Source organism: Leguminivora glycinivorella, chromosome 14 (genome assembly GCF_023078275.1).
Source record: "Leguminivora glycinivorella isolate SPB_JAAS2020 chromosome 14, LegGlyc_1.1, whole genome shotgun sequence".
Classification (NCBI taxonomy): Eukaryota; Metazoa; Arthropoda; class Insecta; order Lepidoptera; family Tortricidae; genus Leguminivora; species Leguminivora glycinivorella.
This window is the reverse complement of record NC_062984.1, coordinates 2,825,574-2,897,662: the sequence shown is the minus strand read 5'-3', so window position 1 is coordinate 2,897,662 and position 72,089 is coordinate 2,825,574. Positions and strand designations below refer to the sequence as shown.

General features: G+C 37.7%; 2 protein-coding genes across 3 annotated transcripts; both read left to right on the top strand.

The window, feature by feature from the left end:
• The first annotated feature begins 7,513 nt into the window (after window positions 1–7,513).
• On the top strand, window positions 7,514–30,603 carry LOC125233582. Of its 2 annotated transcripts, none has more exons than XM_048139639.1 (10): window positions 7,514–7,830; window positions 8,701–8,916; window positions 9,082–9,285; window positions 10,155–10,409; window positions 12,469–12,672; window positions 15,473–15,715; window positions 19,544–19,786; window positions 20,926–21,165; window positions 28,299–28,392; window positions 28,972–30,603. In XM_048139639.1, the coding sequence occupies exons 1-10, from the start codon at window positions 7,660–7,662 to the stop codon at window positions 30,195–30,197; spliced, it is 3,096 nt and encodes a 1,031-aa protein (XP_047995596.1). In that variant the 5' UTR covers window positions 7,514–7,659; the 3' UTR covers window positions 30,198–30,603. The 2 variants fall into 2 exon arrangements, with proteins under 2 accessions (XP_047995596.1, XP_047995595.1); XM_048139638.1 differs by having other exon boundaries at window positions 7,514–7,857.
• Window positions 30,604–43,324: 12,721 nt separating this feature from the next.
• On the top strand, window positions 43,325–66,376 carry LOC125233349. Its single transcript, XM_048139334.1, has 6 exons — window positions 43,325–43,378; window positions 47,009–48,488; window positions 48,569–49,039; window positions 49,172–49,393; window positions 65,199–65,484; window positions 65,842–66,376. The coding sequence occupies exons 2-6, from the start codon at window positions 47,259–47,261 to the stop codon at window positions 65,991–65,993; spliced, it is 2,361 nt and encodes a 786-aa protein (XP_047995291.1). The 5' UTR covers window positions 43,325–43,378; window positions 47,009–47,258; the 3' UTR covers window positions 65,994–66,376.
• The last annotated feature ends 5,713 nt before the right edge of the window (window positions 66,377–72,089 follow it).

The window sequence follows — 72,089 nt, the reverse complement described above, 5'->3', positions numbered from 1 at the left end:
ATTAACGTTGAGCGCTGCGTTGCATAGTTAACTCTCTTTCTTGGTCACAAACATATTCCTTACTCCTTCTCAGATAATGGAACAACTTTCATGTCGTTGTAGTTACTGTATCCAATTGCTATTTTAACTCGTACTCTGATAATATGCCCCTTTTTATGGGATAAGAAGCAAACTAGCGGACGGATCAGTAAGCAGTCACTAATGTTAAGTAATTATTGTCACAGACAGATATATCTGTAATATCACAAATGTTGTAAGTGCGTTGCTGGCAGCGAAAAGAGAAATACTCTGTTATTATTGAAGGTTCGAAGCTTTGGTCCTTAAACACGGCAAACGTCAGTTGAGTCAGCATGTATTTTGTTTTAATTTAACAATAGGTATAATATTGCATCCGTTTTTATCAGTTCGCACACGTTCGTTGAAAACTTGATGATGTACTGTTATTTCTCTTCAGATTTTAAACCCGCGGCAATATAATTTTCTTCTCCTAAGTCGGTATATGTTTTCAAATAGTACATCAAATACTGAACAATGGCTGCCTCAGTTTTATTGCTTTTCAAATCCACCATTATTTTAGGTTTACGACTCCTTTTCCATCAAACACCATTAAAAAACGTAGATAGTTTATTAACTATTGAACTTGTAAGTTCCGCATACTCTTCTTATCACCAATTCACCACTGAAGGGTTAATGTTCCATTTAATATTTACACAACATTGTCCACAAATGAATCTCACAACACTATTTACAAAAATCTAATTAAATGTGTTTGGGCCCATAACCTATTAGATTTAGGGCAATTAATTAAAAGACACATGGCGATTTATAAGAGTTGAAATATATTATCGCAATATAGTAAGGCAAGGTGTGCTCCTATTAATAGCTACCAAGGGACTAAAGTACAAACGAAGTCCTTAAGATTAGGAACTATGGGCTGTTGTTTTTTATTCAATAGTTTACATTTATGAAAGAGAAAGTATAACAATATACTTGTTAGAGTAAGATAGATTTAGTTTTGTTAATTCCAACACGCCCCCTCAAAAATAAATCTATGATTAAAATCATTATACAAAACAATAACAAATACAACTCACTTACAAACACGTTAAAAAAAAAACAACCAACTTAATACAAATAAAAAGCAGCCAACAATAAATTTCAAATTAATCGGTATCAAAAATTAAAAAAAAAAATTTTTTTTGAAGTCGAACTACTTTCACCACAACATAAATACCCAAAACCAAAAGTGTAATTGTACGCAATTACATCCTTTCTTTTATAGCGTGTAGTAGTAAAACTAAAATCACAAACACAACGCAGCTAGAAGAAAAAAAAAACTAACTAAATAATTATGAATAGAAAATACTTTTAAAAAAATATATACTTAAAGCATAACGCGAAACAAACACGAAATTATTAGTGAAATTGTGTGATGCTTTAAAAGTGATGCCACAATATATGAAATATTATATAATATGTTGTAATTGCCAGCGTGAGCGACAAATAAATATTTTATTTCGGTACCCTTATCGTTAGTGATGCACTTGGACTACAGCACACTTACCAATGGTATTTTATCCTCTTAGCACAAATACATAATTAAAAAAAATAAAAATAGATTGATAGATAATAACAAAGTATTATTATCTAACTAAGATTTATAAAGCATTTCTGAATAATGTTACTAGTAATTAAAACATATCAACAGATGACGCTATCCAAATAAGGAATCGCTAAAGCGCAGCAATTACATATCATATTACACATCTCAGTATAAGTAAACACCTGTCATGCAACAATGTAATCATTTACCATCTTATGAATGAAGTGTTATACAGCGCGTAAACGTAATAAGGGCGATAAATGAAACCAGGCGTATAATTCAATATTGTTATCATTAATTAAGAGGTGTTTTTGATTTACTCTTAATTTTCACCCCATAATGAATTTTTGAAAAAAAATCTCAGCAGCAATGTACTGTAAACGTGGTTGCGATGACAATCAATGACAACTGTCAACGAGCGTTTAACGGGAGTGTGTTTACATTACGTTGCGGGCCGAATTAATTTGTATGGATAAAAAAAAATATTTCAATTTTAAGTATAAGTAATATAATTACATTTTATACGTCCTATACTCACCACCGTTAAGAGGTTCGCCCGTATTAGGTTTACACCCAGTATATAGACTTAGTAAATAAATAAACATACTAGATACGTTTAAAATAAACGTATGAGAAATATGGAAAGACTTGCAAGCAAAATACGGACATGACCAATAATATACTAGAGCACTGACTCTTTTATGATTTATGACAGAGAAATGACAATATAAATAGGTACCTAAGCAACATCAAATTATGACGAATATGATGATAAACACAAGTATTTATCATGTAATTTAATCTTGGACATGACATTAATATGTAAAATGCAAACAACATTAACTATTTCTTTAATTTTAAGTGTGTTTTTTTTTAGTGTATAAACTTAGCTATAATGCCTTACCTGGTTTCAGAATGTAGGCACCCTAGATAATAATTATAAAAAAAAGGGTGAGCATGTACCTATTCTTAAAAAAAAAATTTTTTTTTTTTGTTTAGGTACTGCTATCCATTCAAACATATGCTAAATACATACGTTCTAAACTTCTCCTCAATGATACTAATAAATTAATCTCAAGATCAGATGCCACCATCTAAATAAAGAATCGCAAAATGCGCAACAAATATACAGGTTGATACAGGTATCATATTATTGCTGAGATGTCAGAAAAGTAAACATCTGTTCAGGTAGCATTGTAGGTATTCATTCACTATCTTATGTTATGAATTAAATATTATAAATAGACTTTGTAAGCGACTTGTGTATTCAATTAGCATTAAGGTTTCTTTTAATACTTATTATATAAATGTATAACTAATAGAATTAAGTAATAAGAATTATTTTAATATGTTAACCAAAAATGTATAATCGATAGAATTAAGTACATAAACGTAAGTCAAAAATAGTTAAGTACTGAACTATTTTTGTCTTGAAAAAAAAGGGGAAAGCTGTAGTGAGGTCACAGTCATAGCAGCGTCATACACTCACACATCTTAAATTGATAACCTTTAGAGAACATTAGATTAACAATAAGATAATAAAGTATCAAGTATCAAGTACCAATTAACCTTTGAAATATGAGAACATAGTATCATGGAATAGATACCATGATAACTCCCACATTAATAGATAATTAGATAATATCCTACTATATAAACACGATGTATCTTCAGTCAAATATACAGAGTTCACCACAGTCTTGTCTTATTACTTACCTCCGGTACTACCTACATTATAACGCACAATGGTAAGTATGCTAAGTATTTTTCTTTAATCAAATTCTCAATTCTAGGGTACCTACCTAATTTTCTTTAATAGGTATTAAGCGTGAAAATGAGACATTATTATTTCTGTTTCACTATCAATCACTGTCACTTGAATTAAGCATTTCAGATTCAGATTCAGATTCAGATTCAATCATTTATTCAATGGTAAACACAGTTAATATACATAAGTATTATATAAAATTCTAATAAGTGATGAGATTTAAAAAAAATGTAACTCTGGTTTACCACGAAATGGTCCCGCCTCAGCATAAATGCTGACCCGGGGGTCAGCGCTGATCTTCCGGCGAGACCATGTTAGTGGGCCACGAACGCAGCTGAACGACCTGCCCTTCTAAAACATCTGAACGCGGCCACAATTACGAGGCGGTGTTCAGCATTTCGTTAAACTTGGGATTGTAAATCGTTCAATATAATGTAATGCAATTACGAGCGTTGGAATAATAATTGTAAAAAGGTAATGACACACGTTTGGTGAATTGTCAACCTGTAGCTACAATTCTACAAATATGTACAGCTATTTCTACAATTTACTGTTGCATGATACAATTGTCACCTTCAAATTTGTAAGTTTTCCGGAAAAGAGTTGTGCGATATGTAAAGTTTTGTGATACAACAAATTGTAGGTTTTGACGTGATAACGTCTAATAACTCGTTACTACGGGCAGCATGCACGAAAAAGATGACGTCATTGTCCCGTTTCCCAATATAGCGAAAGCGCCATCTATTGGCACACGTAGGAACTAAGCGGCTGATCGATGCGCTCGGTATGGTTGTAGCGTGTGGCCTGAGTAAAGCACCACAGCTGCGACAGATGGCGCGCCCGTGTTTATTATTTTTGAGTGTTTGTAATTTAAAAACATGAAAGATTGCATTAAAATAAGCATCTTTTATAGAATGAAGTTGTTTGAAAAAACCTACTTATTTAGGAGTTAGAGCAGTACGAATTTGCGAATTTTCCCATAGTATTTACTAAGGCGCCAGAGACTTAATAAATTTACGATGATTTTTTTTACCAATATAACCTATGTTAATATTGATAAATCATATAGAACACGTTTAAATAAGGATGTTTTGTTATATAAACTTTTTCTTCTCCATTAATATTTACTGAGATATTAGGGTTCTAAGATTAGCACATCAAATATTTTATATTTTATGTTGTGTAGGTAAATTACATATTTAATGATATTGAGATTCATATTATCTTTTTTTTCTGTGACAATTTGATATGTTTTCTCTGAAGAAGAACGACGTATTATTAAGCAATAATATAATTTATTGACATTAATTTCCATAGAGTACCTAGTCTGTTCATATTCTTTGATGAATACTTTTGCATGTTAAATTGTATCTTGTTATTTAATGCATGTTAATTATAAGATGTAATGTTTTGAAAAGAAGTTGCCCGCCGAGTTTCTTGCCGGTCCCATAGTGGATACCCCCCTCCCAACTGAGGGGGGACTGAAATCTTCTCGAGGCTGAGGCGTAGGGTTAGAGCCGGCGTAGCTTTATTTGACGTTCATATGCGCATTGTAATGTGCGTACTTGAAAATAAATATCTCATTTTCATTTTCATTTTTTTTCATTTTTAGTAAATGGCACTAGCACTTTAATAAAATTAACGCGTGTCTCGCAAACGGTCTAGGATACAAAATGACGACTTTTATATAGGTATAGGTTAGGTTCGTTAGGTATCTTCAAACGGCCGCAGGCTCCTATTCTGTGCAGTTTCTGTAATAAGCGGGGCTCCGTCGATATCGCTTTCTTTCTCTGGCGCCTTAGTAATGCTACGGGAAAATTTTGCAACTTTGCACCACTCTAACTCCTAAATTAGTAGGTTTTAAAAAAAACTTTAATTTATAAAAGATGCTTATTTTAATGCATTATTTCTAATAAGAACAAAACACTATGCTAGAAAGAGTGCAGAGGAAGTTCTGTAGGCACATTTACAAACGACTGTACGGATATTACCCATATATGTATCCATCTCTATTCGTAACAGGAATGGTTGGTCTTCAAACTCTAGAAACCAGACGGAAACTGCTGCATATTATGCATTACCGCCAACTGTTTCACCATAGAGTAGATGACGCATCCGTGCTTGAGAGAATGGGGCTGCAAGTGCCAAGAGCGAATGTGGTGGTTGGCATGCCGGGCGCGGCGGCGGCGGCGCCTGTTCGCGGCGGCCGGCGCACCGCTCGAGCCCGAGCTGCTCTTAACCGCATCATGTTGGAGACAGACGATATTGACATATTTGCTGATAGTGTTGGTGTATTTTACAGAAAACTCTTAAGGTTCATAGACTCTACACTCCTTAGGTGATTAATGTAATAACCATAGTTTAACTTTTAAGTGTGTTTGCTTTTATTTATGTCAATTTAACATGTACATAATTATATTACCACATAAGTGCTTTGGTGAAATACTGTTAACTTTTGTGTATTTTTAATAAATAAATAAAAAAATGTGAAAAAAGTCCCAGAATGGGGCCCCTTTCGCTATACTCTGACCGCCCCTGTATATACTGCTGTAATGTTTGACGTTATCACGTTAAACTACCGTCCGTAAACCGACTTTACAGACAACCAATTTTTTTTATACAATTTACATATTTGTAGAAATTTTCCAGTACAAATATGTAAATTGTTTATTTTGTGGTACGCACACTTGTTTTATGACAAATTTGTAACGTGACAATTGTAGAATTGTAATTGTAAGTTTTGTGGGATAGGCCACAGCGATGTGACATGACATTTTAGACGTTCTTTTCTCTAGGCTGATTTCTTCAGACTGAGCAAGTCAAGACGTAGTCCCGTGGTAGTGCGCTGGCTTCGTTCGCAGATGATCTCGGGTTCGATTCTGACAGCGATCTTTTTGCTTTTTGTTTTTTTTTATACATTAATTTTCTTTTTGTGTATTTTATTTGTAATATTGTCTTCGGTTACCGCGATAGTTACTCATGAAATAAAACTATGGAAACGGATTAAATCGCGTATAATGACCGTTGACCACGAACGCTGTAAAGAGTTCGAAACGTCGGGATGTATTTTAAATTCATTATACGCGATTTAATCCGTTTCCATATTTTATTTGTGTTTATTTATTGTTTTATTCATACAAATGTTAACTTAAGCCCTTTTACATTGTTTGCTGGGATAAGATGGGTCTTATGATGTAATGTTGTAAGTCTTGCGAATGAAATTTCGAAAAGTTGTAACAAAACAAAATATTTTTGGACGTTAAAAAAATAAATTAATTCAAGAAAAATATTAGTAGAAAAAAATAAAAAAGATCTCATCAGGATTTGAACCCGGAACCTCTTGCTCCGTAGGCGGGGTCACTACCGAGAAGGCTAAGGCCGGCAACAGACAGTCTTAAAAATTCATAATCTTAAAAAAAAATTGTATGCAAATTTGTATTCATCATTTATTAGGTTACAGATTGTATTACACTAAGTACACTAAAACATAATAAATATTAAACTAAAACTAACTTAAACTATAAATATATCAAAAAAACTTATACAATAAAAAAAAATACAACAACTCAATTATAAAAAAAACACCCCCTCCAGCTGTTCTGCCTGCGGCATGGTGCCAATTACACTGGCAGCGTTTCCTCGCTGTATTGCTAGGGCAATGCGTTGCGAGAAATACGCGCCAGCCCTCGGGTCCCTTGTGGCGTCCACCAGCCGAGTCGACAGAGCTCTTACAAAGGCCAGTTGCAAATTGACAGATCTGTTAGTGTCATTTTGCATACAATTTTTTTTAACATTATGAAAATTAAGACTCGTCTGTTGCCGGCCTAAGAGATTGTCAAACCCTTAGGCTCCCCACAGACAGTCTTAAAAATTCATAATCTTAAAAAAAACTTGTATGCAATCTGACAGTTCAAACTGACACTGACAAGACACTGACAGATCTGAACTGTCAGATTGCATACAAGTTTTTTTTAAGATTATGAATTTTTAAGACTGTCTGTGGGGAGCCTTAAGCAGCAGCGATTGCAGCGCCACCTATCTATGATTTTATATATGCACATCTGATACTTAAAGCTTTCGCTTCTTATATTTCTAATCTCCATAGTGTCACTGTCGTGTCGTCATCGTCATTCGTCAATCAATCGTGTAGCTTTGCTGTTGTCCTGATGTCCTGTTGTGATGTTAAATTTTGTTTAATGCCGCTTTTAATATCTCTGAGGAACTTCAGAGTTCTTGTGGAAAGTTTACAAAATATGTTGTAGTTTGAGGAAAGCAAAACCGTGACGCCATGGCGCACTTTGACTGTTGGAAGGTGTTGGTAAAAGAGTTCCCCTGGCTCTATGACACGACGAACCCAGATTTCTTTAATGAGGAGTTGAAGGCGCGCTGTTTCGAACAGCTTCTAGAGAAGTGCAAAAATGAAGGCGACCGAATAGACATGACAACATTGAAGCAGAGGGTGACTGGTCTTATTCTATTAGTCCCGGTATGGCAAATTTAGTTTATTTATTAGTAAATGGTTGATTAGTTGTAATTGGCCTGGTCCATATCCAGACAAAAAAAAATTGAAAATGAGGTGTAAAAAAAAGTTTCTAAATATACATACATACAATACATACATACATATAATCACGCCTGTATCCAATAAAGGGGTAGGCAGAGCACATGAACTACTAAGTTTAATTCAATGCCACTTAAGAAAGGGGTTGAAAGAAATCCAAATTGTGACATTGCAGGGACAGGTTGCCAGCCTCTCGCCTATGCCACCATTTAACCCATATATATCCCACAGTCGACTTCTATGACACCCAGGGGAAGAAAGAGGGTGGTCAAATTCTTAACCCGTCACCACACGGGAAATATACATACAATAACATTTACACATACACTTTAGATGTATTTTAGTTTAGATTGGGCGGGACACGTTTCACAAATACTGGACCAGCGCTGGACTAAAAATGTGACGTCATGGAAAGGGCCACTAGGAAAACGGGGCAGAGGTAAACCTAGATGGGAAGACGAAATAAAAAGTATAGCCAGTCAAAATTGGATGCAAATAACCTAAGATAGAGACGAGTGGAAAAATCTGGAGGAGGCCTTATTTTATTTTTATTTATTATATTTAACTTTTATTACCTTAATAAAAAACATCACATGTTTAATTAAAGAAGAAGTAAAGACTGTCAAAACAGGTTCTAAATGTTTTAGCCCAGAGTCGAGAAATGGCAGTCAATCTTGACTGAAAGAATTTTATTGTATTTTCTGGAGCTCAAATAACATTAATAACTTACTGGAATGTACATTCACATTTATTCTTTGTATTTTACAGCTACAAAATGATCTGTTACTGGAATTGACAACAAGTTTCCCTTGCCTCTGGAACCCTCAGGACTCCAACTACACTAACAATGCCGTGAGGTCTCTGTGCCTAGAGCAATTGTTACAGTTGTACAATAATCAGTCCTATATTAGGATTACCATGGCGGATCTGCAGCACCGAATAAAAGGTTTTGACCTGGCATTGCTGCTTCAAAGTGCTGATTGGGTTAGTATAAGTCTTGCTCATAGTGCAATTGAGTTTACAAATATGTGTCACCTTAACTTGTTACAAAAAGGTGAAAAAACTTTACATATATTTATGAACTCGATTGTACCACAACCTATATATTTTTATTGTGCCATTACTCCAAAGTCTCTCTCTTTCTTTCAGAATGATAAGCTGATAAGTTGTGCAAAGACATACCCTTGTCTATGGAATATTCAGGATCTGTATTACAATGAAGAAAGGGCAAAGGCTCGGAGCTGGAATCAATTGTTCAGTGAAATTCAAAAATTGGGAGTTCCATTAAATATTGAACAATTGAAAAAGAGAATACATTACCTAAAATTCCGTTTATTGAAGCTGGTCAATATGGTTAGTATAGTCTTAATTTATGTTTTATAATTTTACTAGTTAAGGAGTACTCATAAAAGAAATAGTCCCTATGACTATGACAGATGTTATTTTCACAGATTCCAATCGTGCAAAGTGAACTATGAATTAGAAGTACCAGCGTCGCCTGCTTGTCTAAAATGAAATAATAATAATAATAGAACCGCTCTTAGCCAGTCCATTCAATTTGCAGAACAATTGCAATAGTCTGCACCTGGCGGGGACCATCTTTGGGTGTTTCATGTTGTTTGCTACGGGATGGTATCCGCCACGTCTATCCCTTGCTTTTAGATTCAAATTTCTTAGGGCCAGTTGCATCAACCACATTTGACAGACACATCATCGTCACGCAGCAGATGTCTATGGAACTTCCCATTCTATTATTCTAAATTTTGCGATCACAGACAGTTTGATGCAACCGGCTCTTAGAGTAGGGCTTGAGTGAGCGCTCGGTCGGCGGGGCGGGAGTCGAACCTATGCGGTGTGGACTCAGGACATTTGTATGAGCTTCAATTGTTTGATATGCACGTCGCGCCTCCCCCCCGCCCCCCGGCCCGCTGCACGCTCAATATGAGCGTGCACTCATGCCTTACACTTACGGCTCAGCCACGACATTGGTCTAAGCGCGACAGCGGTGAGCGGCGGCCATACATTGGAGCGAGACACAGCGATGGGACTTTTCGCACGTATGGCTGCCGCTCACCGCTGTCGCGCTTAGACCAATGTCGTGGCTGGGCCATTAAGGGTCCATTCTGCTGTTGCCTTCGGCCCCAAAAAGAAGAAAAAAAGTCTAAAGAAGGTTAAGAAGACCTGGGACCCCATGGTAATATAAGAATATGTTATTATTTCAGGTTGGTCCCCAATCCAAACCGATTGCTAGTCCACTGTTTCTGGAACTGGCTCAAGAGTTCCCATGTCTGTGGGATTGTCAAAATATTGACTTCCAAAATAAATGCGTAAGAAGTATAAGCTATAAGCGGCTTTTAGAGAAGTACAATAGGAAGTTGTCAGTAGGAACTGTAACCATCGAGAATATAAAGGAGTCATTATTCAATATGATAAAACATATTGTATATGTTAAATTTCGTTGCAAAAATCTGGGTGAGGTTGGTAATGTTGGTATTATTATTATTTTTGGGCAAACAGCCAATTGCTTGTTTATTTATATTATATTTATTACGTAAATACGTTATTTTATTGAAAGGTAGCTTTTTCCCGCGGCTTCGCTCGCCTTAAATACGTATAATTGCTGAATGTTCCATAAAAACGTCCACCCCCCATTTTAGGGAAATGTGGGGTTAGAAAGAGACAAAAAGTAGCTTATGACACTCTCCATCCCTTCAACTATCTGCACTTAAATTCGTCGCTCCAGTGCGAAAGACGGACAAACAAACAGACACACACTTTAATTCCCGAATGTAGGAGCGAAGCTATAACGTCTTACAGAAAATTTTAATTTACGATGCTGTTACATGGGCAACATCGAGGACATATCCCAATAGGTAATATGGGGCTGTCCGTCTGCGCAACGGATATGTGATTTGTCACTTATAAATGTTAGCGCTCGCTCTCACTAAAACAGTACAAAACCAGTATTGGATCCGTGCGTACGTCTCTGCGAATTACGAAATAAATTATAGTTTGTTTTATTATTATTATAATGGCGTGCTGTTCTATTCAGTTTCGTAGAAAAAACAGCAAAACATCTGACTTTAAAACATAAGGAATAACTTTTCATCGGTAAGTTACGATTTAAAATTATAAACTACTTTATATTAAATTTTGTCCGGAGGTCAAGTTAAACTGGACAGCAAAAGTGAAAGGTGATGACGCAGGCTAGACGTATGTCGTTATCTCTTGCTTCCACGTAACTAAATTCACATCACACCATCTCTTTCCAGTCTGCACTAGTGTTGTACATGCTTAATTTATAGCATCAAGTGGTGTATCGATATTTAAGTAATGAGTAAGGAATATTATTGTGTGTACCTGCTACATAATGATCACACTCTATTTAAATAAACAAACGAGAAAGTTATCTTGCACTAATGTTTGCATTAATGGTTTATGTCGAATATTTGTATATTATCGATTATGTTAAGCTTGATTGATTATATTCATGTATTAGGTACCTAATTCTTAGGTGTAATTAGATATGTTTTGGGTATATTTAGGTGACACGATTTCGTAAAATCTCTATCTGATATATGTATTAATTTAAATATTACGTCAAGTAATTTGTAAAATAATAAATTGCTATTGAAATCGAAATAAAAAACACAACTTGAGAAAGTCGAAGATACATAATTAGGGATTGGAAAATTTCATGATTTTTACTTAAAATAATTATAATCTGATTATTATACCATTTTTACTTCCAAGAAATAGTTTTCCTTTTTGTATACCGTGTTTTATACTAATAATAATATATAGTAGCATGTAACACATTTTTGCTCCACCGTGTGTGCATGCGATGTTACGGACTTGGGGCTTGCACACACGGTGGTGCATAAAGCGCGTAAGGGGTTAAAATATCGTTATCGATAAACCTTACTTACGCACTACCTCATCCCTAGCACCTATTACTTGACCTTGTATCAGCCAATGGGAGCGCAGTGAGAGGGGATATGAGTAGCTGCGAGTTGGCGGAATCGTTCTCGAACAAATTAAATAACATTTCTGCTCTATTAGGGTATGTACTCGATGATGGGCAAACACAATTGCCAGCAATTCACAAACGTTTGTTAAATACGCACCAACCAACCAACTGAGCAGCAAACTCGGTAATGAATGATATGTGAATTGTTGCCCGTATAACAGCACCTTTAGTGCCGAGATATAGTATCGCGCAGGAATTCCCCTCTGGTGCGTTCCTTGCTCCACCTGAATGCGCTCCTCGCATCAGCCCCTCAGTGTGACTTATTTGCAAGCAGACAGGTTGTTGTGCGTGATGAGTGTCTGAGATTATGCGAGAGGATGGATGCAAGCCTACTACAGTCAAAATGTAATATGTAATTATTTGTTTTTAGATGTGTTTTGTTTTTGTTTGATGTAGTTAGAAGTGATTTAGTTTCGACTGTTAACATGTTTTGTAAATAAATAAAAAAGATTTGCTTGACCGTCTAAATTTCACATGTCACATCAGTCTCACGACTTAAAAATTAGTTGCAGGATGAGAAACTGATAAAGTTGGTTCAGATTTTCCCGTGTCTATGGGCTAGTCATCCAAAGTACAAGATTAAGCGCGACAGGGACCGGTACTTGCAGGAAGTGCTCGACAAGTATAACAGCGAATCGGAAAACCCGCTGACCATGGATCAACTCATGAAGAAACTTCAAGAGTTCAGTTTCGTTCAGCTTACTGATATGGTTGGTATTGCTTTTGGATTGTAATAGATACAGTACTAGAGATGGGCCAAATAGGTATGGACTTTGCCGAATACGAATATTTGGCCGAACATTCGGTTCAGCTCTTACTGAACCGAACATTCGGCCGAATATTCGGTTACGCCATATTTTTTAAGGGGATTCATGAAAACTACTAAATGATTGATATTGATAATCGTTGTTGATTTAGTGGATAACTAAAACTTACTTAAAACTACTCTGAATTCTTATCAACCCTTGAACTACGGTTTTTTACTTTTTTTAAAACAATTGTATTTATATTTTGACGCCTAGGTTTCTCTTTCTTTAGCAGCTCCTTAAAAAGCTACTAAAAAAAAGGAGCTTATTATCCACTGGAATACCTACGTAAGATCTTCATTAGTTATTTACTTTATTCGGTAAATATTCGGCAATGCAACCGAATAATTCGGCCGAATACGAACAATTAAAAACTTGCCGAATATTTACCGAATAAAATTCGCCCCATCTCTACTTAGTACAGTAACTTTGTCACCTGAATGTATGGGGCATGGGGCCGAATGCGTCAAATCCTGTAGTTCTGATTTTTTGCAGACTTGTTTATGACGTTGGCCTAATGAATAATGATAATCCAAGTTTGTAACCTCGAGCGCCGAACGCAACTTTGTAAAAAATCGAAAAAAACCCGCGAAAAAATCGTTTCTTTTTCAAATTTTGGCGATTATAACCCTAAAGAACTAGTTGCTGAGAAAACTTTCTTAGGAAGTTTTAAAAGTAGTCTAAATTTGCTACAATATGATACTAAAATTGTCTCTGTAGACCCAACAGTTTACAAGATAAAGCCTTTCAAAGTTTTACCATATTATTTTTCGAACACGTATACTTCGTAATATTGTCTTCGGTTACCGCGATAGTTACTCATGAAATAAAACTATGGAAACGAGGCCAATTCCTGAGGCCTGTGAAATGTCAAACTCCTCTACAAAGCGCGGGAGTGTACAGGCTAGACTGTGAGTGCGGGCTGTCATATGTGGGACAGACGAAACGAAGCATTTCCACACGGGTGAAGGAACACATAGCGGATGTCAAGCACCGTCGGCAAAGGTCTGCAGTCTCTGAACATGTCATGGATAAAGTCAATCATGCTATAAAGTTTGACAAGCCTCTGGTTCTCGCTAAGGAGAAGCGATATATACCCAGAATGTTGCGAGAGGCCATTGAGATCAAGAAATATCCAAACTTTAATAGAGAGGATGGCTTTACTTTACCACCGGCTTGGGATCCAGTAGTACATCTGATAATGGAACAAGCACGACGAAGGCTGTGAGGCATTTGTGTTGTATGGTGTTGGACTTCTGCAGTTTGTTTCTTTGTCAATTTTGTGTAGATTAATTGGTTAATTATTTTTTAACAGAGTAATGGTAAAATTTTTTGAATATTGTATAACTGGCTTTATTAATAGTGTGTAAACCTGCCTTAGAAATCTATATTATTTGTGGTCATGGTTCGTTAATATTTCTTGTAAGTGGGTAGCTTTTGCACATTTTAATTTTTCCTCAGTCACCCGTTGACCACGAACGCTGTAAAGAGTTCGAAACGTCGGGATGTATTTTAAATTCATTATACGCGATTTAATCCGTTTCCATAGTTTTTATTTCACGTATACTTCGTTTCTTTTAAGATTAGAATTATCTGTCAAACGGGTAAACAAAGAAGCAGTGGTCGTAGACCTTCCTTCTTCGATTTCGGCCGATACCACTGATTTCTTGGAACTTATGTACATAGTATTATAAGTTATAAGTTCCAAGAAATCAGTGGTATCGGCCGAAATCGAAGAAGGAAGGTCTACGACCACTGCTTCTTTGTTTACCCGTTTGACAGATAATTCTAATCGTAAAAGAAACGAAGTATAAATTTTTCCAATGTTTTAGACGTCACTTAAACAACGGACTTAGTTTCATCAATAACGTAAAAGTTTTCTCAATAACAAGTTCTTTAGGGTTATAATCGCCAAAATTTGAGAAAGAAACGATTTTTTTGCGGGTTTTTTCGATTTTTGACAAAGTTGCGTTTGGCGCTCGAGGTCACAAACTTGGATTATTCATTAGGCCAACGTCATAAACAAGTCTGCAAAAAGTTTGAAGTGCCCCTAATAATGTAACAACAGTCAAACTGGCACGCGTCGGTGCAAACTGCACTCAACTAAAGCGAAATGGTGTGTAATAGTATTTTATACAATCGTGATATAATACAAAGCTTTTCAGTCGAGTACCATGTTTAGGCCACGAAGCTTTGCTGAGTGGCCTAATAGTACGGTACGAAAGTGAAAAGCTTAATTATATCACTATTGTATACAATACTTTTTCTACGAGTCATCATCCTCATCATCAATGGACGGAAATATCATCATTCATGCAAGTTAAAATTAATGTTAATAGCGTCGTTCACCGTTGTATCAACATCGAATTACCTAGCAACCAATTGTTTGTAATAACCGTCTCTGATTGGCCGATAACGCGACAGATAAAAAAAAATGTGTTTCAGATGCCGACAAATTTGCCAGGTATCGCAAATTAGTATAGAAATTGTATGAAATTCTATTTTTAAAATGATTACAGTTAACTAAGAGTCAACTATAATGAGATTATTATAGTTGAGTCGGAACTGCCATAGAGTATGAAAAGTTAGCACTTATAGTTTTGTCTGTGGTGTCCTAATTGACAGATTACAGTCGACGAGTAGAAAAAATCTATTGTTCAGAAGCCATTATCACCATTGTGTACGAGTATACATATTATTCCAGATACCTGCCTCACCTACATCTACAAGGAGGAAAAGTAGACTGAGGGAATTGCTCGAACAGTTCCCGTGTCTGTGGAACCGTGAAGATTTGGCCTACGGAAACGCTAGTGTAAGAAAGCTCAGCTACCAGAAACTTCTAGATAAGTATAACGAAGAGTCACCAGAGCCCATAACCACGGATGCGCTCAAGAAGCATATTTTCAACTTGAAAAAGCGTGATGTGAAGTACCATAAGGTCCATAAGGTAAGTTTCATTTCATTTCAATTTCATTTATTCGTTGTAAAGTCATGTACAGTTAACGGCATAAAGATGTGATGAATACAATACTGTACCTTGTCGCTTTTAATCGTTGACAATTTGGTATGATATTTCAAACAGGACGTTAAATATGACAAGGTACATAAATTATCACTTATTTTAGCCGGTGACTTAGATATGAGGTCTGTAACAGTAGGCTTGTGCCGTTTCGTTCGTTAATCGGAGCGCTCCGATCTCGTTCAATCGCTCCCACGAACTTGTTCGCTCTTTTAGGTATTTCGCTCATTTAGCTCAGCCAGACCAGCGACCACTGCGGTCGGAAAGATCAGAACGAATGGGACCGAATAATGTCAAAATGATACGAATGGTCCACAGATAGTAACATTCCGGGCCCAAAGGTTGTAAGTAACCGAAGTTTAATATGAAAACTTGACGTTTTTAACGTGATAACGTCTAATAACTCGTTACTACGGGCAGCATGCACGAAAAAGATGACGTCATTGTCCCGTTTCGCAATATAGCTTAATCCCGCCCGGCAGAGATGGGCAAATCGTAATCGATTCCGGATTACACGATTACTTGATTTTACTTTGTAATCCACTACTGGGTGTCAGATTACTTGTAATGTAATCAAGTGAAACGGTAAATTACCATTACATATAAAGGAATCACTAATCATCTATACAATAATTACTATTACCAATAATTCGGAATCATAGTCGATTCAAAATAACTGAAATTATTGACTTGATTACTTTCAGATTACAAATATGTAGTACCTCAGATTGCTGACTGTCACTTTGACACAAAAGTCATCATGGGTGTCGTAAAATAGGTTTTAGGGGGTGCTGATTCCAAAATTAATGACCAATTTGGAATCTGACATTGCTGACTGTCACTTTGACACAAAAGTCGTCATGGGTGTCGTAAAATAGGTTTTAGGGGGTGCTGATTCCAAAATGAATGACCAATGTGGAATCTGACATTGCTGACTGTCACTTTGACACAAAAGTCGTCATGGGTGTCGTAAAATAGGTTTTAGGGAGTGCTGATTCCAAAATTAATTAACAATGTGGAATCTGACATTGCTGACTGTCACTTTGACACAAAAGTCGTCATGGGTGTCGTAAAATAGGTTTTAGGGAGTGCTGATTCCAAAATTAATGACCAATGTTCTATCTGACATTGCTGACTGTCACTCTGACACAAAAGTCGTCATGGGTGTCGTAAAATAGGTTTTAGGGGGTGCTGATTCCAAAATTAATGACCAATGTTCTATCTGACATTGCTGACTGTCACTCTGACACAAAAGTCGTCATGGGTGTCGTAAAATAGGTTTTAGGGGGTGCTGATTCCAAAATGAATGACCAATGTGGAATCTGACATTGCTGACTGTCACTTTGACACAAAAGTCATCATGGGTGTCGTAAAATAGGTTTTAGGGGGTGCTGATTCCAAAATGAATGACCAATGTGGAATCTGACATTGCTGACTGTCACTTTGACACAAAAGTCGGTATGATTGTAGCGTGTGGCCTGAGTAAAGCACCACAGCTGCGACAGATGGCGCGCCCGTGTTTATTATTTGTGCGAGTGTTTGTAATTTAAAAACATGAAAGATTGCATTAAAATAAGCATCTTTTATAGAATGAAGTTGTTTGAAAAACCTACTTATTTAGGAGTTAGAGCAGTACGAAGTTGCGAATTTTCCCATAGTATTTACTAAGGCGCCAGAGACTTAATCAATTTACGATGATTTTTTTTACCAATATAACCTATGTTAATATTGATAAATCATATAGAACACGTTTAAATAAGGATGTTTTGTTATATAAACTTTTTCTTCTCCATTAATATTTACTGAGATATTAGGGTTCTAAGATTAGTAAATGGCACTAGCACTTTAATAAAATTAACGCGTGTCTCGCAAACGGTCTAGGATACAAAATGACGACTTTTATATAGGTATAGGTTAGGTTCGTTAGGTATCTTCAAACTGCCGAAGGCTCCTATTCTGTGCAGTTTCTGTAATAAGCGGGGCTCCGTCGATATCGCTTTCTGTCTCTGGCGCCTTAGTAATGCTACGGGAAAATTTTGCAACTTTGCACCACTCTAACTCCTAAATTAGTAGGTTTGAAAAACACTTTAATTTATAAAAGATGCTTATTTTAATGCATTCTTTCTAATAAGAACAAAACACTATGCTAGAAAGAGTGCAGAGGAAGTTCTGTAGGCACATTTACAAACGACTGTACGGATATTACCCATATATGTATCCATCTCTATTCGTAACAGGAATGGTTGGTCTTCAAACTCTAGAAACCAGACGGAAACTGCTGCATATTATGCATTACCGCCAACTGTTTCACCATAGAGTAGATGACGCATCCGTGCTTGAGAGAATGGGGCTGCAAGTGCCAAGAGCGAATGTGGTGGTTGGCATGCCGGGCGCGGTGCCGGCGCGGCGGCGGCGGCGCCTGTTCGCGGCGGCCGGCGCACCGCTCGAGCCCGAGCTGCTCTTAACCGCATCATGTTGGAGACAGACGATATTGACATATTTGCTGATAGTGTTGGTGTGTTTTACAGAAAACTCTTAAGGTTCATAGACTCTACACTCCTTAGGTGATTAATGTAATAACCATAGTTTAACTTTTAAGTGTGTTTGCTTTTATTTATGTCAATTTAACATGTACATAATTATATTACCACATAAGTGCTTTGGTGAAATACTGTTAACTTTTGTGTATTTTTAATAAATAAATAAATAAATAAAAAAACGTGAAAAAAGTCCCAGAATCGGGCCCCTTTTGCTATACTCTGACCGCCCCTGTCTATACTACTGTAATGTTTGACGTTATCACGTTAAACTACCGTCCGTAAACCGACTTTACAGACAACCAATTTTTTTTTGTTGTTAAGTAGCTCCTGCTCTCGGTCGGCGCAGTCACACACTCGTTCTCGATCCTAACCGCTCGCGCTCGCCAATCCTATACTGAACTAAATGAGCAAAGACTGATTCTCCGAGCACGGAAAGATTCAGTTAATTTCGGTCATTGATGGGATTTTATTCCTAACAGTTCATAGTTCGTGAACGACACAAGCCTATGTAACAGGCTCAGAGCATATAATCACACCTCGGACACTAGTGATCAAATATATGAAAGAAGCACCAAACACAGTCTACGCTCGTGTAGGTGAACGCGTACCATGCTTGTGTGAGCGAAATATGACAGGTCAACTGGTCGCGTTTTTGACTGGCGGTAACTGTGAGGTAACCGAGAGTCCGGGGTCCGCTTCGACAACTAATTCCATGCTTTGGCGTAAGCGACTGCCATCTGACCTTCCAACCCGAAGGGTAATTAGACCTTATCGGAATTAATCCGGTTTCCCCACGATATTTTCCTTCAGTTCCGAAAAACCCATTGGCACGAGCCGGGGTTCGAACCCGCGACCTCCGGATCGAAAGTCGCACGCTCTTGCCGCTAGGCCACCAGCGCTTCGCCACAGTATAATAAAAGAGTACTATCGTACAGTATGGCCACTCCCGCTCCCCTCTGAAAGTGCCGCCCACCCCCTCTCGGTTACCTCACAGTTACCGCCTGTCAAAAACGCGAACAGTCGACCTGTCATATTTCACTCATACAGGCATAGTACGCGTTCACCTACACGAGCTTAGACTGTGTGCTAGGAGCGCGCCTCTTTCATATATTTGAACGCCAGTGTCCGAGGTGTGGCTTCGCTCCGTAGGGTTTATACTAATAAATCTTTAAATATGAGGTAATATCAAAAGTATACCATGTATCTATTATTTCAGATTTGTCCCTCACCCCAAAAAACAGGAAAGGGATTAAGGGGAAATAGATTCATGGAATTGCTCAAGGAGTTCCCATGTCTGTGGAATCGTCTAGATTTGGCGTACGGAAACGAGAGTGTAAAAAGGCTCAGCTACCTGAAACTCCTACAGAAGTATAACGAAGAGTCACCAGTGCCCATAACCATGGATGCGCTCAGGAAACAGCTTTCCAACATGAGAAGACGCTTGAAGTATGCTGGTGAGGTTGGTTACAGGCTACTTCTACTACTACTTGCAAAATGACGTGTAAATAATGTTATATTTTTATCAATAAATATACTACTACTACTACTACTTCCGTAACAGTCCAGAGGCGGGCAAAGTACAGTCAACCAATTGGAAGCCTAGGCCACTCTACAACAATGTACCGTGTAGATACTAGCGCAACTAGGCGATGCCTTTCGGAAACACATACATATATACAATCACGCCTGTATCCCTTGAAGGGGTAGGCAGAGCACATGAAACTATTAAAGCTTCAGTGCCACTCTTGGCAAATAAGGGGTTGAAAGAAAACGAAAGTGTGGCATTGCAGTGACAGGTTGCCAGCCTCTCGCCTACGCCACAATTTAACGCATATCCCATAGTCGCCTTCTACGACACCCACGGGAAGAAGGGGGTGGTGAAATTCTTAACCCGTCACCACACAGGCAACACATCCACACAAAACTGTAGCCGTTACTGGGTGCTTCCGGTATCTCGCAATCAAGTGCTGGAATTATATCCCTCCATAGTAGAGGATCCGTACTAAGCTCGATCTTCACCGACGTATTTTCATCTGGTTAACGATGAAAATAATATTTTATAAAATAAAACAAGTTTCTGAACATGTCTTAATATGGCAACCTCTATAAAAAATGGGTCTAGAAATGAACTACCACCATTAAGATGCCTTAAAACTGAGAATTCATTCAAATTACACTTAAAAAAAACTGTGTGGTGACGGGACTGACGGGTTAAGAATTTCACCTCCCCCTTTCTTCCCGTGGGTGTCGTAAAAGGCGACTATGGGATATGGGTTAAATTGTGGCGTAGGCGAGAGGCTGGCAACCTGTCACTGCAATGTCACAGTTTCGTTTCCTTTCGACCCCTTATTTGCCAAGAGTGGCACTGAAACTTTAGTAGTTTCATGTGCTCTGCCTACCCCTTTATGGGATACAGGCGTGATGTGTGTTTATGTGTTCATTTCAAAAAGCACCTACTGGACAAGCAAAATTGAGGAATTCTATACGGGCATTTTGTGGCAGATTACCGGATCTAGCTATGACACACTCTTTTTTTTTTTATCTTTTTATTATATTTGGTTAATGGCGCTTTGATGAATTTATAAATTATTTTTTTAGGATGGTCTCCCACTTATCCCACTACATCTAAGAGGAAAGGCTTACAGATTGAGGAAACTGTTCGAAGAGTTCCCATGCCTGTGGGACAGTTCCAACATGGCCTACGATAATGCAACAGTAAGGAAGCAGAGCTACAAGAAACTCTTAGAGAAGTATAATGAAGAGTCATCAGTGCCCATAAACATGGCCGAGCTCAAGAGGCTGCTTCGCAACATGAAAAAGAGTATGGAGTACCGTAAGGTAAGTTTCATTTCAATTTCATTTATCGTATACTTTTAAACGAGCAATTCTTGTATATTTATTTATTTATATATACCGACGATCTCGGAAACCGCTCTAACGATTTCGCTGAAATTTGTTATGTGGGGGTTTTCGGGGGTGAAAAATCGATCTAACTAATTCTTAGGTCCCGGAAAACGCGAATTTTCTAGTTTTCGTGCGTTAGTCTTCGCGCGCCATCTCGTGTGCAGTAGTTGTATTGTTAAGACAGAATTCTTTCGGTCGATGTAAGTACTATTTATTATAAAGACTAGATGGCGACACAGGTCAAGGCCTCGTATACGAAACAACAAACATTAAGTAACTTTTGATTCGCGGGCGAGGTGTTATAATTTTTTTAAGTCATTTTATATTAATGAAAAGAATACTTAACTCGAATAGAAAAATACACTATTTGAGCTTTTGTGGCGAAACGCTCGCCATCTCGTGTGGAGTAGTTGTGTTGTTAAGACTGAGAATTCTTTCGCTCGATGTAGGTACTATTTAACTAACTTGATGGCGACACAGGTCAAGGATACGAAACAAAACCGAGCGAAGCTCGGTCGCCCAGATATTTTATTGTAAAGTCACATTACATACATTAAAATGCGGGTATAATCATTGATCAGAGGAATAAGTAAGGGAAGAGTTGTAATGTAGCACCATACCATACATCAGTAAATGCAGGTTATTTGTATAGGCATAGTTAAGTGACATCTAGCGACAATCACGCGTCAAATAGCGTGAATTTCATATTTTTGAATACTTCTTTTTATTGTTTGGTTTGAAAGAACTCGATATTAAAATAAAAGATACACGTATTTTTTTATTTTTCCAAAAAACTGCTATTATAATGCGAAAATCCCTTTTTATTACTACTTCGAGCAAAAAGAGCGTAAGTTACAAACGTCAAGAATCAAGCTAGGAAAGGAACAAATTATGGGACGCATCCGCGGACGCGCGTCCACTGCCGCGATCTCGATAATTAATATACACTGAATTGTGCAAACTATCGGACGTAAGCCGCCATTTGGCGCGCTGGATGTTTTACTGGTGCATACTAATTTTCAGTCGAGGTCATTAGCTTAAAATTTAAGCTAATGACCCGTGACGTCATTTAGTTCATTTAAGTCTTAAATGAATTAAATGACGTCACATGTGTTGTTTCAGACACCTCAGAAAACGACAAAATCGTTCCTAAAAAAAGTTTTTAGCTTAAACAGTCCGAGATGTCTGACTGTCAAGTGTCACTGTCAAGTGTCAAGTTGTCAACAAATATTGAATAAAATTTGTGCTTAATCGCTTGTGTTTATTTCCGTTGCGTTTTCATTTAGTGTACCTATATACAATGATAAAGTATTGTTTCATAAAAAGTTGCAAAAACAACACTTGTGTAACGCCGGACAAGCGGTTTTTTACCGTACCGAGCAAAACTAAATCAGAGTGGTGTGCAGCTGCCGGCTTGGACCGAGTACCGACGAGGGGGTTGTTTATCTGCGAAGATCACTTGGATGTGAGTGCTTTCCTTATACATTTTAGTACAGAATTGCCAATAGTTATTATATATTTAATACTTTAAAGACGGATCAGGGTGAATGCACGTAAAAGTAACGTGAGTTACAACTTCGTCGAGTGTTTATTTGAACGACAGCTACAAATGAAAGGATCTATGCATATATCGGAAAAGTAACACTTATTTAGAGATAGATTATCACTTGAACTTGTGTCGTGAATAAATGGAACATGCTATAAAATCGTGACTTATGTTACTCTTGCCAACTATCACTCAAGTATTCACTCTTGAAGAGCAACTGAGCCGTTATTCATGTTGACTAGGCGTGGGTGACCTGATTTAAATGTATTTTAATATGTCTGAACCTGACGGGTAGATGTAGATGTAGTGTAGGGAGGATGCCTGTCCGGATACAAGCGGGCTGTTGATCGCTGTCATCGCTGATCCGTTCATTTAGCCCAGTTCCCTGGAGTTGGAGCTGCAGGTTACTGTCCCGGCTGCCCTCCCACACTTCTCTCCTCAAATCATCTTGTTTTTATGACGACCTGATGGGATTTTCATATTTATTGTATGATGTTATTATAAAATATTAAATTGTTTTATTACAGTTGGAAGAAGACTTGGAAAACTTTTCATATTGGAAAACAATGAAAGGAAGAGCAGTTCTAAAGCCTCGATTGCCAGTTTTCCGCCAACTTTTTCAGGAGGTGACTAATATTACGGAACCTAATACTTCAACAGTAATGGAGTGTATCTATTTAAAGTTAATATAAGGTACAGCGGGGCAAATCTCAACTGGGGGACATATGTAACAGGTCCATTTTTTCCATGTTTTACAATATTTGCGTTATTAAATAGAGTGTCCACCGGTTATATATGGTAAGCGTGTTCAGTGTTTAACTGCCTACTACTCTGAGTATATAAATAGGTACCTCTACAAATATTCACTACTAAGCTAACTTAAAAATACTCATTATTTACAACTATGCTTGAATTAACTTAACAATGCATGGTCTGTGATATACCAATTCACACACATTCAAGCATTCCAACCACTCCACTAGTATACAATACAATACAAATACTCTTTATTGTACACCTCAATACAGGAAACAACATAGCAAGTATAGAGAGAGAGAGAGAGAGGTAAATTAGAGGCAGTCTTATCGCTGATGAGCTATCTGTTACAGACAACTTAGGTAGCGGAGATTAATAAACTTATACCTACTACTACTGCTAGTTTACCGAGTAGTCTAAATTTATTTTGAAAATAAAAATATAATTTTAATTTCAGGTTGAAGAAGATTGGTACATAGGTAAATCTGGCAAAGTACACCTGGAAAAGACTGCAAATTTGTTAGTAACCCAAACTTATGATGATAATGTAAGTATCCTCCAGCGGCTCCAGCAGTATAGCAGGCAGGCAGGTATATGTGTAGTGGTTACTACATTGGTTAGTTCCTCTCTTTGATTTTACTGACACCTGATACTGACTACTGATATGTTCATGAAATAAAACTATGGAAACGGATTAAATCGCGAAAAAGAAATTTTTTTTCCTCAGTCACCCGTTGACCACGAACGCTGTAAAGAGTTCGAAACGTCGGGATGTATTTTAAATTCATTATACGCGATTTAATCCGTTTCCATAGTTTTATTTCATGAGTAACTATCGCGGTAACCGAAGACAATATTACTGATATGTTGTTGTTGAATGTCCTAAGGCACCCCATAGGTGCATAGGGCCTCCACAAGATCCTTCCACGCCTTTCTATCTTGAGCCACCGCCTTGGCCTCGTTCCAGCTCAGTCCATATTCCTTCTCAACGCTCTGCCTCCAGGTGTGTACGGGGCGTTTGCGGGCTCGCTTTCCTCCTTGAGGCCGCAGGCCGCCACTCAAACGCGATACTGGCGCTGTTGGAAGCTCCTGACTACTAGGGCTGCCATCTCGAATTTCGCCAAATCCGGACCAAGATTTAAAAAACCCGGACATTTGGCGTAAATCCCATTTTTTCCCCGGACGAGTCCGAAAAAAATATTTAAGTATTAACATGAAAAGTGTCCGGGTTTTCCCCGGACACTTCTTGACACCCCGCCCGGACGGCCCCCGGACGGCCTCCAAACTAGGACAAATCCGGGGAAACCCGGACGGATGGCAGCTCTACTGACTACTGATATAATGTTAATTTATATTTGATGACCAGTCTGGCCTAGTTGGTAGTGACCATGTCTGCTAAGCCACGGTTGAATCCCGGTGAGTGCATTTATTTGTGTGATGAGCACAGATATTTGTTCCCTAGTCATGAATGTTTTCCATGAGTACTTGTATACATATATTGTTTATCATTGTCTCAGTACTCACAACACACGCCTTCTTGAGATTATTGGGGGACTCAGTCAATCTGTGTAAGAATGTCCTATAGTATTTATTTATCACTTTCTGTTACCTTATGCCTGCTAGCCTGTGTGGTGACGGGTTAAGAATTTCACCACCCCCTTTCCCGTGGGTGTCGTAGAAGGCGACTGTGGGATATGGGTTAGTGGCGTAGGCGAGAGGCTGGCAACCTGTCACTGCAATGTCACAGTTTCGTTTTCTTTCAACCCCTTATTTGCCAGGAGTGGCACTGAAGCTTTGGTAGTCTCATGTGTTCTGCCTACCCCTTTATGGGATACAGGCGTGATTGTATGTATGTATGTTACCTTATGGTTGTCTGGAAAAAATCGCTCTTTAGTGATAAGACCGCCTGTTGTTTATGTTTATTGTCTGTGTTACTTCTTTATTTTGTCATCATCATCATATCAGCCGAAAGACGTCCACTGCTGGACATAGGCCTCCCCAAATGTGCAATAAAGAGTCTTCTTCTTCCGCAGTCCCACATTGCTGAGGATCGCAATCATATATTATTAAATTAAATTATCATTTTCTTCTTAGTACATCACCTTTTTGTTTTGTGTCTGCACCATTTGTATTGAATCTCTGTTTGGCCCTATGATGGTTGACTGGTGGAGAAGGCGTTTTAGCATTTAGTTTTTTTCATTTTTAACCCCCTGACGCAAAAACGACGGGGTGTTATAAGTTTGACGTGTCTGTCTGGATGTCTGTTTGTGTGTCTGTCTGTGGCATCGTAGCTCCCGAACGATATAGTTTTTTTGTCTGAAAGCTGATAGTCGGGAATGTTCTAAGCCATTATTCTTGAAAATCAGTCCACTATGTCGCGGTCGAGGGTTTTTTCAAAATTTTAATTTTGTGGTAAGGTTATTGTATATATTTTGTGCAATAAATTTTAAATACATATATGCAGCGTGTCCACAGCGTCCGGTCATGCGCCATGTGTATTGCGCATCGCATGCCGCTACCAGCCACCCTCTTCGCAGCATCTGACCATCTCATGGCCCTACCATGAGGTCCCCGAGCACGGCTATCCAATAAACAATGATCAGCTTCTCTAAAAGTAAAATTCATAATCCTACGGACTAAATTGACAAATGACTGACAGGTAAAATGATACCAGGAACAGCAAAATTAAAATAGTGAAGGGTATATGTCGATAACAATATATCGACAAGTTGTAAAGTACATACAACAGACAAGTTTAAATCAAGAATAAGTATATGAGTTTCAAATAAGAGGTACACATTTTGGTTTGTTCTATGTATCTTCGAGGTAGTGGATGGATACCATGCTTTTTTACCCACTAGTTTTAAAACATAAAAACCGCGCCTGTAGGTAAAAAATAAAATACCATGTCCGACGATAATAAATTATCTGTCACGCTATGGCAAGTATATCATAAATATCTATATAATTTTCGAATAATATTATTGCTGCTTCGAAATAAAAACAATATCTCTAATTAGCGGTCTACAGACCTTTTGATCTGTCGAAATCACAGAAAAAGTTGGTATATTAATTAGCCGATCAAATTGCCAATTTCATTGTCCCGTCTGGGTGCACCTTAAATCTATGATGTAATAATAATTTTAATATCGATAAGAACGACACTGGCCAAACTGTGGCAACATTCGTTCACACTTACTTTACTTGTCAATTTGGTCTAGGCTTGTGCCGTTTCGTTCGTTGATCGGAGCGCTCCGATCTCGTTCAATCGCTCCCACGAACTAGTTCGCTCTTATAGGTCTTTTGCTCATTTAGTTCAGCCAGACCAGCGACCACTGCGGTCGGAAAGATCAGAAGTATCAGAACGAATGGGACCGAATAGTGTCAAAATGATACGAATAGTCCACAGATAGTAACATTCCGGGCCGAAAGGTTGTAAGTAACCGAAGTTTAATATGAAAACTTGACTTTTTTTGTTGCTCTGCTAAGTAGCTCTCGCTCTCGGTCGGCGCAGTCACACATTCGTTCTCGATCCCAACCGCTCGCGCTCGCCGATCCTATACTGAACTAAATGAGCAAAGACCGATTCTCAGACCACGGTAAGATTCAGTTCATTTCGGTCATTGATAGGATTTTATTCCTAACAGTTCATAGTTCGTGAACGACACAAGCCTAATTTGGTCCGTAGGATTATGGATTTTACTTTTAGTTCATGCTTATGGAGTGCATAATGTGTCCGAAGAAGCTGAGCGCGCGTCTTTTGCATATTGTGGAGGGTGCGAAAAGATTTGCCTTCGTATTGTTACGGAAACGTACGAACGTGTCATGCTATTTCAGTCAGTCTCAGACTCTCAGTACAAGATGTAATGTCATTGATAAAACTAGCATGACAAATACGAACGTTTCCGGAAAAATACGAAGGAAACCCTTTTTTCACTATATCTGTATTTGTATTGTTATAAAAAAAATGATTATGATATTAAAATTTGTTTACAAATTAACTTATTTCGATGAATCTTATTTCTCTACATATCCTTCCCTCGACGCCCTGAAAAGAGCGACCTTTCCGTGATCGTTATAGCGTATTCTATTAAAAAAAAATCCATATTTAAAAAACGTTACCTGTCCAATTGTCAATATTTATTTTGACCGCCAGTTTAACGAATAACATTGACTAATTATAGTAATTATATGGAATTATATCCAAAGAAACTAATAAAGAAAACAGTATTTGGCGAAATTAGCTTAAAGCAATATCTAATACTTGGCCATTTTTTTCACTTTCAATTCTAATAGGCGAATAAAAGTGTTCCAAAGTTTTTTCTCATTCCGTTACCATTTTTTCATACGTTTTGTATGGCGGTAACGGAATGAAATGTTTGAAAAGTGTATGGAAACCTTGGGACTTATTTTTTTCTCCTATCAGGATCGAAAGACCTCGCGATTTTGAGTATAAATAGCGTAAAAAATACCCACGTTACGTTACCAAAAAAGTGGGGAGGACAACTTTTTTTTGTTTTAACGGATAAGTAGGAGGCAAACGAGCAGACAGGTCGCCTGATGGTAAGCGATCACTGCCACCCATGTACACCCGAAACACCAGAGGTGTTGGAGGTGCTCTGCCGGCCTTTAAGATGGGTGTGATGGGTGTTCGAAAAAAATGGCCTATTTATTATTTATTTTGACCTCAGAAATGCGTAGTAAAAATGTTCATGTTGTACCTTGTAAATTATGTAAATATTAAGATAGGCTCTTGGTTTTAAAGGTACGGGCGAAGAGGAAAGCCGATGAAGCGGTGACAGGACAAACGAGCTCAAGCCCTACACTGCAGCATGATGTAACACCAGAAAACAGCTCAGGTATTTAAATATTAGCAAATGGTACACCAATCTACCACATCTTCATAAGAATTTTGTAGTACCTACAGTCAACAACAGCTGCGAATACAAAGTGCCAAAATATGTATATACACCTTAATGTACAGGCAATAAAGTTCTGTACACTTTTTGACAATTGGTATTCACACCCAAACAATTATATACAAACACATAGAAAATACCCAAGACAGGAACTAATATCTCATCAAACAATAACAACAGCAAATAACTCATCACACAAATAAATGCACCTACCAGTTAAAAGTCGCCGAACAAATGTTGATCAGTATAAGGAGAATAGCCTAGAGTTCAATTCTTCGCCTTTGTTACAGGCCCCACTCTGTATATAAATTATACATTGAAATAGATATCATACACGAAAGAAAAAGCTAAGCCGCGTAAGCTGAAGACCCGGATTCGTTTGCCGGCTCGGCCACCAGTGGGCCTTGTCGTTTTTTCTTTCGTGTATGAATACCATGGTTGCAATAAAAAAAATATATTTCAATTCATAAGGTAAATCTATGTTATTTTACAAACTTATCACAAAAAATGTCTTTCTAGATGTTGAGCCGTTGGCTGGAACGTATGCCGCGAACCTCGTCGTCCTGCAGGGCATCCCGACTGTCTTCAGCTGGTGCTGCTTCTGCAGACAGGTTCGGGATGACTGCCACGAGCTCACCCACGACAAACCCTACGCATCAACCGATAGAATCACACTCAAAGTCAATGATATCAGTGTAGACGTAGATCTCACGAAGGGTACACCACGAACTGTTTGCCAAAGTTGTGACGCAAAATTGCAAGAGATGTATGAATTTGTAAAACTTGTCAAAGAAGCTCAAGAGAAGTTTACTAATGTAAGTAATTTTGATGATTTAAGTGGAAGCCCTGTAAACCTAAATGAGATTCCATCTTATATGTCCACAAGCGACGGGGAGGATGTTTTATATGACCCTCTGTCGATCTCTGAAACGGAATTCACGAATACAAAGGTTAGTGCTAGTAAAAGAAAGAATAATAAAGAAGCTGCTGTCCCTAGGAAGAAATTTAGTGTTTCCATCGACTTCAGTTCCATGTCATTGTCATCATTTGATGATGACAGTTATGGGAGCAATGACATAGGCTCGAATTGTAATCAGACATTTACTTCAGTAGATTCGTCTAAAGCATCTACCCGGGAAATTAATAAAGAAGTAAATATTACAAATTCTAGACATATAGCTGAAATAGATACGTTTAATACAGCAAATGCACAAGTAACAAATAATCAACAAAATACCAATACTTCATTTAGTGACACTCTAAACATTGCCAATGTAGATATACCCGTTTCCGTAATTAATAAAGAATCTGGAAGAGAAGTTATTTCTACATTCAGATTTTCAGGTTGTACATTACAAATTGCATCTGAAGATGTTGAAACACTTATTGTAAAAGAAGAATATAATGAATTACCTAATAATATAGTCGATGAAGATGTTCACCGTCATACAATAACTGAAATGCAGCTAGCGGAATCACAAAATCAACCTACAATTGAAATTACGAATACAGTTACAAATAAGGATTCACCAAAAGAAAATACAGATGAGATAAATGTTTCTAGCAAAGTAGTTAGTGAAAATGCTGAATCAGTTGTTATAAAAGAAGAATGTATAATTTTAAGTGACGATGAAGACAATAATGATATCGAATCCACTACGAACATAAAATTAGAACCAACTGAAAATACTTCAGTATTATATAATCTACTAGGAACTTCACATCTTCTCGACACGAACCCTTAAACGTTACAAACGGCCTTCAAATTAGTTCAAGTGTTGAACTACTTGCAACTCAAACAAACAGTGAGCCAGCGTGTGTGATTCCTAAATGTGATCTGCACCGGTAGCATGGTCGTCCAATAAACGATAAAACATCAGGCCGTCCATATCGCACTTACAGGTCTTACAGGTAGTGCGAAAGGGACAGCCTGATGTTATATCATTTTATAGTGCGACCATGATTGCCTGTCTGGTAGCGTTAATTGAATCGGTAGTGAGTCGTATGATACACAAGAGAGTCCTATACACCTTGTTTTTATTGAATTCCGTTAACTTTAAGGAAAGGTTCTTTACATAAAATACAATTAATTTATTTTAGAAACTAGCGTCTTGACTCTTACGGTTATCGAGTTATTAAAAAAATAAAGATAATTACTGAACACGTGTGTGACAGCCTTTACCAATTCCTAATTTTATTTGTTTTGACATGTGCCGTCAACTACTTTGCGAATTTAACTAAAAGTTATATACAGGGTGGTTCCTACGTCGAATTTAACGGAAAACAAAAAAAAAAACACGGTGTATTGTGAATAATATGAACGCTTAACTGCGATGGCAGGTAAAAATAACGAAAGACTTTATAGTCAAACTACCTCCCTCATATGTGAAGTATTGTAAGATGAAACTTATATTGACCGGGATGTAGTCCGTCACCGTGATCACTTTTTAGATTTTTATCTCTCCCGATATTTCGACGCAGTTACATGCATCATGATCACGGAAAACTGAAGAGGTCGGGTGGATATCAAAGTTCTTCTCCTTCGAATCCTTTCTTCCTCCTTCTGGTCAATATGTCTACAGAAAATAACCTTGAATCATTCAAAAATCGTATATTTTAAGATGTATCTCGAGTTCGAGAATCTTGAGCAGAAACCCTACTCGTCGTAACACATTTGTAAATGTTTAGTATCGTGTGTGGCAAAGAGGATCGAGTATCATAGAGAGTTAATGTCAAAGTAAAATGTGTAATCATAGTGCATAGACTGCCATCGCTCGACATAAGCTTAAAACTTTTGAACCTCAGTTTTGACAATTTGGCCATATTGTTAGCCTGATATGTGTGAAAATGACAAATATTAAAGTTAACGCCATCTAGCCGAGCGTTCCCCAAAGGTGTAACGCCATCTAGGCCTCCGCACCTTTTTCTCTATGGATTTAAGGTACGTTTTTTTTCTTAGATTTTATCCGTATATACGGAGTTACATATGTCTTTGGTGTGTGGTTAAATTATGTTTGTACCTAAAAAGTGTTTGGTATATTAATATTAAGCAAAAATTTATCTACATAAAGTGGACTACTAAACTATGTACTTTTAGGATACTTAAAAAAGTGAACAAATTATTTGTAAATGTTCAGGTAGTTGGGCCATTTTTTTTTTTCAAAGTTGTCCACCCCACTTTTTATTTGGATTTGGATTTTTTTGTATGGTTTCCACTCATAATCGCGAGCTCTTTTAATTTTAATAGGAGAAAAAAGTGTCCCAAGGTTTTTGTCCCATTCCGTTACCATTTTTTCATACATTTTGTATAGCGGTAACGGAATGGAAGGTTCGAAAAAATTGAAATATTGGAATATGAAAAAAAAATGAAAAAATGACCCAGTTACAAAATTTGTCGGATAACCAACCAAATAAAGGATCAAGTAGCTCTCTGTCACTTAGCGACCTGTCTTTGACATTCTTATTTCGTAGTCATACGTATGTTTTCATTTCATCATTTACCCTCAACTGATATAAGGAGTCATTTGAGGGTAGGTTTTGTTTATATTTATTTAAATACCGTCCTGAAGATACAGACTATAGTGTAAGATTTCGACACAAACAGCTGTTAATTTAGTTATGTTCTTGAATCTTAAAAAATGACACGTGTAGGTATTTCGTTAGCAGACAGACTTATTATTATTTATTATTTGTATATTAATTCGTTAGCAGACAGACTTGTGTATCAAAAATAAAACCATGGCCGTTTGCAGGTACAGCTCATAGAGCCTAAGGGCCGGTTGCATCAAACCGTCTGTCATCGGTAAAGCGTTCGTTAAATTTTATTGTATAGGAAGTTCCATGGGCGTCTGCTGCGTGACGATGATGTGTCTGTCAAATGCGGTTGATGCAACTGGCCCTTAGTATGCTTAAATATTATTATTTTAAGTGATTTTAACCAACAATATTTGTAGAAGATGTTACCGGAATTTGTGAACAGGGGACTTAATCGCGTAAACCCGACGTATCGGACATGACATTACGTCCGTGGTCACGGGTAGACTGAATATAAAACGTAAGTTTTACGCGATTAAGTCCCGTTTTAATTTAATAATATGAGTGAAGATCGTGTTAGTTTAAATTAATATATTTGTGAACAGTGTTCAGTAAGTATGTTAATGTAGGTATGCATACGGCATGTATGTTTTAGTATTGATGACTCGGTTGACATGTCTATATTTTCGATATTCATTCATTCCTTAAATATATATTGATTTGGAAGCAAGTATTTTTAATTATCCCTTTATTCCCGAAGCGTATTCCCATATTTCACATGATATACCTAAACCTTCCTCAAGAATCATTCATAAGTGAAAACCGCATGAAAATCCATTTAGGAATTTTGGAGTTTATCGCGACGTACACACATACACACAAACAAATAGGTACACAGATTTCTTAAGAAGCCCTCAGAAGTCTGGAAGAAAGCGGGTGGTGAAATTCTTAACCTGTCACCGCATTGGTTTAATAACAATTAACCCTTAAATGCATAGAGATGTATGTATATGTATCATGTATTTTGACTATTAATAGTTGATAGCATGTCAAAATACAAATTTGAATAGGTAAATCTTTGAGAAGTTCATGCATTTATGTGTCCAACTATACAAGATTATTATGGCTCGAACATTACGAGTCGAGTATCAGAACTTAATAGATAATAAAGAGTGTACCTAAATGACAAGCTTCGCCGTGGTTCACCAAATAGCTGACATTCACATTAAAGTAATAGCGCCCTTGGGACATAACATAAGCCGAAAAATAAAACAAGGTTACCGACATGGTATTAAAAAATCATAGACAGATAAGTGTTATACAGCCTGTTCATATTTTAACCCTGAATGCATGGTATCATATTGGCTTCACTTAGAAAATAACTTGAGAAGAATTGATATCCACGTCAATTATTAACTTTGATGCAGTATGGTAAAGTCTCATACTTATTGACGACATTGACCTCAATCTGATGCCCATGTTATTTCAATAGTAGCGTTTTTGATACCATATGCATCTAAGGGTTAATGTTGACGACCGGTCTGGCCTAGTAAATAGTGACCCTGCTTGCTAAGCCGATGGACCTAGGTTCGAATCCCGGCATGGGCATTATTTGTGTGATGAGCACAGATATTTGTTCCTGGGTGATGGGTGTTTTCTATGTACGTAAGTATTTGTATAATACATAATATATGCATGCTTGACTGAGTACCCAATCAATCAATCAATTAATTAATTATTTATTCGTGATAACTACAAAAAATACACAAGTAAAAAAATTTAAACATCAAATAAAAGAAAAACAAATTAAAACATAAAGTTACCCACAACACAACACAAGCCTTCTTGAGCTTACCCTGGGGTGGGGATCAGTCAGTAAAAATGTCCTATATTTATTTAGGTATAACTTTATTTTCAGGTTTTGTCACTCATCGTCTCGTGTCGTGGATGCCACGAACTATAGACATTAAATCTGAGAGCATATAAGAAAATCCAAACTTGAACAGAATAGAATGGTTGGAGATAATGGTAAGGATTGAAAGACATCCTGTATAGTCGTCAAACGAGTAGTTTACCCTATAAAAATAAATGCCGTAATGTTGTAGATACTTAGGTGTAGTAACTATGTACACTTATAGCCCCTACCAGTTCAAGGCAGCCTACTGTAGCACAACATGAACATAGTCTGATACTTATGTTCTTCGCTGGTACTTTTCACTGTAGTGTAATACTAAATATCTGGGCGACCGAGCTTCGCTCGGTTCTATTTTAATATATCACGTCTTTAGAAAAAAAAAACTCTTATAAATACAGAAACAAAAAAAAAGACAAAAAACAAAAACTTAATTTCTGGCCGGGATTCGAAACCCTGACACCTATGATCTATCTGCGTACATTAGACCGACCTCGTACGACTGATCTAAGCGGAATCGATGCGCGCGCGGCGAAATTAACGACCATATTTTACGTTTACTAACGCGAAAGAAAAACTCATGAAAACTCGAAAATTCGCGTTTTCCGGGGTCTAAGGCTACGCTAGATCAATTTTTCACCCCCGAAAACCCCCACATAACAAATTTCAGCGAAATCGTTAGAGCGGTTTCCGAGATCGTCGGTATATATAAATAAATAAATAAATATACAAGAATTGCTCGTTTAAAAGTATAAGATATGCCTGAGTGGACGCTTGGTGCGGAGCGGCGGAGCGTTTGGCGGGGCGTGCAGCGAGGCTTTCGAGCGTGCGTCCACCCTATGCAGCCTCGACGCAGTACACTTGTATGAGCTTCAATTGTTTGACATGCACGCTGCACACCCAATATGCCCGTGCACTCAGGCCTTACACCATAAGTATGACCACTGAACTAGATACCTCTGTGAGTGTAGGCAATTTTAATAGTGTAAAATAAGTAGACACCTGTTGGTACTTGGTAAAGAATGTGTCAAGTTCTTATGATTTTATAGATACTTATTTCCCATTTTTTCAAAATTACCTCTTTGCGAACTATCACATTGAGAGTAGGTACCTATATATCCGAAGACATTACATTACATTACAAGCCTATATTTGTGTCCCACTGCTGGGCAAAGGCCTCCCCCTTAGATTTCCACTCGTCCCGGTTCTGGGCGATCTCCGGCCAGTTGTTGAGATACACGTCCAGGTCATCCCGCCATCTCCGCCTGGGCCTGCCAGATCCTCGTCCGTTTTGCGGCATCCATACTATGGCTACTTTAGCCCACCTCTGTGGATGCATACGGCAAACATGGCCTGCCCAGTCCCATTTCAGCTTGGCGGTCTTGACTCCAACATCAATAATGCGTGTTTTTGAGCGCAGCGTAGAGTTTCGGATATCCGAAGACATCTAATAAAAACTCAAATCGATAGCGTAAGTAGTTCCCGAGATACTTATTAATGTGACAGACAGACAAACGGACAGAGTTGACCATAGGGTTCCTTTTGTACCTTATTGTTTAGGTACGGATTAGAGTTTTGAATGATTCACGGTTATTTTCATTAGACTTATATTGACCGGGATATAGACCGTCCCAAGTAACAATTTCTGGTCCTATAGTGGTCGAGAGCACCAAATTAAATCACATTAAATGGTCCTATAAATAGTCTATATTGGTACTGTAGAGCCGATTTGGCGCAATTATGCAGCCATTTAGTGATATAATAGGGCTATAGCAGTATCATCCGTGACGTTTATGGTCTATAATGGTGATGTGATGATGACTATTGTGCTAATTTGTTGACATAGAGGACACAGTAACGCTATTATAGTATCAATTTATGCTATAGTAGCATTTGAGATTCCGTTATACAGGTTTTTTGTTCTGTAATAGCAGTTGCCGTCCCTTTTAATGCGAATGAATGAAATTTCTAAAATAATTTAATGTGTGTAATATTTAACAAAAACTGTTCTAAACGAGGAACTTTATGAAAAGTGGCGTGTGAACTTGTGAAGTTTAGTGTCAATCAAAATAATTTGGATTTCGTATAATTCCATCATTACTGCAAAAAGGTATGCGATGGAAATTTTACCGTTAAAAGAATATTAGTTTAATGGAGTATTTTAACTGCGCCCTCGATTTATACCTGTTTTGAATAAAATAAATAAATATAATTTAATACAATAAAATTATTGGCACCATAGTTTCTACTATGGATCCAAGAAGTAAAACATACGCTTTTATAGTTCGACTATGTCACTTATCATACGCATTCACTGCCATAAGCCCGCCATTGTGGATTCAATTAGGGTTGCATGAGATTTTAACTATGATCCAGTTTAACTTATAAGTTCTTTATATAGAAAACAATACTTGTTTTCAATGTTTTACTATAGAAAGATCTTCTAAACAGTTTTTTTTATTATAAAACATATAGTAAACTCAGCTATAACGCTATTGTGTTTTAAAAGAGATACCGAAACCATTATTCCACAGTTCTGTAATATAAAAGAGTCATTGTGACGTATACGGCGATGAGATATAAAAGGCATTAGAAAACGACTATTAACGCTTTTCAAAGCTATATAAACGTATCCTGAAAACTTCATTATACAGAAAAATAGCTCTATAATGGTATTCATATCACTACTACAGTGTTAAATACTGTAGCAGTGTTTTCCAAAGCCACTATATCCCAAAATAGTGGTATAGTTAGGTTTTAATTTCTGTTAAAATACGACTACTAAAAATACTATAAGCGGCTTGTTGGGAACCTTAATAGCGCAAATTGATAGCATAACAGTGATTCCTAACACTATTATACAATAATATTGTTCTTTAGTAGGTTATTTGATCCTGTTATAGACCAGGCCTATAGCGGCTCTATAAAATGGTGATATAAACGTTTACATCACTTCCTAATAACACCTTTTAGCTGTATAACACAACAACTATAGCGGCTTGTCGGGAACCTTAATAGCGCAAATTGATTGCATAACAGTGATTTCTAACACCATTATATAATAATATTGTTCTATAGTAGTCATATTTGATCCTGTTATACACCAGGCCTATAGCGGCTCTATAAAATGGTGATATAAACGTTTACATCACTTCCTAATAACACCTTTTAGCTGTATAACGCAACAACTATAGCGGCTTGTCGGGAACCTTAATAGCGCAAATTGATTGCATAACAGTGATTTCTAACACCATTATATAATAATATTGTTATATAGTAGTCATATTTGATCCTGTTATAGATCAGGCCTATAGCGACTCTATAAAATGGTGATATAAACGTTTACATCACTTCCTAATAACACCTTTTAGCTGTATAACGCAACGACTATAGCGGCTTGTCGGGAACCTTAATAGCGCAAATTGATTGCATAACAGTGATTTCTAACACCATTATATAATAATATTGTTCTATAGTAGTCATATTTGATCCTGTTATAGACCAGGCCTATAGCGGCTCTATAAAATGGTGATATAAACGTTTACATCACTTCCTAATAACACCTTTTAGCTGTATAACGCAACAACTATAGCGGCTTGTCGGGAACCTTAATAGCGCAAATTGATTGCATAGCAGTGATTCCTAACACTATTATACAATAATATAGATCTATAGTAGTCATATTTGATCCTGTTATAGACCAGGCCTATAGCGGCTCTATAAAATGGTGATATAAACGTTTACATCACTTCCTAATAACACCTTTTAGTGGTATAAGCTTATAGAGCTAAAAGGTGTTACTGGAGGCTTTTATACGACAGGCGGTCACGCCGAAAACCTTTATACGACATCTATAGTACCTTTTGGCGTCGAAAACCAAAATTATAGCACTAAAATGTTACTTGGGGTGATTATACCTTTTTGATTTTTGTCGAGCTCCCGATATCCATCTGTGGGCCTAGCACAAATGATTGCCGTGAGAGTATGTCGACGCGAGATAGATATCGAAGAAGTATCGGGAGCTCGAGAAAAATCAAAAAGGTAATCACGGTCTATACACCCTGTTTTTATTGAATTCCGTTAACTTTAAGGGATGGTTCTTTAGATCAAATACAATTAATTTCTCTAAGAAACTAGCGTCTTAACTCTTACGGTTATCGAGTTGTTAAAAAAATAAACATAATTACTGAACGCGTGTGTTTTTACTGAACCTTTGCCACTTCCCAATGTTAAGTATTTGTTTTGACATGTGCCGTCAATCACTTGACACTAACTTGAATATTATAAGGGTCTCTTGCACTAATTAATTCATTTATTATGTATGAAACGATGAAAAATGTTTTTTGCGAATTTAACTAAAAGTGTTATACAGGGTGGTTAGGGGTGGTTCCTGTGACGAACCTAACGACATGTCGAATTTAACGAAAAACAAAAAAAACACGGTGTATAGGTAAGTCTTTTTGTTACGGAACCCTAAAAAGTGTTCAGTGTGACTCAAGGGTATTCGCAGAATATTCAATTCTGAGAAGTTCATAATAGCTAACTCAGTAAACACTTATCGGGTTTCACATAAGTTCAGCGACAGGCCTTGTCGGGAACTCTGACTTGCAAACTTTGAAATTGATCTCAAGGGACGCTGACGGTCGGGCTTACGTCCAAATACAAATAAATATTAGGGTATTTATATGGTAATCGGTGGGGGACTAGAACTTGTATGATTTGAACTTTAGTAGGTTTATGTTCTTAAATTAAAGGAAGAAAAAATCACACCCCCGGCAGGACTCTAACTTGTGATCTGCATTGCCGGTGCACCCACTGTGACCAACTGAGCCGACCGTTTTGACCGGCAATGCAGAAGGTCACAGGTTTGAGTCCTGCCGGGTGTGTGGATTCTTTCCGATATTTCTTTAAGATGCTACAGGAGCGAAAATGCTAAAATGGAAAGGAGCCCCCCTTTCAATTTGGGAATTCTAGTTTAGTTAGTGTTATTATCGAATCGTGTAGATTTATCGAAAAAAAATTGTCCATTAAGAACAACTCAGTTATTATAAAAGATATTGCGAAAAAATCTTTAAAATCTAGGTTCCGCTCTCGACTGTTTCCTCCTTTAAAACTTACGCATCGTAACGAAATTTGAGAATCTGAATAAGAACGAAATAATCTGTGTCGGACCGTTTAGTTTTTTTGGCTGATTGTCACCAATTCTGAATACCACACCTTTTTTACGCCATAAGCAATAACACGTACCGTTTTTGGAAATTTTTGATGGGCTCTAGCGTCTTTAAAAATAAGAATATCAAAAAAATCAAAACGGTCCGACACAGATAAAAATTATAATAATCTGTGTTGAAAAAAACATTGCTCTATCTTCAAGAACCAGGGAGGAAATAGTCGAGAGCGTTTGTACATGCTGAAGAATTGACCCCTCCTGTACCGTCTTAATTTGAAAATATGTAGTATGGTTCGCAGACACTTATTTCCTTTCCCTTCAATAGCTAAGATTGGTAACCTTGTGTAGTTTGGTTTTGTCTATTCCTTTAGGGGCGTCAGTTTAACTAGGTGCATGGCGAATTTACAATGAATTCATTCATAATTTCTCCATGCTATTTTGCAGCCCACTGTATGTTGGTAGTTGGTAGGGTAGGTAAGTAATGTCACATTTGAAAACTCATACGATATTCTATCTTCATAAAAGTCTACAACAATTACTTATGCGTGTTAATAGTGGTGGAGCATGGCACCTATTGTAGTGGTGGTAGGAGCCCGAATCGATAAAGTTCATCAATTCATTGAGTCCTATTTGACTTGAGAAAATAGCATAAGTTGACATGACTGTTTTGCAAAACTATAAATGGCTGCTCAATTCTATAAGTCATGATTTATTATTGTATTACGTATATGTTGAAAAACCAAATATCGTGAGTGTTGTAACCAGCGCCGGCCCGTGCACTCGATCAGGGTAGAGCGAGTTTGAGTTTCGGCGCCCTTGATGGGAAGAAGTTTTACGACATAGATAAAAAAGTCGCGAGCGTAGCGAGCGCGAAATTTTTTTCATAGTAATGCCGTAATTTGAAGATTAACGAAATTGTACCTACAGAATTTATGGATTTCATCATACAGAGTACGAAAGGGACAAGGGTTGAAATTTCGCAGTCGCACCCTAGTATGGTTGTGGGGCTGAACGTGGATATCATGTACATAACAAACAAAATGGAGTACTATAGTGGCCAAGTCAGGAAAGCAGACTTGAAATGAAAACGCGAGCACGGAATTTTTCCTAAGTAACTAAAAGAAAACTGATATAAATAGTGAGCGCGAGCGAAGCGAGCGCTATTTTTTTTCCTATTGACGCAATTTATTAAGACTAAACCCGCTAGCGGGGAAGCAGCGAGCTTCCAAGCTTTGATCAACTGCAGAGCTGCGGTCTTTGGCATATTTTGACTTCACAGCGCCTATGTTCCCGACTTTTGAGCCTTATATTTCGCCATCATTAGTTATTATAATTAAGACATTAACTCGATCATCACCGTCGGGATGCCCATTTCGGTATTTTGCCACTAAGTGCCCTTCGGGATATTAGTCCTTTGAAGTTCGCTCATCATCTCCTCTGACTCACAAAATTGCGCCTCTCTGAGACGTTTTGCGCCTTTGCCTTTATGAGGAACTCCGGTTTGGACAATCGGATAGACTCATATTTTTGCATTTGGATAACGTAACTTTGTCGTTGTGCCGCACAATGTGGTTCGTCAAGGGCTAGAATCCTCCTTTTACGGCGCCCTAGCAACAGCGCCCTTATGAATGTTGGTATATGTTGGCAATGTGGTGCAACTTTCCACAATCTGAATTATAAATCTAGATTTTCAATAGCTGGATTAATTCCCGACTCCTCTCGCCGGTTTGTGATATGTGCGCGCCCACGCAATGTATAATTTTTTTGTATGGATTTTTCCACATTGTCGATTTTGGCGCCCCCTTACCATGTGGCGCCTAGAGCGGCCGCTCCACTCGCTCTACCCTTAATCCGGCCCTGGTTGTAACTTGTAAGTCGACAAGGTGAAATGCGCAAAACGTTCAAGTGGGTAGTCAGGACCAAACTAACTCACTGTCAGGACCAAACAATATAATACTCATGGTCAGGACCAAGTATGTAGTTTGAAAAACCCGTACCTACAGCTAGAAGACGTTGAACTCATCTTTAGCCAGTCAGCTTCGAGATCATTGCATAATAAAGGACTTGATTGCGTTAAACTATGATTTTTAAAATTGAAACATCGGAGGTTAATTTTAAAAATCATAGTTTAACGCAATCAAGTCCTTTATGCAATTTTGAGTACCTATGGTGTTTTCGCATATCAAAAATTAGTCATGCTGTTTTCTCGCCTCAGTCCAAACAATTTCTAACAAACACCTACAAGTCTTCGTTTCATAGGGAAGAGTTATTGCCCTACGTGTTTTACTAGGCACTTTGTCTCGCTATAAACTTTAACCATCCAGTTTTTAGGGTTCCGTACCTCAAAAGGAAAAACGGAACCCTTATAGGATCACTTTGTTGTCCGTCTGTCCGTCCGTCCGTCTGTCAAGACCCTTTTTCTCAGGAACGCGTGGAGGTATGAAGCTGAAATTTATATCAATTACTCAGGTCTACTGTCCCTTGAAGCTGTGAAAAAATCAAACTTCTAAGCCAACGCAATCAAAAGATAGAGCCGTTTATGCCGCAAATTTTCGACACTTGCAAGGGAATCAAAACCTACAGGGTGCTTCCCGTGAACTCAGAATCTTGAAATTTGGTACGAAGCAACGTCTTATAGCATAGATAAAGGAAAAATTACGAAAACCATAAATTTTTAGTTACATCACATAATATATTTTTTTTTAATAATTTTAACCTTACTACCCATTTCCTCATAAACGCGTAGAGGTATTAAATTGAAATTCATACCAAATACTCAGGTCTATAATACCTTTAAGCTGTAACAAAATCAAACTTCTATGTCAACGCAATCAAAAGAAACAGCAATTTAAGCTGCATATTTTGAAACTCGCAAGTACTCGCAAGGGAATCAAAACCTAAAGGGTACTTCCAGTCGACCTAGAATCTTGAAATTTGGCATGAAGCAACGTTTTATAGCACACATAAAGGAAAAATTCCGAAAACCTTAAATTTTTAGTTACATTACAAAATATATAAGTATTATGACTCGATTGTCGTAATGAACGAACTTTGTAAACCTTGCAGGTTTGTACGGAACCCTCGGTGCGCGAGTCCGACTCGCACTTGGCCGGTTTTTTATTTATTAACTCCTTCAGTTTAATGTGACCTGATTTAACACTGGTTCGGTTCTGACACTTAAATGTAGTATTATGTCTCCCAATTTATCGCTAGAGGATCTCCACAATGTTGAAGGTACAGATGGGCGCGTACACTATAAATATGAGGGATATTTGTGATTGTGACCCCTGAATCCGCGTACCATTTGTAACCAGTGGACACTATTTGATAATGACGTAAAAATTGTAAAACGTAGGAATCGATTAATTATTCTGTACATTAACAAGAGTTGTGTGGTTTTTTCTACGGTGGGTTGTAAGTCGGCCGCTTAAAATGTAACCTGATGAAAAATCTTTGGTGTCAATTTTTTTCTAGTTTTTTATTTTATTTTCTAAGACGCGCATTGTACCGTTCTCAAGCTAATCACTTGGTCGCTTAAGGATAAGGACGCTCTGACAGGTAATACGTATCAAGATACAGCCAAATTTCGTCCTTATGATTAGGGACTATGTGGTAACTTTTACTTAAAAACGTCATATTTTACGGCTCTCCATAACCAGGAAGCTTTTACAGCAGCCTTGCGGACGATAACTGATATTTTATGACTTGGGGTGTAATAAAATACCTTTGGGAAAATGTGTTTATTGTGTTTATTACAGTTAGTTGACAATATACGTTACCCGAAAAATAGAAGTAATCACACTTTTTCAATACTGAAATACAATTTGAAACTTATAGATGACAACAAGACCAAGTGTGATGAAAAACATTGTGTGTAACTCGGGGCTTAAGAAAGTTGCAAACTCAAGTCGCGATTTAACTATACTCTCGCTTAAAATATAAGTACGCCCTATGTTACACAATGTAAGTACCTAAACGTGATTTAGGAAGCCTATCAAATAAAAAAAATCTCCAAACAACAATTAAACAACATTGCGAAATCAATTCCTGACAGCCTTCCCACACGTCAAAATTTCTTCAAAATAACTCAGCAGTGACGTTTCCCTACGTCATTCCACCCAGCCACTGTGTCTTGGTCCCCACCCAGCTTCACAAAGCCTTAGTTCCCCCCTTGTTGGGGGGTGGAAGGGGCGGTAAAGTTAATCTGGTGGTGTCGCCTCCCCCTATCGATTTTTCCGGTACACCCTACAGAGGTAGTCGGAACCTCCGAGTTGAGCGGTCGCGTTCTGTGTTGTTCTTCGAAGGCTCAGGTGAGTTTAGAAAGTATTTCGCTTCGTTATAAGGGGAATGTACTAGTATTCTACGCTGAACTAGTATTCGACATGGGCACTTTATGTCAAAGTCATAAAAGTTTAATTACAACACGAATATTTTTCTATTTTCTGATTTAAACCTTGTCACTTTGACATAAAGTGCCCATGTCGAATACTAGTTCAATGTCGAGCACTCACATTTATTTCTGTACAGTCACATTTCTGTTTTTAGATAAAGTTTAAAATTTCTGCAATCTAATTTGTTATCAATCGCTGATACTTTGCGAGTGATACAAATTTAAAAGAATAAAAAGATAAATAAGGTGACGAACCCAATCATGGACAGTTTAAGAAAAAAATTCGCCTGTTTTTGATATTTCACTAATAAATGTAAAAATTCTACCGCCAAGCGTGTTAAATCTTGAATGTCCTATCCTTCTTCTACATTTCAAGCGTATTGCAGAATAGATACTCCTATTGGTTTCTTCATAGTTAACAAATTAAAACTAGGTGTTTTTTCTCCAATTATGGACTGCAGTTCTCCAGTAATGGATCCCCCATTATGGACAGTGAAATAAGTTTAAAATTTTACTTTTAAAGCCAACTGATACGCAATGAGTCAATTTTGTACACCATAAATACAATTAGTTTGGGTTATTTTAACATAGGATTGTTTCTTGTAAATTTTGGTTTTGTAAATTGTTCCTTGTCCATCATAGGAGGTAGGCAGTTTTTCGGGTCCAGTAATGGACACTTGCAAAATAACGTCATTACTTTATATCTTTGGAGCAACAAACTAGTATGTTTTATACCTTATCTCATGCTTAATGCAGTAAGTAAAACGCATTCAAGATTACACCGTGCGTTATTTTTTTATTATTTTATACATGAACTCATCTCTCTTAGCAACATTACTAAGAATTCGTCTTGATATTTTTTTCAGTAAACTGGTGAATTTTATCTTGTCTCCAAATCCTTCAGAAATAACCGAATTAATTGATACTTCAAAATGAAACAGCTCTACAACTTTAGTTTATGGTACATAGCCGTCAGTTTTTAGAAACTTATTTTAGATACTTATTTTTAAGGATTTGTGTTTTTTTGTCCATAATGGCATCACCGTCCATTATGGGGTATTTTACCTTAGTAAATTTTACCGCTTACAGCAGGACTTGCACATTGACAGACTCCTGGAAATATAAATAATATTTCCTTTAATAATTTTATTTTAATTATGGTGAAACCTTGACCGTAAGCTGAAGGAATGTTAAAAGCCCATTAAGGTTAGGAAATGCTGTAGTTAATTGATTGAATTCGTAAGTGACGGAAACATCACGTGGTTCTTGGTTCCGTATAAATCATAGGTACAATTAAACCTCGGGTGCTAATTTATTCGAACGGTATTAGAATTTAAAAACATGTGAAATGTTTTCATCAAGATTATCATATTTGTTTTCAATTTTAAAAATAAAATAAATAAATAAAAAAGAATTGATTGCTAAAAAAGCTACAATCTAAAAGTTACAGAAGTTATAATTAAGTTAGGTAAGTATCGAATAAAAAATAAAGTAAAAATCTTGATTATATCCGTTGTTTGAATTTAAAGGTGATTTATGATAAAAATGTTAAAGTATTTATAAACTTTGTTTACATCCAAAATGTTTTTTCAAGTTGTTTGAGCTAGTATCTACGTTTCATTTTAATTAATTAATCCAAATACCTTCTTCAAAGGGAAAAGTACGACGAAAATAGACAGTAAACAAGTACGTTATGTTATGGAAAATTTTTCTTTGTGTAGGTGTGTTTATTAAAAGACTTCGAGCCCAGCCGGCTTTTATGATTCTTAAGTAAAATTAAAATATTGCTCGACAGGTACTTACATGGTTTTAGTGGGAGTTAGTGAAATTAAAACATTTAACCGAGTCTATTTTTTTCTTAATAATTTTCATGGCTACTTACCAAATAGGGATTGCAGTACCGGTACTGTTTTAAAGAACCGGGATTTTCGGTACCGAAGCAATATGGAACCGGGATTTCCCGGGATTTTCGGTACTTTCGGGACTTATTATTTCGCTTCTTCTAATAAAACAACATTTTTTTTTGGGTTTTTACGTCTTTTATTATTAGTATATTATATTACTATAACCGAGCCGCCCCGGCTTCGCTCGGCGTATTATTTTATCTGTCTTTTTTATTACTTATTATAAAACGGAATTCGGGAGAACAAGCAAAAAATCGTGAGAATTCCGCCTAAACCCGATCTGGCAACCATAGGCACCAATGGTTACTGTTGCAATACATTGCTCCGATTAAGCGATCTGCCATTACTGAGAGATGTTTAATCGCTTAGTAAAAGAAATAAGACAAACACTACTACATAAATATAATAACTGATTATAGGCCGGCAGTAAAACCTCACAAAATTCCACAAACACGTCATTTGAAGCAAAGGATGTAAACTAAAGGAAACAAAACATTATTTCTTGCTAGTCAGAGGGAACGTTCTCGAGAAAGTTGGTAATTTTCTGGAAATTTCTTTGAAATACCGCAATACCACATTATAATATAAACGTTTTTTTTTTAAGTTAACATGTTTATAGCAGTTATCCTTAAAAGTCAATCGCCAACTTTTTTCTAGACCTACATATGTATAATGTACTCGTATAAGAGGTACAATTCCACCATACATTATTTTGTTATATGTTGATCGGTATGGGCAGGGTTTTCGATTGAAGCTGTTAAGTAGCGTCATTTAAGTCATTTTTACCGACTTGATTAGCACATATCGTCATGTTTTAATCATTTTATAATAACATAGGTGAAAAACGTATGAAAATCTGTTTAGTAGTTTTTGAGTCTAATTGCAAAATTAGTGAACACACAGACATACGCGTCGGGAGACTCTGTTTTGTAACATGTAGAGAAATGAGTCAAATGAGAAATAAGATTGAGAGAGAAAAAATAAATACACAAATTAATATAACAAACCACCAAAAATACAAAACTCCACTACCGACTAGCGGGACTAGCTAGGGTATCACGGTGGCAGCCAGTCTGCCACTGCCACCCGCTATTAAATAGTGATTAGGCGCGTGTTACTGTACCTAAGCCTATTTTTTAACTGTATAAATAATATAAACAGAAATAAATAAATTTTGTAGCAAAAAAGTCACTAAAAAGTATTTCCCGAAAGTACCGAAAGTACCGGGATTTTTCAAGTTGATTTCCCGGTTCTTTGCTTGGCCAAAAATCCCGGGAATTCCCGGTACTTTCGGTACCGGTATTTCCCGGGAGCAAACCCTATTACCAAATTTTTATCAATTCGACAGAGCGTTTAAAATATAATTAAATTAATACATAGTCGATAGAACTGGTGCGTTAATTTATTGAATTTCATTAACAAAGAAAATGTAGAATGACGGACTCAATTGTGAAAAAACTTTGAATTAACTTGATTTTTTTTCAAATTAAATACAAAATACTTGAATGTCAATAAAATTATTACTTACACTAGTTCACTAGTTACACTATTATTAAATGCACCCAAAGACACTTCTGTGTCAACCCGTATATTCGCGGCAAAATAGGTAGTCATAATCTTTCTCTTGAAAACAGCATAATTTCCAGAGCAAGTCCGCGGTTCCTCGCGCCTCTTCGCCAGCCCCTCGACGTGGCGCCAGCGTTGCGCCACCCGGCCACGGCGCCCGCGCATGGGTGACGCCCGCCCGCCCCCCCTCCACATGCTCAACAAACCCAACGCCCTCAAGCTGAACAGCGTAGCGCGCAGCAGTAGCCGCTACTCCGCCCGGGACCCGCGCTTAAGAACATAAACCTTCACCAACAACAACTGCAGTATTAAAGGGTATTATTTTCCACAATGAAGACTGACGACCCCATTATAGTCAAATCTAGAACCCCACGCGCTAGGGGACACAATGAAGGAGTACGCGAGTCCCTCCTCTCAGATTCGACTTCGGGAATTGACAGAGGCGATGCGAGCAGCACGTGCAGCGGAGATTCCTTCTCTAGTCCCGATATCAGCAGCAGAGATGAGCTGAGAGCTAGATCATTTAGTAAGGATCAGAAAAATGCACTCAATGATTTGAGAAATGGAAAGAAGCCGTGTAATATTACGGAGAATCCGCAGGACAAGTTGAAGATGGATGATGTTGAAAGTGAAAAAACCAAGAAAGCCAAAATCCCCGATGGTGGCTGGGGATGGGTAGTAGTTGCGTCCTCTTTTATAATATCTATGATCGCAGACGGCATAAGTTTTTCCTTTGGTTTGCTGTATATTGAGTTCCTCGAAGAATTTGGAGCCAGTAAGTCGACCACTGCCTGGATCGGTAGTCTTTTCATAGCTGTTCCGCTGCTCGCGGGGCCTGTGATGAGCGCTCTCGTTGACAGATACGGTTGCCGCAGCATGACCATTTTAGGAGGAATTATTTCGACTCTCGGCTTTGTTCTGGCGTCCATTTCAACCACAATTGAAATGATGATGATTACATTTGGAGTGATAGCTGGGTTGGGTCTTGGATTAGTGTACGTTACTGCTGTAGTGTCTATTGCGTACTGGTTTGAGAAGAAGAGGAATCTAGCCGTTGGCCTGGGCGCATGCGGAACTGGTGTAGGAACGTTTGTCTACGCGCCGATGACTCAATACTTCATTGAAGAATACGGCTGGAGGGGAACTATTTTGCTACTCTCTGGTACTTTGTTTAACCTTTGCGTGTGTGGTTGTGTGATGCGAGATCCTGAATGGTGGATTTTGGAACAAAAGAATGAAAAAGAAGCCAAACCATTAAAGGATGTTGAAAAGGCTAATCAAGAGTTAGCCCTTATGCCCGCAGCATCCACTAAAAGGCCATACAAGAAGTCCGCTTCAGTCTGTGTTTCTGATGGCATGCCTTTATCAAACAGGGAAATGAATGGAAGAGTCACAAAGTTCAAAGTGCCGTTGATGGAACGAGAGTTTCATAATGTACTACATAAACATCAAAAACATCAGCTTTCTAGAAACAAGTTGACATTGGGATGGCCTGTCCAGGAGCTACCTAGAACTGAGTCCTTATACACAATACCGTCGTATTTGGAATCCACTGATCGCGTAAGTATTTGTTCAGTCAGGTATGCCTATACATATTTTTAAAAAGACCTTGTTTACTAATTATTCTTTGTGTTTTATAGGCAACACAGAGGGTGCTGAAACAATTGACACAATCACCAATCATGTTAACGAAGGCAGCTGAAATGGCTTCACCGATCTTGGGCGAAGACAACGATCCTCCATGCGTCACGTTCCCGAAACAGCCCATGCGTCGTTCCTACTCCGTAGACTTCTATTTCCGAAAAGAAGTCAGGCGATCCATTGACTATCAGCTGAAAAACCCTAACGCTGGCAGAGTGTTGAAAAAGTCTAAATCAGAAACAAAAGAGGATCGTGGTGTGCTTGTAAAGCAGGACAGTAAAGGAGACAGAAGGGACTGGCTGAAGAAACAGCTGTCAGTCAACCATCATTATTTGAAAGATTTGAAGATGCCTTTGAATTCGATTGGGCATAGGAACGCGATGTTGAATATAAATAGATACAGATTGAAAGCATCTTCTTGTCCTGATATATTCAAGAATTCTATGGTTACCATCAATGACGAAGAAGAGGTAATATTTTGCTTCTTAATTAACATTTTAAAGATACATGACATTCCTAGGTTGGCTTTCATAGGCTTTCTCTTCATAAACTCTTTTGACTTTGTTCCTTTGAAGATGTTCTAATAAAGTTTTCTCTTCTAGAAATGCTACGAGGACTGTCTAGTCTGCGTCTCAGACATGTTCAACGTGTCCCTCTTCAAGAAGGCGACCTTCAACCTGCTCTGCGCTGGCACCATCCTGTTGTTTATCTGGTTCATTGTCCCGTACTTCTACTTGGCTGAGCACATGATACACAAGGGTTTTAGTGAAGATGATGGCGCTGTCATGCTAAGTTTGATCGGGATCACCAATACCATCGGAATGGTAAGTCTTTTGTTTTTCTTTCTGTAACCCCATTGCTTTCAATTGTGTTCCATTGTTCCCCTTTCGAAACCATCTGTGACCCTTTAGAAATCTTTTTGATTCCGTCTTTGGGCTCAGCGTTTTCTTAACGTGATTGTAGTGGTGATATTATATGCGCTGCAAATTGCAGCAATTTGAACAGATTACGAGTGTTTGTGATCAGGCATCGGGGCAAAGAGCATCCAAAATTTTTGACAGGAGAAAGGTAACTAGTCTAAGTATGAAATAAAACTATGGATACGGATTAAATCGCGTATAATAAATTTAAAATTCATCCCGACGTTTCGAACTCTTTACAGCGTTCGTGGTCAACGGGTGACTGAGGAAAAATTACAATGTGCAAAAGCTACCCACATACAAGAAATATTAACGAACCATGACTACAAATAATATAGATTTTTAAGGCAGGTTCAGACACTATTAATAAAGCTAGTTATACAATATTCAAAAAATGTACCATTACTATGTTAAAAAAACCGGCCAAGTGCGAGTCGGACTCGCCCACCGAGGGTTCCGTACCTACAAAACTATTAGGTACTTTTACGTTACTCACATAAGTCTAAAGACTGGGCTAGGCTAGAAGTATAGGTTCTCTAATGAGCATAATTGTGTTTAGCGCCACCTCTCGACGAATTCGCGAACTAATTAGCACAGCTTGCGTGAGGTCTTTTATAATGTTAACCAAATTCAACATTTTTTATTTTATTTTAAAGTAGGTGTTTTATGTAAAATTTCGTAGCTATAAATTTTAACACCTTTATTCATAAACGTACACTAAAGTTATCCAGCCGATAAAGTTCGTTTATCCCTTTCTATCACACCAATACGTCGGAAAGGGACAACCGAACTTTATCGGCTTGATAACTTAGTGTACGTTTATGAATAACGGGGTGAGTATTACCGTACTGTAAAAATGTAATGTATAGTTGTATACGGATTAATGAATTTAATATAGATAGGTAATTATTGATATGTGGCAAAACGAAGGAAATTGTTTACACCTTCGCAATAAGTATCTAATGATATTTTTTTAATTTACCATGTTACTTCACGTACCTACTTAGGTACTTATTTTAAAAACTCTGAAAATGTCGAGTTTTGAGAATGAATTTTCGAGTTTTCATGCGTTTTTCTTCGCGCGCCATCTCGTGTGCAGTAGTTGTACTGTTAAGACAGAATTCTTTCGGTCGATGTAAGTACTATTTATTGCAAACACTAGATGGCGACACAGGTCAAGGCTAAAACGAATAGAAAATACACTATTTGAGTTTTTGTGGCGAAATGCGCGCCATCTCGTGTGGAGTAGTTGTGTTGTTAAGGCTGAGAATTCTTTCGCTCGATGTAGGTAGGTACTATTCATTTTTGAACTAGATGGCGACACATGTCAAGGATACGAAACAGAACCGAGTGAAGCTCGGTTGCCCAGATTATTGTATAATAGGCAATAAGAGGCAAAAAACATATTGTGCTAAAATATTTAAAATACCTACAGTCATTTCCGAAACGTGTGAATTCATGTCAATACTTTCTTTTATCAGTATTACACGGAGTAGGTAAACGTTTCGTGGCAGCGGCAGCGCACACTGCAGAGAGCGCACGTGGACACCGGCGCGGCGCCACAGAATATATAATAGCACAAGTAAAGAAGGCGCACTGCTTTGATGTTTCCGAAATGCCGCCTTTTTAAATACCTACAACATTCTTACAAAGAAACGAGCCGCACGTGCGCGGCGTCCGGTGATAGGGTTACCAATGGATCCAAACGAATTAATACTCACATTAAATGTTATATTATTATATTCAAGTCTTGAGTACTTTCTAGGTATATACGCTGTATTTATATATTTTTGTTCGAGGTTCCAACATCACAAGCCTTATTGAACTTTTCCGTGGGACTTAATCAGTAGTAGATCTGTATAAGAATATCTTTTGGTATTTATTTTATTCAATATGTCTATTTAATTAAGTATTATTAGCCATTCCACCCGCGGACATCGCTTAAAAAACCTCGCGACGTAAAGTAACAATAGAAAGTGCGAACGTGCATTCCGTGAGAATGTGCGCCACCCCTGAGTAGGCCGCGAACTCGCGGCCACAGCTCGCGGCCGCCAGGATATACTTGTAGCGCGGCGATAGGATAGCGGAGTGAGCCGCCCCTGGCGGCGCCAGCGGACGCGTCTGTGTGCGTGAGCTAGGTATGCATACAACTACAACTGCTGTAGGCACCGCCCCCCCCTCAGCGCGTCCTCTGCGGCGCGGCGATAATCACCTAGCCCTAAGGCCCTGGTTTCTCTGGCCCGTCACACGCGCCCGGCGGCGTTTGGAATGTTTGGATGTGAGCCGCATGTGCCGCTGTGCCACACGCTGTCGGTCGCGGGTGCGTGGGTTTTCTGACCCTTGGTCACCCGTCGTCGGCGACGGAACTCAGAAGCTCTGGTAGACTGATTTTTGAACTGTTGTGTTGTGCTCTGATCAAAATGAATGTAAAAATACTTACATTGTAATTCTTAGAGGAAGAAGATTATACGCGACTTAATCCGTTTCCTTATAAATATTGATATTACCCAAAAAAAGAGACAGTCAAACGATATTTTTGTATGAAACCGGCAAAAAGAAAGTAAAATTTTTAACTTGGTACTCAAACACTTTCATTGTAGTAAAGAAAAATTTACATCATATATTCGATTAAGTATATCGAAAACAGTTCACAGAAGTACAATTCATCCATTGAATTACTATGTACTAACATACTAGAAATTACACCCCAAACAAAGTCTGTGCTCCGGCCGGCAGCGCGCGGCGCATGCGTGGGGAGGTACCGTGTCATAGAGTAAGACTTGACCAATGACCACCTAGACGCGACACTCTTAGTGTAGACCTTTTTTATACTTTTTGTGAAATACTAACCCCTTATTCATAAACGCACACTAAAGTTATCAAGCCGATAAAGTTCGTTTGTCCCTTTTCGGCGTATTGGTGTGATAGAAAGGGACAAACGAACTTTATCGGTTTGATAACTTTAGTGAACGTTTATGAATAAGGGGGTAAGTAGTTTAATTTTAGCACTATCATACATTGTGCTATGTTTAAGTTCTACTAAGTGAAACAAAAATACATTATTGATTTTTTTCATATCACCTACTTTAATTGCCCTTGAAGAAAATCATAGGTTATTATTGTATGAAAATATCGATTACAACTCGTGTTAGAACTGTGTAGTATTCATAAGTATAACGTGAAATAAATTTAACATTTCTCTTTTATATATTACAAACAGAATATAATCACAATTACTATACTTCATTACCTACATGTCAAGTCTGTGCGATTATGATGCGATTAATCTATGATTTCGTTCAACAAAATGGCAGCGATAGCTTCGCGTTTGAGGAGCGCGTCCCTTCATTGAAATAATTACTTAAATAAAGATCGATTAACATAGCGTGTATACTAACCGATGAAATGTGCCACGTCAGTTTTATTCGATTTTCTCGTATGGCTTAAACAGCATCTTGTTGCGCAGGAAGGCATTTTTACATTTTATTTGTGTGCAGGCAGAAACATAAGTCCAATGGACTTATGTTTGTAGCGCAAACGTTTTGCTCGCAGTGTCCTCTCTAGTATTACCTCAATGAGTTCATCATTATCTTTAGTGAAGTCAGTCATTTTCCATATCAAGACGCCACCCGCCGTCCGTTGCTATTGTACAAAACGAATACAGACCGTCGCGTGCGGCGTGTGACCTTCGCCCGTCGAACCACCCGCCACCGGCGACGTTTCAAAGAAACCACCCTCAAACATTTTCGAACAAAACATTCGAACGTCGTCAGTCGCGGACCCGCGTAAAAAACCACAACACGTTCTATGAACATTGGTCAAGTGCGAGTCGGTTTTCGACTTTTCCATACAAAGAACTCATGAGCGCCTGAACGACAGTGATGGCAAAGTTAACTTTTCGCACTTTCAAGACTTTACGTATATATCTCGGAAACGATAAGAGATAGAGCAAAATGGACTTCAGATTTGGGCTGTCGTTGCCACAAATTCTATGTTTTCGTCAACAGAGACCTTTTTTGGACCGATTTGAACAAAATTTTGCTCAGTCCACTTACAAACGGTCTTAAGCGCCTCCTTTTTAGTAGGAACTTAAGTCATTTTGGCAAATGAAAAAAAAAAAATGAACAATTTCTAAAAAGAAAAAGACAGAAATGAATTTCTTTCTACCTGTCCATCACGCTTACAAAATTTTAAGACGTTTAGTAACTGCTTGCAGCGTCAGTGAGTGAAAATCTTAATTTGAGTTTTTTTCTCGTAAGTCCGACTTACGCTTGACTGTAGATTTCTAATAGGTTTTCCTGTAATCTACAGGTAGAGGGCTATCTCGTGTATTTTTTTGAAAATTTTACGCTAAGTAGTTTCGGAGATAAGGGGGGAATGGTCATTTTTTGTCTATTTTCTTAAATTACTTCTAAAGTACCAAAATTAAAAATTAAAAAAAAATATATTTCAAATGCTCATAAAATGCTCTTTCATTTGATATATAACACAATATAGTTTTAATAACTTTGATTTTTAATTTTCAAGTTTACCCCCCAAAAGTGACCCCTATGATTAAATTTCATTTAATTAAATTACATGTCCGTCTTTGGGCCATAGGTTTACATATGTGTACCAAATTTCAAGTAAATCGGTCCAGTAGTTTCGGAGAAATCGGCTGTAACAGAGGGACAGACAGACACACGAGTGATCCTATAAGGGTTCCGTTTTTCCTCTTTGAGGCACGGAACCCTAAAAAAACCAATTAATCCACACAAATTGACAAAAACAAACTGCAAATGTCCAACACCATACAAAACAAATACCTCACAGCCTTCGTCGTGCTTGTTCCATTATCAAATGTACTACTGGATCCCAAGCATCGCTTCTCCTTAGCAAGAACCAGAGGCTTGTCAAACTTTATAGCATGATTGACTTTATCCATGACATGTTCAGAGACTGCAGACTTTTGCCGACGGTGCTTGACATCCGCTATGTGTTCCTTCACCCGTGTGGAAATACTTCGTTTCGTCTGTCCCACATATGACAGGCCGCACTCACAGTCTAGCCTGTACACTCCCGCATTTTGTAGAGGAGTTTGACATTTTACCGACCTCAGGAATTGGGACATCTTCTTCATAGGCTTGAAATAAGTTTTAATAGAAGCCCGTTTCAAGATGTGGCTGATCCTATCCGTGACCCCTCTAACAAAAGGCAGAATAGCAGGCCGGCACTCGACTGTAGGGATCTTCAAGCGGGCCTTCTGCTTGACACGCGGTATCTTGAGCTCGTTCGCCAACAGCGTCTGCCTGGCATGTCGAAGCTCCGCGGCCAAATGCTGGTCGTCACATCACATATCCTTTGGGCTCTCTGAAACAAAGATTTGCCTACAGTAGCTAGTTGACTGGGATGGTGGTGCGATTTGCCATTTAAGTACCTATCACTATGAGTTGGTTTTCTATACACAGTGCGACCTAAGCTATTATCAGGATTCCTCAAAATGAGAACATCCAAGAAGGGAAGAGAACAGTCTTTTTCCAACTCCATAGTAAATTGTATTTTACAATGGATAGAATTTTAATGGTCTAAGAAAGTTGAAACATTACTTTTAGGAAGTATAGTAAAAGTGTCATCTACGTATCTTTTAAATATCTTCGGCTGGACGGCAGCCAATGAGAGCGCTCTCTCCTCAAAAATCTTGGATCGTATAAAAGGCTGCATTTTCCCTGAGAAGATGTGATGTGAGCAAAGATGCGAGGAATATTATTGGTTATAATCTAGCGGACTGAAAAATGCAACCATTCTTTTGGCTGATTCCTGCTCAGCCTCGATCAGTTCAGCCGTAGTGGCAAATGAACTTCTGATTCCTCAAAAAAAAAATTAGATTAAGTACATGCTTCGGCCAGTAAAGTAAGCGCAAAAGCGCGAGAGAGAGCGCGTTCAAAAAATTACCAAATATAATTTTTAAGAAAAAAAACCGTCGCCTTTCGGGTTCTGGTGAAAGCTACTTGCGAATGTTGGATTATGTAGAAATGTGTAAGTATTTTTTAAAACTGCTTTTAATGCTTTAATTATTAGATGGCAACACAAATGAATATACGTGTAACGTTAAGGTTTGAGGAGTTTCCTCAATTCCTCATGAATCCGATTATATTATAAGAAATCGAAGCTTGACAAACTTTGACTTCAAAACTCAATATGCTTAACAAACATAACTAAATAAATGTCACTGTTCTGAACTTAAATGCATGCTTTTCTTACCAAAATACCAAAGTCACTATGAGTGTGCCGTTCAGGTTTGAGGAGTTTGGTTCTGACTATCATCAGCAGTTCCACTGCACCAAATGTCACTGTACTGGACGTAAGTGCAAGCTGTTCTTATAAAAATACCAAAGTCACTATAAGTGTGCCGTTCAGATTTGAGGAGTTCGGTTCTGACTATCATCAGCAGTTCCACTGTACCAAATGTCACTGTTCTAGACGTAAGTGCATGCTGTTCTTATAAAAATGGCAAAGTCACTATAAGCGTGCCGTTCATTCAGATTTGAGGAGTTTGGTTCTGGCCATCATCAGCAGTTCCACTGCACCAAATGTCACTGTTCTGGACGAAAGTGCATGCTGTTCTTATAAAAATACCAAAGTCACTATAAGCGTGCCATTCAGATTTGAGGAGTTCGGTTCTGACCATCATCAGAAATTCCACTGCACCAAATGTCACTGTTCTGGACGAAAGTGCATGCTGTTCGTATAAAAATACCAAAGTCACTATAAGCGTGCCGTTCAGATTTGAAGAGTTCCGTTCTGGCCATCATCAGCAGTTCCACTGCACCAAATGTCACTGTTCCGTACCTAAATGCATGCTGTTCCTTTAAAAACACAAAAATCACCATATGTATGCCTTTCAGATTCAAGGAGTTCCCTCGATTTCTCCAGGATCCCATCATCAGAACTGGGTTCTGAGAAAAATGGGACCAATCTGTATGCATATACATTCCATCAAAAAAAAAAAATTTCAAAATCGGTCCAGTAACGACGGAGATATCGAGGAACAAACATAAAAAATAAAAAAAAAATAAAAAAAAAATACAGACGACTTGATAACCGTCCTTCTTGAGATATGAGGCGACGGTTAAAAACTTACTAAAATCTCAATTCATGAAATAAATTTTGGTAACAAAAAAGGAAAAAAAAACAAAGGGCCTGGCCGGACTGTCATGGTAAAATCGCCCCTGGCTAAATATGAAATATTGATATGCAGGATTATTCGTATTGTTACTACATGTACTACTACTGGATATTATGCCTCAAACTGTTTCCGTTTACAAAAAAAATTAAAAAAAAGAAATTTTGTTTTTTATTTTTTTCTTTAAAACCGCGTATCCGATTGAGTTGTTCTTTGGATATTTTATAGATATATTAGGGATACATCAATAAAAAAAAAATTAACTTCCTGACTTTTTATTAAGTACATTTTTTTTTAAATTTATGTTTTAAATAAATTTTTTTTACCACATACGAGTTAGCGACACCTACTATATTTTTATATAATAATCGCCATTTTATACTCTATTACATATATTTTTATCAAAAATATTAGTTTGGATCAACAATGTCAAAATAAGTTATTTATATATTACTAGTATTACCCTTTAGTACGTTGCTCCTGGAAAGTGATGTATGAAAATTTTGGCATAATTAATGGAAGATTTTTTTTAATTGGGATATGTAGATTATAGGCCGAAGTTATTTTTCATCAACCCTCCCCACCCCTCCCCCTCTGCGTCACCCCTCTACCCCCCTTAAAGAGCCGAAAATGCGGTTTTTCTCGATTTCTGACAAAACAGATGAAGATACAGAAAAAGCGTGTAGGAACGAAGTAATCCTTAATGAATTTACTACAAATCTCTTATAAACATTTTAGTGCTAGCACTTATAGTTTTCGCGCAATCCGTCACGAAAGTTGCTCCTTTCTGCAATTTTCTTTAATGAATGATAAGTTTTCTCCTTAAATGCTTACGAAATCGTCGGTTTGATAGTACTAAAATATTATAAACAGAATGAATTTCAGGGGAAAAAATCACTACCATGGGCGGGACTTGAACTCACGGCCTCTAGATTGATAGATATGATAGATAAATGACGCTAGGGGTACCATTGATTCATATAGTAGAAAGCTGAAAGATTCGCTAGAAACTAGGGATGAGCTTTTGGTGGCTCAGTTGGTAGAGCCCTCGAGTTTCTATCCGGAAGCCGTGAGTTCAAGTCGCAACCACTGCTGTTGGAAAAATCATATTGCGAATATATGCCAAAAAATTAATAAGTTTCGTTTTGCTCTGTGGAAACTGAAACAAACAGTGTCCTTGGACACAGCCTTAATGACCTACCATGGATATGTCGCGTCCGTCTTACGTTACGGTATCATCATGTGGGGTAATTCAGTAAATGCCGATCAAGTGTTCATTGCACAAAAAAAATGTATTAGGGCCATCTGTGGAGTAGGATACATAGAAACCTGTAAGCCTTTATTTCCTAAACTTGGACTCCTAACTCTGACCTCCCTTTACATATATGAAATGTCACTGTTTGTCAAGCAGAACCCAGACTTGTTTCCTGTTATAAAAAATGTTGTCAATAGACCTGTACGGCAATTCCAAATGACAGTGCCATCGCATAATCTACTAGTCAGAAGGAAAAGTGCCTACATTATGGGTATTAGAATATATAATAAAATTCCAGCATATTTAAAGACCCTTACTTATACGGATTTCAAAAACAAACTGTATAAGTTATTGTGTGATTGTTGCTTTTATTCCCTAGACGATTTCTTTAGTTTTAAGTTTTAATATTAGATTTGGTATCAACTGTTATTTGGCATAAATGACAGCAGTCAATGTCAAACCTGTGTTTGTGCACGAAAAGGTAGCTCAGTACTTCTGTTTCTTGCATGAATACAATCAAATTTCACATGCCGAATGGCAGAATATAGTATATAAGTGCATGCCCTGTATCTGTATCTTATATGTATGTTCTTGTGAATAAATCATTCATTCATTCATTCATTCATTCATTCATGGTAGTGATTTATCCCCTTAATTTTATTATAGTCATGAGTTTACAATATTTTAGTCGTATCAAACAAATTTCGTAAGCATTTTGGGACAACACTTTAATATTCTTTAAAGAAAATTGCAGAAAGGAGCAACTTTCGTGACGGATTGCGCGAAAACTATAAGTGCTAGCACTAAAGTGTTTATGAGAAATTTGTAGTAAATTTATTAAGGATTACTTCGTTCCTACACGCTTTTTCTGTATCTTCATCGGTTTTGTCAGAAATCGAGAAAAATCGCATTTTTGGCTCTTTAAGGGGGGTAGAGGGGTGACGCAGAGGGGGGAGGAGTGGGGAGGGTTGATGAAAAATAACTTCGGCCTATAATCTACATATCCCAATTAAAAAAAAATCTTCCATTAATTATGCCAAAATTTTCATACATCACTTTCCAGGAGCAACGTACTAAAGGGTAATACTAGTAATATATAAATAACTTATTTTGACATTGTTGATCCAAACTAATAATTTTGATAAAAATATATGTAATAGAGTATAAAATGGCGATTATTATATAAAAATATAGTAGGTGTCGCTAACTCGTATGTGGTAAAAAAAAAAATATTTAAAAGATAAATTAAAAAAAAAATGTACTTAACAAAAAGTCAGGAAGTTAATTTTTTTTTTATTGATGTATCCCTAATATATCTATAAAATATCCAAAGAACAACTCAATCAGATACGCGGTTTTAAAGAAAAAAATAAAAAACAAAATTAATTTTTTTTAATTTTTTTCGTAAACGGAAACAGTTTGAGGCATAATATCCAGTAGTAGTACATGTAGTAACAATACGAATAATCCTGCATATCAATATTTCATATTTAGCCAGGGGCGTTTTTACCATGGCAGTCCGGCCAGGCCCTTTAACTTTCTGCTTAATTTTTATACAAACTTTTCGAGAACTGCTGAAATATCAACTTCGGGCTTTTACCAATCGGCATCGGTAAAAACTAGGATTTACCAGTAAAACCTAGATATTACCGTACTTCAGGCTTTTACAGTGACATACTCGTATACCGATCGGCCGTTTTCACATTATCCGATCCGATATCGGATGTAGGAAGGATTTCAAAGGAAATATCAAAGATGGCCGCAGAAATATATGGGATATCGGTCGTACATCCGATATCGGATCGGATAATGTGAAAACGAAGTAATTCTAAACAGCAATTTGTAAATCGTCTGCAATAGACGCAAAGGCCGGTTATGATGATACACAGAAAACATCCATGACTCAGGAATCTCAGGATTCTCAGGAACAAATATCTGTGCTCATCACACAATATTATTTATTTATTTCAAATACGTTACATAGCATGACAGTAAAAACTAAATCACTGTGTAACTAAAAATACATAAAAGCATAAGAATACAAAATGCCTTTACCCGGATTCGAACCCAAGACGATCGGCTTAGCAAGCAGGGTCACTACCGACTACGCCAGACGACCGACCTGGCGCAGTCGGTAGTAACCTAGTAACCGTACAAGATTTTAAACTTTAATATTAAGGCTTTAAAATAGACATTTTGACAGTGACTATACCTAGGCCGGGCCGGGGTCAATGACCGAACCACTATTGATTCATCTCCCGAGATGCAACGTTGCAATATGTCTAGGTATGCAATTTCATTATTTACCAGAGAGAGATGGCAAGCGCAGCCTACTGTATAGCGCAACATATTATGATTTAACCCATTCAATGCCGAAGACGCGAATTCGCGTCCTGTGTATGCGTAAACGTGATGCCGAGGACGCAAATTCGCGTCCACGAGTTATTTGTTTTTTTTTGCTACAAATCAACTGTACTTAAAAGCTGATACGAAAATGTTATTTTATTTATGAAGGATAATATTATACCGTCGCTGGTTTCTGGATTCAGTGCATTTATAATTTTCATAATTTTTATCTCGGATGCCGAAGACGCGAATTCGCGTCCTGTGTATGCGTAAACGTGATGCCGAAGACGCAAATTCGCGTCCTTCAAGTGTGAAATAACCTAATGCTGCAGACGCGAATTCGCGTCCTTCAAGTGTGATGTATAACTAATGCCGCGGACGCGAATTCGCGTCGTCGCGTAGAAGGCGGCGGCACTGCGTGATGATTAAAAATATGAGGCGCCGGCAATGAATGGGTTAGTAAAAGGCTCTTGTTCCTTCGAAATCGAAATTTTATCCACAAGAGTGCAAATTAATTTCATACAAAAACTTGATGCCCAAAGCAGGCTGTTAGAACCAACGTAATTGTTAAAGTTGACAGATTCAATTTAATTTGATGGTTTACAGTTAATATTTTCAGTGGTGAAAAGTGAAATAGTTATTTGTTATACAAGGTTGCAAAGTTGTATTTTAAGCGAGTCGTTCGAGAGTAGAATCCTGAACAGCGAGTTTTTCAATACACGAGAAATAAAATACATTTGCACCCGTGTGTACCTAACACAAAACTTTTCCCCTCACTATAGCGAGGAAACTACAACGCAAAATGCGTTTATCACTGCTTCCAGTAGTTTCACAGGTGGTAAATCATCTTCATGACTAGATTCACCTACATAAATTTTAAAGCAGTTAATTTGACTACATATATTCAAGGTCAAATTACTTGTCACTATTGTGAATTAGGCCACAGTTCTTGGCAACCTTTTAATGCCATGTTTTGTTTCAATACCAAAGAAAACAAAAAACCATTTTCTCGGCCTTGCTACCACCCCCGACGTAACCTTGACTTTAGCCGCACGAACGTATATTTATACCTTAAGTACTAGCTAACTAGGTAAGTTTTTGTGTGAGACGGCATTTAAGCATTATAGCAATTTATTTGGCTTTTAATGTCTTCCTAATGTATTAGAAGTTTGTTGTTTGTACTAACCTGTTTGCTACTGACAGGGAATCGATGGATGATATTATTTTCGGTATGGCTTTGCTCTTGATAGTGATATCGGCGACATAAAAAAAAATGAAAACGTAAAATACGTTTCACGAAAGTTTTAAGTCTATTATAAAATAGTAGATTGTACAACAAGGGCATAAAGTGACCCACTTTTACCCGAGGCAATTTTTTGAGCGAAGCGAAGACCAAAATAGGTAGTAGATGAGGGTAAAAATGGACATTTATGCCCAATTCTGCTTTTCACTTCGATTGCGAGGAAATAATTATATTTTTCACGGCTATTTACACCATGAAATTCTCGTAAAGCGAAAGAAATTACTTAATATATTATATATCTAACCGATTCCCGCCAAGTAACTTTTTTTTAACGTAGATTAGTTTTTTTTTATCTGACCGAACGGCCACTAGCGCTTGGGTTTTTTACAGTAGGTACTTCAAACTTATTAAAATCATATATTGACAAAAATCGACACCAAAATATAACATTTCTCTCACAGACAGGCACCTATTTATTTCGGCATAAAAGTACCTAACTAGATATAAACAAAGAATAACGTAACAGAGCGTTCACATTACATTAGTTTCACATGAAACGAATTTTGACCCAAATAATGTTGAAGGTGAACCGCCATGAAATCAATTATCTCTCTGTCTGCGGAGTCGCGTTGCTTCGAAAATATCAGAAGATTTGGCACAGATATGAAAACCGAGGACATTGAAAACTGGACACATCTATTTTTGGTTTTGCGGTGATTTCACATTTTCCGATCCGGCGTCGGATGGCTATTGAAATTGAAGCGCGTTTAATCGCATAAAATACTGGGCTCTAATATTAAATAAATAAATAATAAATAAATATTGGGGACATCTTACACAGATCAACTTAGCCCCAAACTGAGCAAAGCTTGTACTATGGGTGCTAAGCGACAGTATATAATACATACTTATATAAATAGAAAACATCCAAGACAGGAACAAATATCTATGCTAATCACTCAAATGAATGCCCTTACCGGGATTCGAACTCAGCGCGGCTTAACAGGCAGGGTCACTACCGACTGAGCCAGACCGGTCGTCAATTGACCGTCTCAACCAAATCTTGGCACTAAAAATGGCGCGAATTTAAAATTTTCTATGGGAATTAAACCTTTACCTTTGCCTCATTTTCAATCAATTTTAAGTGTTATGGCTTGTCGATGATTCCGCCAACGTCAAGGTTTAGGAACTCACGCGTTTTATGAAGACAGTTTGGTCGCTGAGCCCTACATTTTTCTTTCCGCCTTCTTAGTGCCAAGCAAGATTTGTTTGACCGTCTATATGTAGATTTTACAGGCTTGTCTCGCGAACGGGAATGATTAGGTGCTAGTGTTTTTCTGACTGTGTCAATAATCTCTCGAGACAGATACTAACGCGGTGCGTACACTGAGAGAAAATACAACCAGTTTTCATGTTCGTTCTACAAGTTTTTGGTTAAAATAGCGCCTACGTGCTCTTTGGTTCAAACTACAAGCTACTTGTCATTTGAATCGGCAATATATTTGAATCAACAAGTCGATTTTATAAAAACAACCTGACACATATTGTTTTAAACATACGTTTGGCTGATTCAAACGGATAAACCGCAACAAGTCGAACTTGTTAAATTCACAATGCAAATTTCTCTCAGTGTACATGCTAATCCTACATATTATAAGTCGTGTCATTCACTAGAACGCGTGTCTTGATTCTTAAAGGTTAGATTTGTATGTCAATGGCGCAATTACGAATAATTACATTTGCAGTGACTTTAGAACAAAACATTGTCACATATTCTTCTTCTACTTAGCGTATTCTCCACTTTGCGGACTGTGAGGACTGTGACATATCTCTCATAAACCAGTGCAAAGCAGGATTTGATTATTGTTTGCTTATGTAATCCGTGTACCGTAATAAAACTGCTATTATTCGACACGCAACACCAAAATCGACCTTGTCCTTGAAGGTCACTTGTGCACGTTAACTATAGTGTATTGCCCTCGTTACGTCATAATGTGAAATACGCTCATTTTTAGGGTTCCTTATTACCATCTGTCGCGCTATTATAGTAAGCGTTTGTGTATTTGGCTACGTATCCTGAGTACTCACACGCTCATATTGGGCGTGCAGAGGGCGGGGCGCGGCGTGCATGTCACACAATTGAAGCTCATACAACTCAGACGAAGAATACTATAGACTTGACACAAGGGTACACCCGTAAGGGACAGATATAGAATAATGGAGCGAATTTAAGAATCACTTTAAAAATGGCTGACAGTTTACCATACACAACCTACGTAATTTGGGCGGATAATAAGCTTGACAAGTCACGTCCTTATTGTTTGCCACAAACTCGTTTGTGGCAGCGGCGGAAAAGTGAAACTATGACAAAGACAAAAAATAACATTTTGCTCTCTGTCACTCTTATTATAATTTGTATGTGACCATCTCGTTCGGTAGTGGTATTATTATTTGGCTGTCTAGTCTATTAGTATCCTTTGTTTAAGTCATACAAGTGTCCTGAGTCGACGCTGCGTAACGAGCACATAGGCGAGCCCGCTCCGCTGCTCGCCCCGTCGAACGCTCCACTCCAAGCGTCCACTCAGGGGGGCGACTTGAATCTCGCATACGGGATTTTGTCACTAAAATACCGGTTGATAACCTAACCACAAAATTAAAATTTTGAAAAAACCCCCGACCGTGACATAGTGGACCGATTTTCATGAAACATGGCTAAGAACACTCCCGACTAACTCAGCTTTCAGACAAAAAAAACTAAATCAAAATCGGTTCATCCGTTCGGGAGCTACGATGCCACAGACAGACACACACACAGACAGACAAACAGACAGACAGACAGACAGACAGACAGACAGACAGACAGACGGACAGACAGACAGACAGACACGTCAAACTTATAACACCCCTTCGTTTTTGCGTCGGGGGTTAAAAACGGTGACTTGCTTATTATTTTCATTGACAATTTTCTGGATTCGAACGCGTGAGACTCAAAAATCGGCCCGCAGGCCTTACATTCCGCCATCTTTGGTAGCAATTTTAGCGAATCTTTAAGACTGCTACGGAACACTTAGCATAATCATACATGCTCTTGACCGGTGTTTTAAGTATAATCCTTCGTTGATAACGATAACATTTTTACTATTGCCATAAAATTTGTCTCTGTATACGAGATAGGTGTCGTGGGGTTTCATAAATCGTAATTAATATGAAAGTGTTTCTTTACCTTTTGACAAAGGATTCCAGAAAAAATCATGTCCCTGGGTTTGTAACCAGTTTTCCGAAATAATAGATTCCAAAATAAAACTATGTAAACGGATTAAATCGCCAAACCTATTTTATACCACGAACGCCCACGCTGTAAAGTGTTCGAAACGTCGGGATGAAATGTAAATTCATTATACGCGATTTAATCCGTTTCCATAGTTTTATTTCATGAGTATAACTATCGCGGTAACCGAAGACAATATTAATAGATTCCGCTCAGCAATTTGGTTGTATACGGACTTGCACTTTACATAGTCACCTAAAACTAGATGCTAATTGAGCGAAATTACCTGTAATGTACTACTAATATTACTATATTTATTAGTAGATTTTTGGTAGATTTTCAGCCAGAGGAGGATGAGGTCAGGAAAGACCCCAGACTTATGCTATGGTTCCTCGATATTGCTCAAAATTTCCTAATTTCTTTTTCTAATTCCAGGTGGGCCTCGGCTACATCGGCGACTTCCCGAGCGTCTCCATCGGCAACCTGTACGCGGTTTGCCTCGTGCTTTGCGGGGCATCTGTCGCCGCCATCCCCCCAGCAGCCTCCAACTACTGGCTACTTGCCAGTGTGGTAGCTGCCTTCGGATTGCTGTTCGCTGCTTCGTTCACGTTCACACCTAGCCTGTTAGTGACATTAGTGTCGCTGGATGACTTTACGTCGGCGTATGGATTGGTGCTGCTGGCTCAAGGCATTGGACATCTCATTGGACCGCCATTATCAGGTAGCTGTCTTGTTTATATCTCTTATCTCTAAGCAGTTTGCCTCGTCTTCTGCGGGGCATCTGTAGCCGTTGTTCCTACTTACGTACCTATGTGTGCGTCTGTTTTGTGAATGTAATCGATATTTGGTTTTGAGTAAAACATTGGTGGAGGAATGTTGCTCCAAAATTTTGATACACTGTAAAACATCAATATACGTCTTTTTTTGCAAATGAATGTATACCTCCCACCGCTGGGAATAGGCCTCCTCTGACTCGTGAGAGGGCTCGGGCTCCGCTAGTCCTCACGCTAGCCCAATACGGATTGAGGACTGTATACACCTTTGAATTGCAAACAAATATTTTCCTTTAATTTTCCAGGTCTCATCTACGATCTGACCTTTTCCTGGGAGCTGTCATTCTACCTGGCCGGGGGCTGGATCATGTTGGCCGGTGTGCTCATCTCGTTCATCCATCCGTTCCGAAAGCTGGAGCAGAGACGACTGGCTGCTCAGGAGAATGAAGCTATATAAACATCAGGTCTCATATTACCTGTCTACTTTCTGACTGTCCTGACGGTCCAGGAAATATGGCTGGCTCTGAGTTTCATATATCTTGACTCTGACTCTGATTTAGAAGCTTTCATTCTACTGGCTGGATCATGCTGGCAGGTATACTCATTTTGTTTTTCCATTAGTAACACAAGTTGGAACATAGACGACAGGCGGTTAAATGAGGTTATATAAACAGCCAATTAAATGTCGTCTGCCTGCAAAAAGTGATAAAATTATATAAGTTACTGTAATTACTTGCTCTTTTTCTAGAGCTTGATGGCCTGCTCAAAGGTAACTTCAGTTGAAACTTGTCATGATTTTATAATGTTTCATTTTTTGCAATTTTAAAATACAACATGTTATTATTTCTTCCTACTCGGAGCCTATTCGATTCTAATGAGTTAAAAGGTATCCCAAAATGTTTTTTTCGACTCGTTAACGTTTTCCATTTATTCTAGTAACGGGTTGATTAAAACGAATAGGATTATTTTTATCCAATTGGCATCTAAATAGCTCGCGATTCTGAGTAAATTATTATAAATCCCGATTAGATTTAAAAATTCAACAAATATTAGACTTATATTGACCGGGATATAGACCGTGATTACCTTTTTGATTTTTGTCGAGCTCCCGATATTTCGACGCAGTTGCATGCATCATGATCACGGAAAACTGACCAACTGAATAACCGTGAATCATTCAAAACTCAACAAATATTGACAAGGAATTTAATTCTAGACTTTAGATAATTGAGTACCTATTTTATACCCCAGTAGGTTTTTGTCACTTTTATCCCAAGTGCAGTATTGTGTGCTCGATAGCTTTATTTAGTTCAATCTAGTCGAAATTATTGGCTTGACTGTGAATTAGGTATTCCTTTTTGAAGCCTGTTCAGAAATATATGAGGCCTCGTTGCGGAGTTTCATTACAACTATTTTCTTCATATTAAATTGAGCTATAACCGCATACATCATGGCCGCTGTACACATGAGGCCAACGGTTCGACCAACCCTTGGTGGAACCCCTTGGCCAAGATAAGAGTCGCTGTTTACACATTGGTGAACCAATCACTTGGCATTGGCCCTTCATAAAAGATGGACGTACAATGGAAAAGGCTAGGTAATTCTAGGTCATTCACGTTGTCAGCAGAATTTAATTAATACATAATAACCTCGTGATAAAATTAAATTATCTCAAATATTAACAATTTTCTGAACATTCTGCACATTTATCTTTTTTAGCCAATACATTAAACATTTGCAAGGGTATTGTATTTCCTAAAATCAACACTATTATTGGTATAGATAATCTTATTAATTTCGTAAATCTTTTACTACTGTCCTCTCTGACGGCTGACGACAAACTGAATGAGGCGCCAACGTGTGAACGCAGTTGGCCATTGGCGCTAAGATCCTTATGTGTGGACAAAAAATCGACACCAGTCGTTTGGCCGGCCAGCGCTAGCGCCAACTGCCAACATACGGCCAAGTAGCCCTCTACACGCTTGGCCAAGGGGTTCCACTAAGGGTTGGTCGAACCGTTGGCCACATGTGTACAGCGGCCAGCAGAATGACAGCGCCCTCTTGACAATAGTCATATATTTCTCGCAGGCAAGTATGGTCGCGCGATAAAGGATAAAATATCAGGCCGTCCCTATCGCACTATTTGTAGGTACGGCAGGCTTTACTTCTGTTGTTTATTTTTAACCACTAAGTACCTAGGTATAAATATTTAAATTACTTTTTGTAGATCTCGTAGAATTTGTAAAATAAATTTGTTAAAGTTTATCCATGTGTTAGGGTCAGAAGTATATTTTAGATGTAATTTGTAAATTTAATATTATATTTTATAAATGTATATTTCAATCGTGGATTGCAATCCGGAGATAATTAGGTAAAATCAATTAAATTGAACTTCGTAATAAGACAATAGATAGTGTAATGTGATAAGTAAACGAATCTTAAATAATTATTGAGATTATACCTACTCTATTAATGAAGAAGTTTTTGGAATAGGTAATACTTATACAGAGTGTAACAAAAATGGTGGTGATCCGTTTAAGGGTGTACTCAGTATCGTATTCTTATCAGGAAAAAGTAGAAGAAAATTTTTTTTTCGCTAAAAAAATTTTCACTTTTGTATGAGCCGGGCCGCGCGAATCGGTCGAATCTCCATACAAAGATAAAAAAAAATTTTTATTCTACTTTTTCCTGATGAGAATACGATACTGAATACGCCCTTAAACGGATCACCACCATTTTTGTTACACCCTGTACATGTTTTAGAACTTTTCTTTTGTTAGTCAGTTTTTAACAAAAAATGCTAGTTTCTTGATAGCCGAGGTATGTTTTTTCTAAAGAGGATTGAGTATTAAAGAGAGTTACTGTCAAAGTAAAATGTGTAATCACAGTGCATAGACTGCCATCTCCCGACTCAGGCTTAAAACTTTTGAACCTCAGTTTTGTCAATTTGGCCCATATTCTTAGCTTGATATGTGTTAAAATGTCAAATATTTTTATTAGCGAAATCTACCCGAGCGTTCCCCAAAGGTGTAACGCCAACGCCATCTTGGCCACCGTACCTCTTGCTCGACTGAGGGGCAATTGTAACTGATCCATTTTTCCATTATTAGGTTGAGTTCCACATGTATCCACTGAACACGCGTGCGATAGATAACCAGTCGACACTCTAATTAATAATGCAAACATTGTAAAACATGGGAAAAAATGGATCAGTTGCATTTGCCCTCCAGTTGAAATTGCCCCGCTGTACCTTATATATTTTTATTAATTATATCCTCGTGTTGTACATTGAATTGTCCTGTTTAAGAAATATTCGTCAATATAAGTAAGTATGTAAGGGAAACCTATGAACATAATAAACCACTGATAAATGCGGCGTTATAATTGTAAGAAAATGTGTATTCCCACTTATACATATAGCGTGAGGAAGCGAAGATAGTATATAGTTCTGAAATGAAATGAAATGAAATATGAAATGAAATGAAATATTTTTTTTTTAATACTACGTCGGTGGCAAACAAGCATACGGTCCGCCTGATGGAAAGCGGTCACCGTAACCTATGAACGCATGCAACGCAAACAGTGTCACATGCGCGTTGCCACCCCATTAGAAACTTGTACATTCCCTTTTGCTGTGTTAAGTACACAGCAAAAAGGAGTGTACAAGTTCCGAGGAGGGTTCGGGTTGCCGACGACTCTAAAGGACAATATACGGAACAAGTTAGTTCCGTAAGCCCTCCCGTCATCAGCACCGCACCCTCGTTGAGCTCTGGCAGCCTTACTCACCGGCAGGAACACAACACTATGAGTAGGGTCTAGTGCTATTTGGCTGCGGTCTTCTGTAAGGCGGAGGTACTACCCCAGTTGGGCTCTGCTCTAGATTCGAGCGAGACGATATCCGCTGTGCTGTGCCCTACCACACAAAGCGGAATATCATTCGCTATGCCCTACCTCACTTGTCTGCTCTAGATTCGAGCGAGACGATATCCGCTGTGCTGTGCCCTACCACACAAAGCGGAATATCATTCGCTATGCCCTACCTCACTTCTTACTTTCTTACTTATTTTTCCAAGTAGGCATATTACAATGCGCTTATATGAACGTCAAATTATGTTCCTGTTTAGATTCCTTATACTGGGTGAAATTCTCTATACTATACGAGTATCGCTGGGAGAAGAGAGTGGCGACGGATCTGCGTCAGCTTTAAGTCAGTGACTGGCAAACAGCCAGTAAAATATAAAAACACTTACAAAACCACACAAAACCATTATTATTAGTACCAAGAAAGAGTGAGACAATAATCTCACGCAACTAAACCAAAACAACTTAAAATTTTGATTGATTTTAATGCGGCTTAAGGGCTCAGACCGAAGATTGACAATGCGGGAGAAATGACAGTCGAACGCATTTAAAGATTTCCGGCCGATTTTTGAGTCTCACGCGTTCGAATTCAGAAAATTGTCACTGAAAATAATAAGCAAGTCACCGTTTTCAACCGGTATTTTAGTGACAAAATCCCGTATGCGAGATTCAAAAATCGCCCCCATTATCTCAAATATATACGAAGGAATCAAGCGCGGATCCAGCTTCGTGCCCAGGGGGGGGGGTCACGTGGTATAGGCCCAGGCCCCATGAGGGGGGGGGGGGCTATTTGTCTGTCGCAAGATCTTGAACCCACAGTCTCACACACACTTGTAGATGGACGCTCCTAATTGGGCTATTGCGCGCGCGACATTTCCATGTGTGTGTACACGCGAACGAACAGCGAGTCGTGTCACCACGCACGCACACAACGACAACTGTATGCCCAATGAGCACCAATGAGACGGCTTGGCTTGTCCGCTCATTAGTATTATGGTTGATTATTGCTGTATTTTGATTTTCTTTGATTGTTGTGTGTTTAGTTAAGTAGTTATTTTAAAAATATTAATGAATTATGATTATGTTTTACAATCTGACGATCTTTTATTGCGGTACTATTGCGATTTCAGCATTGGTCCCATAATAAATCTTGTTCATTATGGGACCAAAAGTCACTATGCAGTGTTTGGATGGTACTTTTTTTTCACCGTGTATTTTATCTTATCCAATCGAAATTGTAGCTAAAAGTCGTGACGACTGTACCATTATTTCACTTTTCTATAGTAAACAATTTCAGAAAGATATTTTCTGTTCAGTAGGTACGACTTAGATTTATTTTACTTATAAATACTTGTTTTGCTGTGAAGTTTTTAACATAATGTGATATATTTACAAATATAATATAAATCATAAATGTTTTGAACTGGGCAATGGTTGTAAACTTGTAACTGTAGATCAAGATTACTAAGACTATTTATTTTGTTGTGTAAATATTATTTTAATTGTGATTCATAACGTCCTAAGTACTGCCAGTTTTCAATTTGTTAATAAACCCAGTCAACCAATTGGAACCCTAGGCCACTTTACAACCATGTCAAAATGACAAGCAGTAAGAGATTTATTACAATCTGATTTAGAACGTCACTACGACATAGTTCTTGAGTGGCCTAGAGTTCCAATTGGTTGACTGTACCTACAACTTTTTACAAGGCTCTTTTGGAATTATTGTACGAGTATGTAACTATAGGTCTATTTATACTTTTATATTGACCAGCCACAATTCTGACTAAAATGCGTATTAATAAAACTTTTATACAAGCCAGAAAAAAGGAAATTAACAATGAACTTATTTGATTCTCTTTTCAAAAATAATTTGTATTGTTAGGTAAGTTTAGGTATATGATTATAATGTAAGTACAATAAATACTATAGGCAAAACACGAATAAGACAACCTTAGCAAGGAAGGAAAAAAAATAGGGTACAATTTGGTTTTTCCACCAGCATACCATATTTTTATGAGTTAACGAGTAAATATTTGCTACTACTAAAAGCTGAAAGAATTTGATATTTAGTAAAAATAAATGAGTACCTAAAGACAGTAAGAGCGTGTTTACATTATCCAATCCGATATCGATGTAGGAAGATCAAATGCAAATGTCTAAGATGCGCCTTTGATATGTAGGATATCGGTCCTACATCCGATATCGGATCGGTGACATGTAATGACATTATGATACCTACTTGTTTATATATTATGTACATAGAGTTACATAATAGGTACGATTATTATAATAAGTGTAATAGTAATAAGTATATAAAATGATTGTCTAACAGGAATAAGAGGCTAAATTTAATATAAATGAATATTCATAGTGTAAATATTTTATAATAATTCGGGCATTAGCACTAAAAAGTTGTATAACAACAGGTCACATGTAAACTTTAGTAAGGTAGGCATTTAAATTGTAAACAATAGGTGATCCATAATTATTTAATAAGTTTTGTATTTTGTTGTTTAAAAGTAAATATAATTTTAGTAAAAGTTGATCATACGCAATGAGTAAAATATGGTTGACGTACATTTATGTTAATTAGTTAATTAGACTCAATACAATAAGTTGGTATGATTCTGTTTGGAAACTTATAATTTAATGGAATACACTAAGAAAATAATAATTTTGTGATATATGT

Excerpts from the sequence above, each read along its gene's own strand:
- LOC125233349 (XM_048139334.1), top strand. The coding sequence starts at position 47,259 with ATGAAGACTGACGACCCCATTATAGTCAAATCTAGAACCCCACGCGCT. Across the intron at positions 49,394-65,198 it reads TCACCAATACCATCGGAATG|GTGGGCCTCGGCTACATCGG; the intron begins GTAAGTCTTTTG and ends TTCTAATTCCAG. Across the intron at positions 65,485-65,841 it reads CATTGGACCGCCATTATCAG|GTCTCATCTACGATCTGACC; the intron begins GTAGCTGTCTTG and ends TTAATTTTCCAG.
- LOC125233582 (XM_048139638.1), top strand. The coding sequence starts at position 7,660 with ATGGCGCACTTTGACTGTTGGAAGGTGTTGGTAAAAGAGTTCCCCTGG. Across the intron at positions 9,286-10,154 it reads TATTGAAGCTGGTCAATATG|GTTGGTCCCCAATCCAAACC; the intron begins GTTAGTATAGTC and ends TTATTATTTCAG. Across the intron at positions 21,166-28,298 it reads AGAGTATGGAGTACCGTAAG|GTACGGGCGAAGAGGAAAGC; the intron begins GTAAGTTTCATT and ends TTGGTTTTAAAG.